The sequence below is a fragment of the Oncorhynchus masou genome, chromosome 22 (genome assembly GCF_036934945.1).
Source record: "Oncorhynchus masou masou isolate Uvic2021 chromosome 22, UVic_Omas_1.1, whole genome shotgun sequence".
NCBI lineage: Eukaryota > Metazoa > Chordata > Actinopteri > Salmoniformes > Salmonidae > Oncorhynchus > Oncorhynchus masou.
This window is the reverse complement of record NC_088233.1, coordinates 28,523,831-28,595,919: the sequence shown is the minus strand read 5'-3', so window position 1 is coordinate 28,595,919 and position 72,089 is coordinate 28,523,831. Positions and strand designations below refer to the sequence as shown.

Genomic DNA, 72,089 nt, shown 5'->3' with positions numbered 1-72,089 from the left:
AACCTGAATTCTGATTGGTTTAAACAGCATTCCAGTCTGTATCTATTCCACAAGATACCTCAGGCTAAATCTATTACATTAAAATACCTATTTACTGTGTTCCATCTGAGAGCGCAATCCAATGTTTCGTCAGTCCAGCCAGGCAATTTATAAACTTGATTATAAAAAGTATCTAGACATTATCTCACATTTAGTTTTCGACAGCAGAGATTTTTATAAACCTTGCTGTCTGTCTCTCTGACATTTGCAACATTGTTTCAATATTAAAATTTGATCTCCAGCTGTCCTATAGTACTGAACGTGTCAAGAGTCGAAATGAGACAGACAGTCAGGCTGCGTTTCTCAGCCAGTCAAAATCGTGAATCAGCTGGCATCATTTTTCTAGATATATACAAAGAAATGTAAATATAATAAAGGTAAAACGAGGTAAAAAGTGCAGCTAGTTTGCAGTATTTCCAGCTTCAGTTTGAAGTGAATGTGTTAGCTGTGTTGTTGGCTACCTCCTCTGAACAACATTGTCGCGCCTCAATAGCTGATTGTTATGGATATTCAGTGGGGAAAAAAAGTATTTAGTCAGCCACCAATTGTGCAAGTTCTCCACTTAAAAAGATGAGAGAGGCCTGTAATTTTCATCATAGGTACACTTCAACTATGTCAGACAAAATGAGAAAAACAAATCCAGAAAATCACATTGTAGGATTTTTAATGAATTTATTTGCAAATTATGGTGGAAAATAAGTAATAAGTATTTGGTCACCTACAAACAAGCAAGATTTCTGGCTCTCACAGACCTGTAACTTCTTCTTTAAGAGGCTCCCCTGTACTCGTTACCTGTATTAATGGCACCTGTTTGAACTTGTTATCAGTATAAAAGACATATTAGGAAATGGAAGACATACAAGATCCCTGATAATCTCCCTCGATCTGGGGCTCCACACAAGATCTCACCCCATGGGGTCAAAATGATCACAAGAACGGTGAGCAAAAATCCCAGAACCACACAGGGGGACCTAGTGAATGACCTGCAGAGATCTAGGACCAAAGTAACAAAGCCTACCATCAGTAACACACTACGCCGCCAGGGACTCAAATCCTGCAGTGCCAGACGTGTCCCCATGCTTAAGCCAGTACATGTCCAGGCCCGTCTGAAGTTTGCTAGAGAGCATTTGGATGACCCAGAAGAAGATTGGGAGAATGTCATATAGTCAGATGAAACCAAAATAGAAGTTTTTGGTAAAAACTCAACTCGTCGTGTTTGAGGACAAAGAATGCTGAGTTGCATCCAAAGAACACCATACCTACTGTGAAGCATAGGGGTGGAAACATCATGCTATGGGGCTGTTTTTCTGCAAAGGGACCAGGACGACTGATCCGTGTAAAGGAAAGAATGAATGGGGCCATGTATCGTGAGATTTTGAGTGAAAACCTCCTTCCATCAGCAAGGGCATTGAAGATGAAACGTGGCTGAGTCTTTCAGCATGACAATGATCCCAAACACACTGCCCGGGCAACGAAGGAGTGGCTTCGTAAGAAGCATTTCAAAGTCCTGCAGTGGCCTCGACAGTCTCCAGATCTCAACCCCATAGAAAATCTTTGGGGGGAGTTGAAAGTCCGTGTTGCCCAGCAACAGCCCCAAAACATCACTGCTCTAGAGGAGATCTGCATGGAGGAATGGGCCAAAATACCTTGTGAAGACTTACAGAAAACGTTTGACCTCTGTCATTGCCAACAAAGTGTATATAACAAAGTATTGAGATAAACTTTTGGTATTGACCAAATACTTATTTTCCACCATAATTTGCAAATAAATTAATTAAAAATCCTACAATGTGATTTTCTGGATTTTTTTCTCTCATTTTGTCTGTCATAGATGAAGTGTACCTATGATGAAAATTACAGGCCTCTCTCATCTTTTTAAGTGGGAGAACTTGCACAATTAGTGGCTGACTAAATACTTTTTGCCCCACTGTATCCTAATAAATGTCACTAGAAAACAGCTTAATAAACAAATGCAAATGCAGGTGATAATGTGATAATGCCATCGATGCCAGTGTTTGGAGGATGTATTTGCATGGTTTGACAACCTTGTCTCGGGCCTAACAACACCTGTACCAATATATCCTCCAAACACCGTCTTCTCGGGCTTTATCACTTAAATGTATGTCTGTGTCTGTGTCTGTGTCTGTGTGCGTCTCTTCACAGTCCTTGCTGTTCTTAAGGTGTATCTTTATCTGTTTTTTAAATCTGATTCTACTGTTTGCATCAGTCACCCGGTGTGGAATAGAGTTCCATGTAGCCATGGCTCTATGTGGTACTGTGCACCTCCATAGCCTGTTCTTGACTTGCTGATTGTGAAGAGACTTTTGGTGGCATTTCTTATGTGTGGTATGCATGGGTGTCTAAGCTGTTTGCTGGTAGTTTAAACAGACACCTCGGTGCATTCAGCATGTCAGCACTTCTTACAAAAACAAGTAGTGATGAAGTAAATCTCTCCTCCACTTTGAGCCATGAGAGATTTAAATATTAATGTTAGCTCTCCTTGTACATTTAAGGGCCAGCCGTGCTGCCCTCTTCTGAGCCAATTGTAATTTCTTGAGCTCTACTTTGTGCCACCTGACCACCCGACTGAACAGTAGTCCAGGTACGACAAAACCAGAACCTGTAGGACTTGCCTTGTTGATAGTGTTGTGTTATGGACAGTGCTTTATTATGGACAGACTTCTCCCCATCATTTTATTTATTTAATTCATTAATTTAACCTTTAATTAACCAGGAAGGGCTCATTGAGATTAAAATATATTTTTCAAGAGCACCCTGGCCAAGATAAGCAGCACCAAGTCATTACAAAAACAAATACAGACAGACAACATGAAAAACCATTGAATTCACAAGAGTATAAAACAGCAAATTGAAAACATTGACAGGTCAGGGAATCAGCCTCAAAATCCTTCATCAGTGATTTAAAAACACCAATCGGGACAAGTTCTTCCAGTTTAAAAGTATTTTGTAAGGTGTTCCAAGACGATGGCGCAGAGTACATAAAAGCCCTTTTACCAAATTCAGTTCGGACATTTGGAACAGTTAGCAGGATAAAGTCCAGCGAACGAAGAGAGTACCCACCACATTTCTGAACAATAAAAATGCACAAATAAAAAGGTTGTAAACCCAAAATGGCTTTGTAAATAAAAGTATACCAGTGACTGAGCCTATGAGTAACTAGAGAAGGCCAGCCAACCCTGGTATACAAAGTGCAGTGGTGCATAAGGGTTTTGCCGTTTAAAATAAATCTCAAAGTGCCATGGTAAAGAGTGTCATTTGATATCAAACACTGAGCGGAAGCATTCATATATAAAATATCCCCATAGTCTAGTAAAGGCATAAATGTAGATGATACTAGCCTCCTTCTGGCTTCAAAAGAAAAAGACCTTATTCCTAAAATAATATCCCAATTTCAGCTTCAATTCTTTTGTAAGTTGTTGAATATGCAATTTAAAAGAGAGGCCGTCATCAATTAAAATTCCAAGATATTTATATGAGGTTAAAACCTCAATCTCCTTGCCCTGACAGGTAGTAATAGGTGAGGTATAGGTATAGGTATAGAGGTCTATTTCTTGCATTAGAAAACACCATTAGTTTAGTATTGTCAGTATTGAGGATAAGTTGTAATTGACACAAGGTATGTTGAACAGTATAAAAAGCAGTTTGCATGTTCTGGAAAGCTTTTGTAAGAGACGAGGCACAACAGTAAATAACAGTATCATCAGCATAAAAATGAAGTTGTGCATTTTGGACATTTTTGTCTAAATAATTTATATAAATAGTGAATAATAGAGGACCAAGTACAGAGCCTTGGGGCACACCATTAAAGACTGACAATTTAACAGACATAAGCTCAATCTTGCTCCAGTCAAAATAAAACAAATCATGAAAGAAAGCCTGCTCATTAAAACACTTCAAATTTCACTTACGAATAAAACATGGGTTTGTCTTAGGAACCTTAGTATTTCTAACAGCAACAACAGCACAATGGTCCCTTAAATCATTACAAAAAACTCCAACCACAGAATATTTACGTGGAACATTTGTCAATATCAAATCAATCAGGGTCGATTTATCTGGACATTTAAGATTTGGGCGAGTGGGTGAGTTAATCAACTGGGTAAGATTCATATAATTACAAAACATTTGTAAATCATCAGACCGGCTTTAACCAACACCAGTTAAGATCACCAATGCAGATCATTTCACTGTAAAGAAGTTTACACATAAGGTGCGTGAAAGAAGAAAATGCATCACTGAGAGCAGAGGGGGGTCTATAACAGCCAATCACAGTTATAGAGAGCAGAGGGGGGTCTATAACAGCCAATCACAGTTATAGAGAGCAGAGGGGGGTCTATAACAGCCAATCACAGTTATAGAGAGCAGAGGGGGTCTATAACAGCCAATCACAGTTATAGAGAGCAGTGGGGGGTCTATAACAGCCAATCACAGTTATAGAGAGGCCCTTTGACACCTCAACATTCAATGCAAGAAATTCCAATTGTTTACAAATAGTTTCAGACTTTGCCACACCAACATGGAATTTAGATTTTACATATATAGCCACACCCCCACCTTTCTTAACCCGATCAGTGTGATAAACATTGTAACCACTTATACAAATATCCTTATCTAAAACAGACTTGCTGAGCCAGGTTTCAGAAAACACAATTACATCAGCATCAGTTGATTTAGCCCAAATCCTAACCCCATCAATTTTTGACAACAGGCTGCGTACATTTAAATGAAAAATCCCAAAACCCGATCTTGATTTAAATCAGAGGGGGTTTGGAGACATTGCATATCAGGGCCAGGGTTAGGTTGCACGTTACCTGATATCAACAAAAGAAGAATAACTAGGCACCTCTGTTTAATAACCTTGCACAGCTTCTCTTTTTTAAGAAACCTACTGCAAGTGAATTCTACAAGTGAGTTTCCAGACAATACAAAACAGTCATTTAAAACCATTAGACTTTGGTAGTGACACAAATTCGTACTGTTCACATCATGCCACAAATACATTGGCACTTGGACGAGTGGACCGAGTGAAAAAGAGTGAGTTCCTGCAGACATATGTCCAATGGACGGGAGAGCACATTGTCAAATGTACTCACCCAGCGACAATGTTTGTTTTCTCCAGAGTTCAGTACAGTCAGTGCACAAAGCAATACCACGAAAACTGTCATTTTCTCAGACATTTTTTTTTTTTTAAATTAGAGGCCAACGAAGAGAAGGGGAGAGAGAGAGAGCGTGTATGTATGAGTCTGAATGTGAGTGTTTGCACGTGTGAGTAGATTAGGTGTTGAGGTTTTAGCTACTGTTGTATCCAGATGTTTTGACCGTGACATTTTACAATCCAGGTTTACTCCAAGCAGTTTAGTCACCTGAACTTGCTCAATTTCCACATGATTTATTACAAGATTTATTTGAGGTTTAGGAGTTAGTGAATGATTTGTCCGAAATAAGATGCTTATATAAGTTTTTGAAATATTTAGGACTAACTTATTCCTTGCCACCCATTCTAAATCTAACTACAGTTCTTTGTTAAGTGTTGCAGTGAAAACATGTGGCTTTACTCAGGCCAGCGGCATCAAATCAAATCCAATTTTATTGGTCACATACAGTGCCTTGCGAAAGTATTCGGCCCCCTTGAACTTTGCGACCTTTTGCCACATTTCAGGCTTCATGATTGTGTCCCACTTGTTGTTGATTCTTCACAAAAAAAATACAGTTTTATATCTTTATGTTTGACATACCCCAAGCGACTTACAGCTGTAATCGCAGCAAAAGGTGACGCTACAAAGTATTAACTTAAGGGGGCTGAATAATTTTGCACGCCCAATTTTTCAGTTTTTGATTTGTTAAAAAAGTTTGAAATATCCAATAAATGTTGTTCCACTTCATGATTGTGTCCCACTTGTTGTTGATTCTTCACAAAAAAATTCAGTTTTATATCTTTATGTTTGAAGCCTGAAATGTGGCAAAAGGTCGCAAAGTTCAAGGGGGCCGAATACTTTCGCAAGGCACTGTACGCGTGTTTAACAGATGTCATTGCGAGTGTAGCGAAATGCTTGTGCTTCTAGTTCCGACAGTGCAGCAATATCTAACAAGTAATCTAACAATTCCACAACAACTACCTAGTACACACAAATCTAAGTAAAGGAATACGAATATATAAATATTTAGTTGAGCAATGTCAGAGTGGCATAGGCTAAGATGCAATATATAGAATAGAATACAGTATTAACATATGAGATGAGTAATGCAAGATATATAAACATTATTAAAGTGACATTATTAATGTAACTTGTGTTCCATTTATTAAAGTGGCCAATGATTTCAAGCCTGTATGTAGACAGCAGCCTCTCTGTGTTAGTGATGGCTGTTTAACAGTCTGATGGCCTTGAGATAGAAGCTGTTTTTCAGTCTCTCGGTCCCCGCTTTGATGCACCTGTACTGACCTCGCCTTCTGGATGATAGCGGGGTGAACAGGCAGTGGCTTGCATGGTTGTTGTCCATGATGATACTTTTGGCCTTCCTGTGACATGAGGTGCTGTAGATGTCCTGGAGTGCAGGTAGTTTGCCCCGGTGATGCGTTGTGCAGACCTCACCACCCTCTAGAGAGCCCTGCGGTTGTGCACGGTGCAGTTGCCGTACCAGGTGTTGATACAGCCAGACAGGATGCTCTCAATTGTGCATCTGTAAAAGTTTGTGAGGGTTTTAGGTGACAAGCCAAATTTCTTCAGCCTCCTGAGGTTGAAAAAGTGCTGTTGTGCCTTCTTCACCACATTGTCTGTGTGGGTGGACCATTTCAGTTTGTCAGTGATTTGTACACCAAGTAACTTAAAACTTTCCACCTTCTCCGTTGCTGTCCCGTCGATGTAGATAGGGGGGTGCCCCCTCTGTTGTTTCCTGAAGTCTACAATCATCTCCTTTGTTTTGTTGATGTTGAGTGAGAGGTTATTTTCCTGATACCATACGCCCAGAGCTCTCACCTCCTCCCTGTCTTGTCGTTGTTGGTAATCAAGCCTACTACTGAACTGTTGTGTCGTCTGAAAACTTGATGATTGAGTTGGAGGCATGGCCAAGCAGTCATGGGTGAACAGGGAGTACAGGAGGGGCTGAGCAGGCACCCTTATGGGGCCCCAGTGTTGCTGATCAGCGAAGTGGAGATGTTGCTTCCTACCTTCACCACCTGGGGTGGCCTGTCAAGAAGTCCAGGACCCAGTTGCACAGGGCGGGGTTCAGACCCAGGGCCTTGAGCTTAATGATTCGTTTGGAGGGTACTATGGTGATGAATTCTGAGCTATAGTCAATGAACAGCATTCTTACATAAGTATTCCTCTTGTCCAGGTGGGATAGGGCAGTTTGCAGTGTGATGGCGATTGCATCATCTGTGGACCTATTGGGGTGGTAAGCAAATTGAAGTGTGTCTAGGGTGACAGGTAAGGTGGAGGTGATATGATCCTTGACTAGTCTCTCAAAGCACTTCAGGATGACAGAAGTGAGTGCTATGGGGCGATAGTCATTTAGTTAAGTTACCTTTGCCTTCTTGGTTACAGGAACAGTGGTGGCCATATTAAAGTATGTAGAGACAGCAGACTGGGATATGGAGAGATTTAATATGTCCGTAAACACACCAGTCAGCTGGTCTGTGCATGCTCTGAGGACGCAACTAGGGATGCCGTCTTAGCCGGCAGCATTGCAAGGGTTAACACGTTTAAATGTCTAACTCATGTCGGCCACAGAGAAAGAGAGCCCACAGTCCTTCGTAGCTGGCTACGTCGGTGGCACTGTGTTATCCTCAAAGCGGGCAAAGAACATGTTTAGCTTGTCTGGTGTCCGCGACGTGGTTGGTTTTCCTTTTGTATTCCGTGATTGTCGTGTTTGAGCCTTTGAATTGGGACTCCACTTTGCCTTGATACTGACATATGCCTGTTTGATTGCCTTGCGGAGGGATTGACTACTCTGTTTGTATTCTGCCACCTTACCATGGTTAAATGCGGTGTTCGTGCCTTCAGTTTTGCGCAAATGCTGCCATCTATCCACGGCTTCTGGCTAGGTTTTAATAATCACAGTGGGTACAAAATCTCCTATACACTTCTTGATAAACTCAGTACCGGAGCGCCAAGTCTAGGACCAAAAGGCTCCTTAACAGCTTCTACCACCAAGTTATAAGACTGCTGAACAATTAATCAAATGGCCACCGGACTATTTACATTGACCTCCCCCTTCCATTTGTTTGTACACTGCTGCTACTCGCTGTTTATTATCTATGCATAGACACTACCTACATATGTAAATTACCTCAAATAACCTATACCCTGACTCTGTACCTGTACCCCCTGTATATAACCTCGTTATTGTTATTTTATTGTGTTACTTTTTATAATTTTTTACTTTATTTTATTTTGTAAATATTTTCTTAAGTCTTCTTGAACTGCACTGTTGATTAATGGCTTGTAAGTAAGCATTTCACGGTAAGGTCTACACTTGTATTCGGGGGAAGTGACAAATAAAGTTTGATTTGATTTGAACACCTCCATATTATTCTCAGAAGCTACACAATCATAAACATCTTGAAGCGTGGATTCTGATTGGTCAGACCAATGTTGAATAGTCCTTAGCGTGGGTATTTCCTGTTTGAATTTCTGCCTATAGGAAGAGAGGAGCAAAATGGAGTCGTGGTCAGATTTGCCAAAAGGAGGGCGAGGGAGGGCCTTCTATGCATCCCGGAAGTTAGAGTAACAATGGTCCAGTGTTTTTCCACTGGACCACTGTGCAGCCTCAGGATATATGGCTTCCAGTTTCATGTCATTAGAATAAATTGAAAGAAGTAAGGGGCCTAGACAGCTGCCCTGGGGAATTCCTGATTCTACCTGGATTATGTTGGCGAGGCTTCCATTACAGAACACCATCTGTGTTCTTCATTTTGTCTAGGCTACCTGGGGCGGCAGGTAGCCTAGTGGTTAGAGCATTGGGCCAATAACTGAATGTTTGCTAGATTGAATCTCTTTTTATTTTATTTAACCTTTATTTAACCAGGAAGGCCAGTTGAGAACAAGTTCTTATTTACAACTGCGACCTGACCAAGATGAAGCAAAGCAGTGCGACACAAACAACACAGAGTTACACATGGGATAAACAAACGTACAGTCACTAACACAATAGAGAAGTCTATATACAGTGTGTGCAAATGTATGGCAATAAATAGGCCAAATAAATACAATTTAGCAATTAAACACTGGAGTGATAGATGTGCAGAAGATGAACGTGCGAGTAGAGATACTGAGGTGCAAAGGACCAAAAAATAAATATCAATATGGGGATGAGGTAGTTGGGTGGGCTATTGATAGGTGAGGATTGTCTGTTAATTGAATGATTCGAATATTCCGCCCTGAAACATATAATTGTTTGGAATTGTTTAGAATGTATCAAATCATAATCAATAAATGTGTAGTCCTAGTCAGAATTAGGGTAAAACAATATGCCTTTATGGTATTTTAAACACAGACTGTCTGAGCTTGATGCCGACCTGACTAGAGATTTGGGAGAGAATGGGGAGTACGTCTCAAGGACAAAGTCACTATCTCTGTCGGCTGGGAAGTGAGAAGGAGTGTGTGTGCAGAGCAGGACATGTGTGTGCGTATGTTTATGTGTATGCGTATGTATGTGTGTGCGTATGTTTGTGTGTATGCATGGGTGTGAGAAGTCAGTATAAAATGAATTGTTTTGTATTCTTGATTTTAAAACGTTCTCTGAATAAACTGTACTAACCTTTTGTATAAGCTGAGTCTTTGACTAATTATTATTATCCCCATGGTCTTACAAACCTCGGGAATTGGTCAGAGCTAATGATTGATTGTTATTAACATTGGGATTGGAAATTCTCTTAACAGCTATTTACAGATGGGCTGTGTACAGGTGCAATGGTCGGTAAGCTGCTCTGACAGCTGATGCTTAAAGTTAGTGAGGGAGATATAAGATTCCAGCTTCAGTGATTTTTGCAATTTGTTCCAGTCATTGGCAGAAGAGAACTGGAAGGAAAGGCGGCCAAAGAAAGAGTTGGCTTTGGGGATGACCAGTGAAATATACCTGTTGGAGTGCGTGCTATGGGTGGGTGCTGCTATGGTGACCAGTGAGCGGAGATAAGGCGGGGTTTTACTTAGCAAAGACTTATAAATGACTTGGAGCCAGTGGGTTTGGTGACGAATATGAAGCGAGGGCCAGCCAACGAGAGCGTACAGGTCGCAGTGGTGGGTATTATATGGGGCTTTTGTGACAAAACGGATGGCACTGTGATAGACTACATCCAATTTGCTGAGTAGAGTGTTGGAGGCTATTTTGTAAATGACATCGCCAAAGTCAAGGATCGGTAGGATAGTCAGTTTTACGAGGGTACCGTTGGCAGCATGAGTGAAGGATGCTTTCTTGTGAAATAGGAAGTCAGTTCTAGATTTAATTTTGGGTTGGAGATGGTTAATGTGAGTCTGGAAGGAGAGTTTACAGTCTAACCAGACACCTAGGTATTTGTAGTTGTCCACATATTCTAAGTCAGAACCATCCAGAGTAGTGATGCTAGATGGGTGAGTTGAAGAGCATGCATTTAGTTTTACTTGCATTTAAGAGCAGTTGGAGGCAATGGAAGGACTGTTGTACGGCATTGAAGCTCGTCTGAAGGTTAGTTAACACAGTGTCCAAAGAAGGGCCGGAAGTATACAGAATGGTGTCGCCTGCGTAGAGGTGGATCAGAGAATCACCAGCAGCAAGAGTGACATCATTGATCTATACAGAGAAAAGAGTCGGCCCGAGAATTGAACCCTGTGGCACCCCCATAGAGTTTGCCAGAGGTCTGGACAACAGGCCCTCCGATTTGACACACTGAATTCTATCTGAGAAGTAGTTGGTGAACCAGGCGAGGCAGTCATTTGAGAAACCAAGTCTGTTGAGTCGGCCAATAAGAATACGGTGATCGACAGAGTCGAAAGCCTTGGCCGCACAGATGGCTGAGGTGCACCCATGACCAGCTCGGAAACCAGATTGCATAGCGGAGAAGGTACAGTGGGATTCGAAACGGTCGGTGATCTGTTTGTTAACTTGGCTTTCGAAGACTGTAGAAAAGCAGGGTAGGATAGATACAGGTCTGTAACAGTTTGGGTCTAGAGTGTCTCCCCCTTTGAAGAGGGGGATGACCACAGCCCCTTTCCAATCTTTAGGGATCTCAGTCGATACGAAGGAGTTGAAAAGGCCAATAATAGGAGTTGCAACAATTGCGGTGGATAATTTTAGAAAGAGAGGGTCCAGATTGTCTATCCCAGCTTATTTGTAGTGGTCTAGATTTTGCAGCTCTTTCAGAACATCAGCTATCTGGATTTGGGTGAAGGAGAAATGGGCAGGCTTGGGCAAGTTGCTGTGGGGGGTGCAGAGCTGTTGACCGAGGTAGGGGTAGCCAGGTGGAAAGCATGGCCAGCCATAGAAAAATGCTTATTGAAATTCTTGATTATCGTAGATTTATCAGTGGTGACAGTGTTTCCAGTGCAGTGGGCAGCTGGGAGGAGGTGCTCTTATTCTCCATGTACTAAACAGTGTCCCAGAACTTTTTGTAGTTTGTGCTACAGGATGCAAATTTCTGTTTGAAAAAGCTAACCTTTGCTTTCCTAACTGCCTGTGTATATTGGTTCCTAACTTCCTTGAAAAGTTGCATATCGCAGGGGCTATTCAACGCTAATGCAGTACGCCAAAGGATAGTTTTGTGTTAGTCAAGGGCAGTCAAATCTGGAGTGAACCAAGAGCTACAGTTGAAGTCAGAAGATTACATACACTAGGTTGGAGTCATTAAAACTCGTTAACAAACTATAGTTTTGGCAAGTTGGCTAAGACATCTACTTTGTGTATGACACAAGTAAATTTTCCAACAATTGTTTAGACAGATTATTTCACATATAACTCACTGTATCACAATTCCAGTGGGTCAGACGATTACATACACTGAGTTGACTGTGCCTTTAAACAGGTTGGAAAATTCCATAAAATTATGTCATGGCTTCAGAAGCGTTTGATCGGCTAATTGACATAATTTGAGTCAGTTGAAGGTGTACCTGCGGATGTATTTCAAGGACTACCTTCAAACTCAGTGCCTCTTTGCTTGACATCATGGGAAAATCAAAAGAAATCAGCCAAGACCTCAGAAAAATTGTAGACCTCCAAACCTCTGGTTCATCCTTGGGACCAATTTCAAAAGGCCTGAAGGTACCACGTTCATCTTTACAAACAATAGTACGCAAGTATAAACACCGGCTCCAAAACTGCCATAAAAAAGCCAGACTGTGGTTTGCAACTGCACATGGGGACAAGGATTTTACTTTTTGGAGAAATGTCCTCTGGTCTGATGAAACAAAAATAGAACTGTTTGGCCATAATGACCATTGTTATGTTTGGAGGAAAAAAGAGGGAGGCTTGCAAGCTGAAGAACACCATCCGATCCGTGAAGCACGCGGGTGGCAGCATCATGTTGTGGGGGTGCTTTGCTGCAGGAGGGCCTCGTGCACTTCACAAAATAGATGGCATCATGAGAAGAAGAATTATGTGGATATATTGAAGCAACATCTCAAGACATCAATCAGGAAGTTAAAGCTTGGTCGCATGTGGGTCTTCCAAGTGAACAATGACCCAAAGCATACTTCCAAAGTTGTGGAAAATGGCTTAAGGATAACAAAGTCAAGATATTGGAGTGGGCATCACAAAGCCTTGACCTTCCTATAGAGAATTTGTTGGCAGAACTGAAAAAGCATGTGTGAGCAAGGAGGCCTACAAATTTGACTCAGTTACACCAGCTCTGTCAGGAGGAATGGGTCAAAATTCACCCAACTTATTGTGGGAAGCTTGTGGGAGGGTACTCGAAACGTTTGACCCAAGTTAAACATTTTAAAGGCAATGCTCCCAAATACTAATTGAGTGTATGTAAATTTCTGACCTACTGGGAATGTGATGATAGAAATAAAAGCTGAAATAAATCACTCTTTCTACTGTTTTTCGGACATTTCACATTCTTAAAATAAAGTGATAATCCTAACTGACCTAAGACAGAGAATTTTTACTAGGATCAAATGTCAGGAATTGTGAAAAACTGAGTTGAAATGTAGTTGGCTAAGGTGTATGTAAACTTCCGACTTCAACTGTATATCTGTTCTTAGTTCTAATCCCTGAGCTGACAAGGTAAAAATCTGTCGTTCTGCCCATGAACAAGGCAGTTAACCCACTGTTCCTAGGCTGTCATTGTAAATAAGAATTTGTTCTTTACTGACGTGCCTAAAAAATTGAATTATCCCTGTAGGGGAACCCTTTTGGGTTCGACATAGAATCCTGTCGTAGAACCCTTTGATTGTCCCGGTAGGGCAGAGTTGGGCAACTGTCGGCCTGTGCAGATCAATTTCCCAAAAATTATATTTAGAAACTTACTTTTGAGAGTTAGAATAATATAATACACAAGGTGCAATTTCGAATTTTGGTTGAGCATCAGCAGTTTCCCTTTTTATGTTAGTCACTGACAATCACTCAGTCAGCCGACATTGGCTAAATAAATTACCAACCGGGGGACCCCCATTGATTTTGTTTTCACTCTACTTAGATATCATATTAACATGGCAGAATTCAGGGAAAATTGTGTAGAATATAAGGAAATTTGCTTAAAAACTGTAAATATTTCGCTCCACCCTATGGCAAAATGTGTAGACTTGCATGTAATATGTTATAAAATTGCTGAATCTTCTCTCTGCCCCATGGAAAAATGTATAGAATTGCAGAAAACTTGCTTTAAAATCGCAACATTTTATCTATGGCCCATGTCAAAATGTGTAGAATTGCAGGAAATTCATTCTAAAACTAAACATTTTTCTCTCTGCTTATGGCCCCCAAATGGAACCCTTTCATGAAGACCTCTCTGGTTCCAGGCAGAACCAATGACAGGTTCTAATGTTATACGATACTTCAGATCTGCTTATAGTACACACTGTCCAGCTACTGAATTGCAGTGAAAATACAGAATTTTGACTGTTGAATTAAGGTTATTGTTGTTAAAGGATTTGTTGTTACATTCACTGCACTTTGAAATGTAGGTGGGAGCAATGTGCTCTCGGAGGCTCATTCGCATATTTGGGGGCATGGCCTGAAATATGTTGTATTTGTGCCAACCATTAGTAGAAGTGTTGTACCATGTTGATGATTGTTGAGCACATCATTTGTGCACTCACAATTCTATAATCTTTGTAAGAGCTTGTGAGAAGCAAGCGCAGCACTGTTAAGAAGTTCCTGTGGTAAGTCACTGGAAAGTTCATGTTACATTTTTTCTAATTTACTGTCAGTAGCGATGGGAAACCAAGGCATTCTGAAAGATTTTGCGCTGTCACCAAGTTGTGCTGAAACACAGTTAATTATGCATAGCTTTATTATCTGTTCACAATGCACATTAGTGACATCTGCTGGTCAGCAATAAATATCTCCACTGTTTCCATCACAACTTTGTGGCACAGCAGTAAGTCATTACCTTTGTTAGCCTAGGGTGGCAGGTAGCCTAGAAGTTGTGAGCATTGGGCCAGTAACTGAAAGGTTACTGGTTCAAATCCCCAAGCTGAATAGTTGACAAACCTGCTGATGTGCCTTTTAGCAAGGCACTTAACTAATTGCTATGGATAAGAGCATCTGCTAAATGAGATGTAAATAATCAGTTGGAATGCTAAGTTTACATCATGCTTCCCATTTTTGCTTTCAAGTATACAATTTTTCAAAAACTGAATCCATGTGTCAGAGTCATGTGTATAGGTGGCAGGGAAGTCAGGCGCAGGATAATCAAAATGAGTGTAATGGAGTTATCTAATAACAACAACAAAAACATACTCCAAACACTAAATGTAACAATAAACAAAGTGGGTACGAGGACCCGTCACACACCAACACAACACTGAATAACAAACAATCTCTGACAAAGACATGAGGTGAAACAGGGTTAAATACACAACAGGTAATGAATGGGATTGAAACCAGGTGTGTAGGAAGACAAGACAAAACTAATGGAAAATTAAAAATGGATCAATGATGGCTAGAAGACTGGTGACGTCGACTGCCGAGCACCGCCCAAACAAGGAGAGGCTTCGACTTCGGTAGAAGTCGTGACACCATGGCATTATTTAGGATGCTTAAGACAGAATCGTATACTATACTAAATACAACAAATGATTTGAACAACAGTGCAGAAAGTGTGGTTTCACAAAATAATGTCTTCAATGGGATTGAACCTCATACCTTCACCTCCTTATGTTCCCTGCTCTAAGCTACCGGCCTAACTAAGTACGGTGTTCAGTAAAGGTCAGTGTTTGAAAGCTGCTTAGAATCGAAGAAAGCACGGGAGCCACTGCATAATCAGTGGGATCTCGCATTTTGCAACACACAGTTTGAAAAGGCACATGATCAAATGAAGCTTCAGACAACATTGATGACATACTTCTGATAAAGTGATACACTCATCATTGCTTTGAAGTTAGCTGCTTAGAGATTCGACACCTTGGAGCTCCAGTATCAAATGTAACATCCATAACTGTCAGCTTGCTGCAAGCAGTTATTGTCAAATGCACAGTAACTTACTGTGGCTGATCTCTGTCATGCTCACTGACCTGATGGTGTGGCAGGAAGGTCAGTTTGATGCCAACCAAGCGGTTGAGGCCACTTGAGTCTGGGTCCCACGTGTGCTCACCACAAAGGATGCTTAAAATAGCAGTGATGGGGAAATTAAGCAATTGTGTCAAATATAGGTTAATTACTCTAGGCTTTAATCAACACAGTCTACACTAGTGGCACCTGCTGGTAAAAATAATTTAGGGCAGCCAAATTATTACCGATGAAGTCCCAAAAGCTGTAGCGTGTGCGCAAAGTAGCCTTTTTGTATTCTACCGAAACCAATACCAAACCAATTTACCACTATACTTGATTATCTGTACATATACCTTGAAAGAAACCGACAAGCAACATGTGAGTTCTAAGTGTGCCTCTGAAAGTACCTTATGTGTACCTTTGACCATTTTGTACCCCAGGGAACAACACTGTACCCTCACCATACAGTAATTTCTAGAGTGTTTGGATATAGTTTTTTTGTAATAAAGATGTAGCTGCTGGAACTGCTGAAACATTAATGCACTTCCGCCCAAATGCTTGCAAATTCAAATCATCAAGGCATTTATACACACTTTACATCAGTGGTCACCAACCGGCCGATCGTGTTCAACTGGTCAATCTCCATGGCGTTCCTTGTTGATCACCAAATATTTCTGTAAAAACACAACGATAAAGCCTAGTGTTCATGTTTTTTAAAATCCGTTTTCCACTGTTGGTGGTAGGTGCACTTGATTCAGCCGCCCTAGCTCCGGGAAGGCAAAGTCTTCTAATTTTCAACAATTTCATGTGTCTGAAGGTAGAACTCCGTCTACCCAGCAAGCCCAGAGAGCAAATCAAGTGCAACTATAGGCCTACCGCTGGCCAATCAGATAGCTCAGATCACTGTGTCTGCAAGTTTCCTCGCACAATAGACTGTAAAAAATGAGCCTCAAATGCACAGGAAAGTTAATAATGTGAGATTTCAAAACGTTTAAAACCATAGAGAGAGACTCAACGAATACGGCAAAGAACTGCTGTTTTTATGAATAAGTTCATGTTTAAATTGTTATTCAGCACTGTCAACACTTCAACACTTTTCTGTGCCAAAAAATGCACATTCTCCCTATTTCCACTCACGCTACAACCAGCACTGCAGCTGCAATGAATGAGTAGAGCAAAGCATTTCGATAAGCTTGTGTCTTTTTTTTATATCAAAGAATAATTTAATTTCTCTGTTCATAGGAGTAACAACATGAATTGGTGCATGAGGCAGAAGTAATGCAGTGCGACTTAAGTTTCACCATCAGCTGGAAGACTGTGTCCGCTTTTCACAGCGGAAGAAGGGAGAGAGGAGGGACAGTGAGTTGGTTGAGAGGCAGACTTACTGCTGCTCTCTCCCCTCAGACTGACCATCAAATGCAGGCCATCAGCCCAGTAGAAAAAAAATACATATTATGCTCACTCAGCTGTGCCTCACAAGTAATACTACAAATTATCTATTAACAGTGTGATCATATACCAAACATGTTGAAATATCATTTCTAAATGGTCAGAGAAGAACAATATTGGCACGGCAATTCAAGCATAGCCAATGTGCAGTGGTAATGTATTGGGCGTACTGCACAAACCTCATTGCTACAGAATTGTTTTTAATTGGTTAATGTTGCATAGGCTTAGGTTTTTAAAATGATGTTTAAAAAAAATCTGAGCAGTGTATCTCAGCTCACATTTTGACTCCGTAAGTGATCTTGACTCAAAATAGGTTGGTGACCACTGGTCGAGCTGGTCTGCAAAACCACACCTCATCATTATCATACTTCCCAGCATGCTCTATTGCAGTTAGATTTTTTGAATAGTTTGTTTCAATATCTGTATTTTTGCATGTGCATTGATTGATTAATTAATTAATTAATCTTATGCTACACAAAGATAAATCACATACATGTTTTGTTAGTTGGATTTATTGCACCCTTTACTGAAATGGTTGTTCCAGTTTAAATATATATATATATTCTTTAATATATATATTTTTTTTAATTATTAGTATTATTATGAATATTTTTTTAATTAATTTTTGTTTTCTTTATATATTTTTTTAAATAGTTGATCTTTCAGATCCTGGAAGTCATTTCAGAATGCAAACCAGCAAGATGTTAATGGTGACCAGTGTATGCTGTAGTAATTGGAAGTTTGGATCTTTTTACTGACTTGGATCTTTTCGGGTTGTTCAATCAAAATAACAACTTTTTGGGGGTGATACGGCTTCTGCAGAAGTAAGGGCATTCATACCTTGTGCGCTTCGCAGAGCAGTGCAGAGTTGTTGACCAGAGCTGTTGTGAAGGAAGTTGTCAAGGAAGTGAATTTGTGTGTATACAGGACCACATTTTGGGATCAACCTTAAATTGGCTCCTATTGTGATAGACTTGTAAAAATGTGCTTTAAACAATGTACATTTGTTGATTGCTAGGTATAAAAAATACAATTTTTTTATTGATACATTTGAAATTAGGTCTAGTTGTGGCAGCAACCGGACTAGATTGTAAACGACTCTTTGCGGAATGCATTGCTTGACTGCATTGAGGGTGTTAAGTAGCCTGACGACTCAAACTAAATTATTCTGCTGCGTCTGTGGGCGCGGCATAGCGTTTGAACGGAGAAAGGAGTCTGGGTAGCCATGCAAGGTGATTCGCACAGTCCTTCACTAATTGCAGTCCACCAAAGGATTTGTTCTCGAGTTTGAGTTTGTTGAGCAGAGGCTGTGTAATGTTTTGGTTCAACAAAGCTGTGTCACACCCTCCTTACAGAGTTTCAAACCACATTTTCGTATCAAACATAAATTGGCCCTTAAAGGCCAATCCGACAACTGCATTGGCCATGTAGCATTTAGCACGATGGTATGACCTCTGCAGAAGTCAGGGCATTCATAATTCTTGAGCTTCTCGGAGCAGCACAGTGCTGTTGTGATGTAATTTATCAAGGAAGTGAGTTTGTGTTTATCTCCCGCCGTCACCTACCGTCAACCAATCATGTCTATTGGTATAAAGCATACAAGCATAAATTGGCTTTCAATCCTGGGACTCATTGCGGCCAGCATTAGCAGGTCAAACGAACGACTAAAATTAATGAGTTGACTCGAGTCATGAAAAAAAAATAATGACTAGTCAAAATCTTCAGCAGGGCCCACTCTCTCTCTCTCAATCCTCCCCTCTCTTCTGTACCCCATGGGTTACTATATCTGCTTCTTAAAGCTATCTGTGTTCATTATGATCATCAACTAGATGGTGCACCTGCTGTGTGCCCGGCCATCTTACAGCCTTGTCCTTGAGCCTGCCTGTCTGCCTTTCTGGAGGTGCATGCTGGAGAGGAGGGCAGAATGTCGGGTCCTGGGCAGGGCTGGTGGCCAAGTAGTACCTACCCTTACAGACAGCCACCCCTTGTCTTACCAGAGGCAGCTGTTATGTCTTGCCGCTGCATGGAAAATCCAGCCAACTGTTTATTATACATGTCGTCGTTCAGCCACGACTAGGTGAAACATAAGATATTACTGTTTTTAATATCCCGTATGTAGGATATTCTTCAACAGAGCTCACCCAGTTTAACTGCGTTTTCTTCATGTGAATGATGGAGATTTGAGCCTTTCCTGATATCCAGAAATACGAGGTGAGTAATCGCTCTCCTGATATCCAGAAGTACGAGGTGAGTAATCGCTGTCCTGATATCCAGAAGTACGAGGTGAGTAATCGCTGTCCTGATATCCAGAAGTACGAGGTGAGTATTCGCTGTCCTGATATCCAGAAGTACGAGGTGAGTAAGTAAGTTACAAATAACATGAAAAAACACAAAATAGCACAATTGATTAGAAGCCCGTAAAACGGCAGCCATCTCCTGCGGTGCCATTATCTTGCCGTCACTGTCACAAGACCACACCTGTCCTTAAATCCCACCTGCGTTAACAGTTCAGAGCGAGATGGTGTCTAGGTTATATAGAAATAAAGAGACTTAAATTGAAAATCATATAACAAAATAGGTGTAGATTATAACATGCATGAAGGCTGCATAGGATTTATAGTACTAATGCTATTCTGTGCATCCAATGACAATATCTGTGATAGGTATAATACCGGGAGCCGCTTGTTGAATTGACAGCTCCAACACAGTTACACCTCCAACATCGCCTTAATAAAAACCATAAGACTGCTCTGCAGTTGTTGGTATTGCAGGATAAGGCAGATCGGATTGAATCTAGATCTGCCAGGAAGTTGCTAAGCTCCTAAAGCTTGTTCCCCAGATCTCAACATTTGGGCACTCCTGAATTGACTAAAATGTAATAGAATTTACCATACTATGATATGAACATATGGGAATGGGATACCTGTCATGGGCTACTCTGTCTCTCTTTGACTGACAGGTGCGGCAGGTAGCCTAGCGGTTTAGAACGCTGGGCCAGTAACCAAAAGCTTGCTATTTCAAATCCCGAGCTGACTTGCTGGTAAAAATCTGTCAATCTGCTCTTGAGCAAGGCACTTAAACCTATTGCTACAGGGTCGCCGTCAATAATTGCTAATCCCTCTGGTTGTGACCCTACTCTCAGCGGGTGTCTGAGTGGGATATGCAACAAACATATATATTTCCATTTCACACCACACACACTTGTACAGGTCAGACACTTGTACATGTGTGAAACAAGACAGATATAAGAACCATTGATTTGACAGGAGGAGCTGAATAGCAGTGAGTGGCCTGGGCTCTACTGGTCACAGTCAGATCCACACATACTTAGCTCACTACTGAGGACCTGGATGGAGAAACTCAAGGTAAGAGAGATCAGATAAAGAACCACAATTTGACTATAGAGATAAAATGTCACTAAATTGCAACTGATAGCTCTCTCCTACTCTCTCTCTCTCTCTCCCTGTTTCGTTCTCTCTGCAGGAGCCTGTTCTGAGTGCCAAGGACGTAGAGGTTGACCTTGGTATCTCAGAACATGAACCATCTCTGTGTGCTGATGCGGGTGAGATCCAGTCAGACCATATAACCACGTTTAATCATATCATGGCTTACTTTAGGATCTTCAACCTCCTCTTACGTTCATCAAAGATGTTGAAAGCATCAGCAACTAGCGTGTGTGGTCCCAGCAGCCTCACATCATGTCCTGATTACTGGGCTATGTGGGTCAGGTGACCAGCCTGCGTCCTCAGAGAAAGGAGGCCGTGCTACAACGCCTGATATGAGCATTCACCAAGGTGAGAAAGTCGTGCTTGATGACATCTAACTACTGTTCTGTGTCTAATAATGCCCTCTAGAGGAGATGGAGAGCAATGCAGCCCATGTCCAGCATCAAACAAACATTCCATAACCAGAACTCCTTCATACGGACAATGGACTACACAGCAAACTGCTCAAGAGGAGGTAATAAACTATTGTGTGGTTGATGGGTTAATCGGTTGTACAAACTTAACACACCTTTTGTATGAAGGGTCAAAGGTTTAAGTTTCCAGTGTTTTCTTTTCTATGATCAGTAGGCTCTTAATCGTGGTTGTGGAGCTTGGATAGAGTTGTGATGCTAGGAACAGGTAAGCACGGCCATGCTCCTGATACTGGCGGTTAAATGTACAGTATACTCTGTCTTTACAGTGCATAATGCAAATATGCGTACATTAAACCTAATCCTTGTGTGTTTTATTTTAGTTATTTTTACAATATTTAGTTGGTGGGGGGAGCAGTATTACACTTTTAAAAGTGCAAAGCTTCTCTTGTGATACAGAATTATGTCCTAGCGTCTAAAATACCACTAGATGGCATTATTTAACCATGAACTACATACTGTACATAGAAACCTGTGATTTGAAAGATCATATATTTTATTAAACAAACAAACAATATCCATAGAAAGAGTACAATCTTCACTTGTATCAGTCCGGTGTGGTAACGACTGATTAAGCCAGTACTTATGGCACTTCAACATGATACCTTCTCCCACGTGTTACTACTTAGTCAATTCTCTTCATCCCCATTGGAACATAATGCCATAATAAGCTCCTTCCACATCTTCCTGTGGAACTATGGGTGCATAATCCCAAAAATACAAACTGGCTTCCTCCCCTTGTCTCCTTCCCTTTATCTGCACATATTGCATTCCTCTATCCTGCCTTTTTATATTAGTGGAGATGATGAGAGGGACCAGACGTTGTCTCCCTGCCACTCAGCTTCCTTCAACAATACTAAAAGTCCTAATCAGAGGCAGTTCTGGAATCTTCAAAGCTACTCAAACATTCTTCAGCAGTAAAGGGTTTGTAACAACAGAAGCCATTTGTTTCTGGCAAATGGCCAAGGTTTGTGAGTTGTACGATGCACCAGGCACATACCAAAGGTGTCAAGAACACAGAATTAGAACATACTGTACTGAATATCTCACAAAACAGGTCACTCCACCGGAAAAAGAAACTCCATCACACGATTCAAGTTTCAGTTAAACCCACAGAACATCAAGTGCAAGACTGCATCTCAATGCTCTTTAACAGCTTCCTGTCCATCATCCATCTATCTGAAACTACAGGATTGGTTGGATGATGGAAGGTAAGGGAAGGAAGCCACTGTAGAACACCGAGACACTCCCATCCCTGAAATTAAACACTGACATATGCACTTTGGTCCTCACGGCAGACCATACATAAAGGCTATATATCTTGGAAATCATGTGTTTGATTTATTTGATACCCCTTATTCCACTCTAGCCATTACCACGAGCCTGTTTTCCCCAATTAAGGTGCCACCAACCTCCTGTACATTCATCCATAGAGTCTGTTTCCTGTTCAGAACCCTCTCTGTGCTCCTGATCCATGGTCCAACGGTGGTAAAGCAGCTTTTTTTACATTGAATATAAAAGCCACTTTTCTCTTTCAGCTGAAACAGGGACTCTAGAGACAGTGTCCCACTCCGCCCCCCTGTGTCACTGTGTTTTCCCTGCTGTCACTCGAACATGGTGTGTGCCAGACCAGTCTGCCTGAAGGTCTCGGCCACCTGTCTGGAGTGCTGGATCTTGGCGGACAGGGCCTCCAACATGTCATTCTGGTCCACAGCCGTGGCCGTGTGGTAGATAAATGTCCCCAAGGACTCAAGACCCCTCATCCCCAGGTTCACCCCACAACCTGGTTGGAGGAGAGGGGGGGCGGGGGGGGACAAAGATACATTTTATCAGTGCTGTGAGTTGAATATCTATCAAACATAGTGAGAAGATGAATCTGAAATCATGAGGTCTTGGGAGAGATGTTATATCGTACTCTTATCATAGATACTGAAAATATGAGCGATAAAACACATCAAAAGGTGTTATTAATTTCATAAACCCCTCATTAATAAAAAAGGTTAAACGTAGCCTGAAAGACACTGATGTAACGGCTTTCGTCTGGTGAAGGAGAAGTGGACCAAAATGCAGCGTGGTGGTTATTCATGTTCTTTAATAAAAGGAACTCGACATGAAATAACTAAACAAAAACAATACATGTGTGAAAACCTATACAGCCTATCTGGTGACAATAAACACAGAGACAGGAACAATCACCCACGAAATACTCAAAGAATATTGCTGCCTAAATATGGTTCCCAATCAGAGACAACGATAATCACCTGCCTCTGATTGAGAACCGCCTCAGGCAGCCATAGACTATGCTAGACACCCCCAAGACAAAACACACCACAATAAACCCATGTCACACCCTGGCCTGACCAAATAAATGAAGACAAACACAATATGCGTGACAGAACCCCCCCATGGCCTAGTGGTCCTCACCCAGAACCCCACTGGACTGAGGGGCAGCTCGGGACTGAGGGGCAGCTCGGGACTGAGGGGCAGCTCGGGACTGAGGGGCAGCTCGGGACTGAGGGGCAGCTCGGGACTGAGGGGCAGCTCGGCACTGAGGGGCAGCTCGGCACTGAGGGGAAGCTCGGCACTGAGGGGAAGCTCGGCACTGAGGGGAAGCTCGGCACTGAGGGGAAGCTCGGCACTGAGGGGAAGCTCGGCACTGAGGGGAAGCTCGGCACTGAGGGGAAGCTCGGCACTGAGGGGAAGCTCGGCACTGAGGGGAAGCTCGGCACTGAGGGGAAGCCCAGCACTGAGAGGAAGCCCAGCACTGAGAGGAAGCACTGAGAGGAAGCTCAGGCAGGTAGTTTGATCCGGCAGATCCTGGCTGGCTGGCGGTTCTGGCAGATCCTGGCTGACTGGCGGATCTGGAAGATCCCGGCTGACTGGCGGATCTGGAAGAGTCTGGCTGACTGGCGGATCTGGAAGAGTCTGGTTGACTGGCAGATCTGGAAGAGTCTGGTTGACTGGCAGATCTGGAAGAGTCTGGTTGACTGGCAGATCTGGAAGAGTCTGGCTGACTGGCAGATCTGGAAGAGTCTGGCTGACTGGCAGATCTGGAAGAGTCTGGCTGACTGGCGGATCCTGGCTGACTGGCAGATCTGGAAGAGTCTGGCTGACTGGCGAATCTGGAAGAGTCTGGCTGACTGGCGGATCTGGAAGAGGCTGGCGGATCTGGAAGAGTCTGGCTGACTGGCGGATCTGGAAGAGTCTGGCTGACTGGCGGATCCTGGCAGACTGACGGCTCTGGCTGCTCCATGCTGACTGGCAGCTCTGGCTGCTCCATGCTGACTGGCGGCTCTGGCTGCTCCATGCTGACTGGCGGCTCTGGCGGCTTCTTGCAGACTGGCAGCTCTGGCTGTTCCATGAAGACTGACATCTCTGGCTGCTCCATGCAGACTGACAGCTCTGGCTGCTCCATGCAGACTGGCAGCTCTGGCTGCTCCATGCAGACTGGCAGCTCCATGCAGACTGGCAGCTCTGGCTGCGCTAAACAGGCAGGAGACTCCGGCAGCGCAGGAGAGGAGGAAGGCTCTGGCTGCTCTGAACAGGTGGGAGACTCCGGCAGCGCAGGAGAGGAGGAAGGCTCCGGCAGCGCAGGAGAGGAGGAAGGCTCCGGCAGCGCTGAACAGGCGGGAGACTCCGACAGTGCAGGAGAGGAGAAAGGCTCCGGCAGCGCTGAACAGGCGGGAGACTCCGGCAGCGCAGGAGAGGAGGAAGGCTCCGGCAGCGCTGAACAGGCGGGAGACTCCGACAGTGCAGGAGAGGAGGAAAGCTCCGGCAGCGCTGGAGAGGCGAGGCGCACTGTAGGCCTGATGCGTGGTGCTGGCACTGGTGGTACTGGGCCAAGAACACGCACAGGAAGCCTGGTGCGAGGAGCTGCCACCGGAGGGCTGGTGTGTGGAGGTGGCACAGGATGGGCTAGACCGTGAAGGCGTACTGGAGATCTTGAGAGCAGTGCTGGCACAGGACGTGCAAGGCTAGGGATGTGCACAGGAGGCCTGGTGCATGAGGCTGGCACCAACTTCACCAGCCGACTAACACACACCTCAGGACGAGCATGGAGCGCTGACCCAGGTGCCATCAAATCCCCGACACGCTCCGTCGGGCGAATTCCATGCTTAAAGCACCAACTCCCTCATTTCTCTCTCCTCCAATTTCCCCATTAACTCCTTAACAGTCTCTGCTTCGCTCACCTCCAACACCGGCTCTGGTTCTGGTCTCCTCCTTGGCTCCTCACAATAAACAGGGAGAGTTGGCTCAGGTCTGACTCCTGACTCTGCCACACTCTCCCTGAGCCCTCCCCCCCAATACATTTTTGGGGCTGACTCTCGGGCTTCCATCCGCATCGCCGTGCTGCCTCCTCATACCGACGCCTCTCCGCTTTCACCGCCTCCAGTTCTTCTTTGGGGTGGCGATATTCTCCAGGCTGGTCCCAAGGTCCTTCTCCGAACAATTCGTCCTCCCATGTCCATTTCTCTCTTTGTAGCTCCTGCTGTTGCTGTTGCCTGTTACCACGCCGCTTGGTCCCGTTGTGGTGGGTGATTCTGTAACGGCTTTCGTCTGGTGATGGAGAAGTGGACCAAAATGCAGCGTGGTGGTTATTCATGTTCTTTAATAAAAGGAACTCGACATGAAATAACTAAACAAAAACAATAAATGTGTGAAAACCTATACAGCCTATCGGGTGACAATAAACACAGAGACAGGAACAATCACCCACGAAAACCTCAAACAATACGGCTACCTAAATATGGTTCCCAATCAGAGACAACGATAATCACCTGCCTCTGATTGAGAACCGCCTCAGGCAGCCATAGACTATGCTAGACATCCCCAAGACAAAACACACCACAATAAACCCATGTCACACCCTGGCCTGACCAAATAAATGAAGACAAACACAATATACTTCGACCAGGGCGTGAGAACTGAAGGGTACTCTAAAAGATGTTGAAATGTTGTGAAGTAAAAAGCAGCCTCAGAGAGATGGAGAAATGGCATTCAGTACAGTAGTGAGTCACACCACTTCATCTCATCCATCCATTTTTCTCTCCTTCTCAAGTGTCTTCATGCTCTAAAAATAGGGGCCCCTTGACAACAAGGGTGATTTATTTTACCTATGGGAAAACCAAGCACTCTGTTGATGATGATGAAGTCAAGGAGTTTCACATACCTGCATTAGTGATACCACAGAAGTTGAGCACTGCGACAAGTGAGGCCAGAACTTTTTTGTGTACCAATGTAAGCTGATATCAGGGCGTTTGCGTGTACCTGTGTCGAAGTTGAGCACCCGTACCGCCTCCCCCTCCACGGTCACAGACACATTGTCTCCCTCTATGTAGGCGGCACTGACTCTCCGGTGAGACAGCTGGATGTCAAATAGACGTCTACTGCACTGCATGCGGTGCAGTGTCAGGTCGTTGAGACGGGGCTCAATGTCGGTTTTATATGCATTAAACGACTGGTGGAAGATGTTCTTCATGATCTGGAGGGAGAGGAAACCAGAGATGAGTCATGGAACAGAATGCGTTTGTAGGCTCGCCCCTAATTTATGTGTGCACTGTTACCTGGAGTTGCATGGCAAAAAGTCCAGGAACAAAGGACAATGCCCAAGGACTAGTCAGCCCTTCGCCTTTCTGAGTGGTCAAAATGTTTCTCTCTGGTATAGTATCCAGAGACTGACTATTGAATATGATAGAGTAATACTATAGTATCCATCTCTGGTATCTATCTGAAAGTTGTTCACTGAGGAGAACTCTGATGCTCTCTACAGTATATTAATGTATGATCTCTGTGATTACTTGTATCTGTACAGGGTGAACTCTGAATTAATATAAGCAAAAACATTTTGTGGTCCTCTCAGGAATTCTGTCTTATTTACACTGGTCTCATCCCCCACACAAGCCTGTAAATGCTGTGACACCTCATGGAGATTGGGCCTTCGTGGTCAGGTTTCACTGTAAACTTGGTATTGTTTGATTGGTCAATGGTGGTTGGTTTTGGGTTACACACTACAGTTTTATAGTCAAACAGAAACACCACCCACCCAGCCAGCCAAGGGCTGGATAAAGACATCTGGTGTGGCCAAGACAAAGGCAAAGCAACTGAGGATCCTCTTCGAGAAAAAGAGGGACCTGAGTGACTGTAACTGACAGCCCAAGTTGTCAGTGCAAAACCATGTTAGCTCATGGGCTCAGATGTGTTGCTCAAACCAAGAGCACAGCCCAGTGAGCTACCTCTGCCATACAAACAAACTGCGGTACCTACCAGAGTCAATAGTACAGGAATATAATCAGGACATTTTAATCTTATCCATTGATGTTCTGGAAGACAGTGAAACTTGAAAAAGAACAGTAGAAAACACATCTCTGACCCTACTCTGACGTCTGCTCTGTTAACACGTCGATTGTAAAAGGATTACAGCCATGAAATGAATGATTCCCCCCCTTCTTTCTTTCTCTCTCTTCTACTCTTCCTCTCTCTCTCTCTGTGACACTGCTGTGCTCTCCACTCATCTGTCCTTCGGCCCACACCAGGACCGTCATCCGTAACCAAGTAACAGCATACGTGTGTGTGTTCTACATGGAATAAAATAAGAGTTCTATGGGGACAGCCAAAGAACCCTTTTGTAACCCTTTTTTCTAAGAGTGTACAGATGGCCCCTCCAGCCACACACACACACACACACACACACACACACACACAGGGCTTTGCTCTGTGTACTCAACAGACTAACACCGTGTGGTCAGGGGTCATATGTTGGAAGAAAGGTGTGAGATAAGTAGGTGTAAAAAGCGACTCTGTGGCCAGGGTTATTATTAGAAATACAGTACATTAGTCTGGCCAAGCAGGGAGCCAAGGCTCCTAAAAAACATGCATGGAAGGGCACAGAAAACATACTGTGATCACAGCATTCATTATTGGATGATTGATTGATTCATTTTCTGTCCATTTGTTTTCTAAACCTTATTTCTGTTGGTAAGCAGACTGTGGCAAGCCTGAAGAATAGGTCTTAGCTCTCGGTGTTGTCTTAGCTCTCGGTGTTGGCTAGTGGTCCCATCCCAGGTCCTAGGGAAATGTGCAGGGAATTGGTATGGAACGGATGCTCTGTGCTGTCATCAGAAATAGACAGTGCCTGCTAGGGTCTTTACCGAGGAGTTAGCTGTGTGTCGGAGGAAGCGGACCATCTTGGTGTCTGAGGCGGGGCAGACCAGAGCCATGTAGCGGTTCCGGAAGGTTCCGTAGATCTTGAGGTGGAACCCTGGCTTGACGGTAGAGCTTTTCGGCTCCCTGAGAGCCTCCACTCCGTACGCAGACAAGTCGAAGAACAGGCTGTGGGCTCGGATCTCTGGGGTGGGCACCTGGAGATGAAAAGGAGAGGGATGTCAGTGTGTGTGTGTGTGTGTGTGTGTGTGTGTGTGTGTGTGTGTGTGTGTGTGTGTGTGTGTGTGTGTGTGTGTGTGTGTGTAAATAAGAGATATAGAGGAAGAGAGAGAGGGAGCAACAGATGCATTTAATTTAGAATGCTGAGAGAAGAGATTACTGTCATACTTACCATCATCAGTATAGAAATAACATAAAACTACTTAGGTAGAACTGTTAAAAAACCTTCATAGATTTAATAATATGTTCTTATCCTGTAAAACTGTTTAAACCATGTCATCGTTGAATACTCGTTTCTGAATGGTATGAAGGGCATTATAGAGCAAGCATTATTTCCTTATAACGCACAGTATAACAGCACGGTATAATTCAATGGCTATACTCACAGTATACCAAACATTAGGAACGCCTTCCCAATATCGAATTGCCTTCGATGGCCACTGGCACACTGGCGAAGTGTGCGCTTCATCAATGAATCCCGGTTTCAACTGTACCAGGCAGATGGCAGACAGCATGTACGGTGTCGTGTGGGAGAGCGGTTTTCTGATGTCAATGTTGTGAACAGAGTGCCCCACGTGGTGGAGGTGGGGTTATGGTCTGGGCAGGCATGGACAACGAGCACAGTTACATTTTATCAATGACAATTTGATCCTGAGGCCCATTGTCGTGTCATTCATCCTCCGCGGTCACCTCATGTTTCAGCATAAAGCACGGCCCCATGTCGAAAGGATCTGTACACAATTCCTGGAAGCTGAATATGTCCCAGTTCTTCCATGGCCTGCATTCTCACCCGACATGTCACCCGTTGAGCCTGTTTGGGATACTGTACATCAACGTGTACGACAGTGTGTTCCAGTTCCCGCCAATATCCAGAAACTTTGCAGAGCCATTGAAGAGGAATGGGACAACGTTCCACAGGCCATGATCAATAGCCTGATCAACTCTATGCGACAGAGATGTGTCGCGCTGCATGAGGCAAATGGTGGTCATACCAGATACTGACACGCCCCTACCTTAACCTGTCTAGGACTGGGGTTCCGCTCGCCAACAGCCAATGAAACTGCAGGGCACCAAATACCAAATCTCATAAATCAAATTTCTCAAACATACGAGTATTAGGCACCAATTTAAAGATAACGTTCTCGTTAATCCAGCCACAGTGTCTGATTTCAAAAATGGTTTACAGCGAAAGCTCCGCAAACGATTATGTTAGGTTACCACCAAGCCACAGAAAAAACGCAGCCATTTTTCCAGCCAAAGAGAGGAGTCACAAAAAGCACAAATAGAGATAAAATGAATCACTAACCTTTAATGATCTTCATCAGATGACACTCATAGGACTTCATGTTACACAATACATGTATGTTTTGTTCGGTAAAGTTCATATTTATATCCAAAAATCTTATTTTACATTGGTGTGTTTGATATTGCAGAGAGCCACATGAATTCATAGAAATACTCATTATAAATGTTGATGAAAATTCAAGTGTTATGCGTGGAACTTTAGATAAACTTCTCCTTAACTTCTTGAAACTCCCCATCCCGGATCCGGGATCGTGACTAAAGCCTCAGGCTCATTAGCATAACGCAACGTTAACGATTTCTGAAAATCGCAAATAAAATGAAAATAATGCGCCTACTCTCAAGCTTAGCCTTTTCTTAACAACACTGTCATCTCAGATTTTCAAAATATGCTTTTGAACCATAGCAATTCACTAATTTGTGTAAGAGTATGCTAAGCTAGCTTAGCATTTTGAGTAGCATTTAGCACGCAACATTTTCACAAAAACCAGATAACCAAATAAATAAAATCATTTACCTTTGAAGAGCTTCGGATGTTTTCAATGAGGAGACTCTCAGTTACATACCAAATGTGCAGTTTTTCCTGAAAGCGTCTGTGTGTAGGAGAAATCGCTCCGTTTTGTACATCACATTTGGCTACCGAAACGAAAATTCAGTCACCTACAACGTCAAACTTTTTCCGAATTAACTCCATAATATCGACCGAAACATGGCAAACGTTGTTTGGAATCAATCCTCAAGGTGTTTTTTCACATATCTCTTCATTGATATATCGTTCGTGGAAGCCTGCATTCTTCTCTGAATTCTGTGGAAAAATACTTGCAGCTGACTTTTGCGCACCAATTTCGGCGCAGGATACCGGGCGGACACCTGGTAAATGTGGTCTCTTATGGTCAATCTTCCAATGATATGCCTACAAATACGTCACAATGCTGCAGACACCTTGGGGAAACGACAGAAAGGGCTGACTCACTCCTCTCGCATTCACAGCCATATAAGGAGACAATGGAAAACTGAGCCTCAAAAATCCTGCTCATTTCCTGGATGCCGTTTCATCTTGGTTTTGCCTGTAGCTCACGTTCTAGGGCACGCACAGAAAATATCTTTGCAGTTCTGGAAACGTCAGAGTGTTTTCTTTCCAAAGCTACCAATTATATGCATAGTCGAGCATCTTTCTGTGACAAAATATTGCGCTTAAAACGGGCACGTCTTTTTATCCAAAAATGATATAGCGCCCCCAGAGTTTCAACAGGTTAATGCAACCGCTGTGTAAGATTTCTTTTTAACTTTACGGAAAAAGCATAATCTGAGAACGGCGCTCAGAGCCCAAACCAGCCAGAGAAATATCCGCCATGTTGGGTAGTCAACATTATTCATAAATAGCATTATAAATATTCACTTACCTTTGATGATCTTCATCAGAATGCACTCCCAGGAATCGCAGTTCCACAATAAATGCTTGTTTTGTTCGATAATGTCCATCATTTATGTTCATTTATGTCCAATAGCTTCTTTTGTTAGGGCGTTTGGTAAACAAATCCAAAATCGCGTTCAGGTCCAGTCGGAAATGTTCAAAAAGTTTTATTACAGGTCGAAGAAACTTGTCAAACTAAGTATAGAATCAATCTTTAGGATGTTTTTATGATAAATGTTCAATAATGTTCCAACCGGAGAATTCCATTGTCTGTAGAAAAGCAATGGAACGAGAGATACCTCTCATGTGATAGCGTGTGACTGAGAACGAGGCTGCAGGCAGACCCCTTAGTCAAACAGCTCCCATCCGGCCCCCCTTCACAGAAACTCCTTATAACAATTTATTTCAATTGACTGATTTCCTTATAACTGTAACTAATTGTTGCATGTTGCGTTTATATTTTTGTTCAGTGTATGTTTGAGCTTCTTTTGAAAGCATAAGTTGAATTGACAATATTATTGACATTGTTGAATTCGATTTTCATAACAGCCAGCTAGGGGTACGTCCGTAAATTCTTCTGTTATTCTGCGCTTTTGCACACTCAGATGAGAGTGCTCTGAAATAGGAGTAGATAGCCAGAGCGAATTTACCAATGCTCCCTAGGACTGATGGTCTGGTTAGCTAAACAAGCAAGTCTGTTTGTTTGGTTACCAAGGCAACTAATGTAGCTGTGCTAGCTACCTCAGTGGAAGTTGGATATATTTTTACCTGCAAATGAACCAATTTCTTGCAGCAAATGTGTTAAATTGTAGGCATGGTATAAAAGGGATAATCAACTCAGTAGTCTATGCGTTCTCAACTCGGGGGTCTATGCGTTCTCCGTGGAAGGTTAGTTCACACCTTCCATATCATTCCTTATTTTCCATAGAACGCATAGCCCGTAGTTGATTCTCCCTTAAATATCAACAATTAACTAATTATGACATGGTATTAGTACAGTAAATGTGCTTCAGATATTGAATATATGTATATCTCACTTGATGTTGCCCTCTATACCACCCTTTTTCCCTCTCTGCTCTCCACCTCTCTCACCCACTCTCTTTCTATGTGCATGTGTATTATCTCTCTAGCTCTCACTCTCCATCTCTTTCTTCATATCTCTCTTTCTTTTTCACACATCTGACCCTTTTTATCCTTTAACCCCCCCCCCCCCCCACAGAATTGATCTAAATTCACATCAATGACATGAACCAGACCAGTGTGATCCAACAGTGTTTTACCACTGCAGAGGAGAGAGCGGGGTGGGTAAACAGGTCATATCCTCTGAGCTAAATTCATTAACTAACGGAAACGGCCAGCGAGAGATAGATAAGTTAAGTAGTGATTGGAAGTCACAGCTGTGTGAATCTGCCACTGTGGAGAAGATGTAGCTGGAGCACAATAAGAGAACAGAGTAAACCCATGATGAACACAAACAGGTCTCTGAGAAACAGATGTGACACATCACTGCTACTGCTCAACCTTATGAAACACTGACCTGACATAGCCTTGGATAGAACAAGTGGTTTAACTCTCTCGTGCGCGCGCTCTCGTTCTCTGTCTCTCTCATATTTGTGTTTTACATTGTTTGCATTGCCCTGACAATGATCATTGCCCTGTCTTCTTTATTATGAGAATAAACTGTGTCTTATCAGTGTTTTTCCTGGTGTCTGGTTAGCTATGCAGGACATGTGATGACTGCTTATGTAAATATGATCCAGGTGCTTATCTCTCCCTGCAGGGCAGCCAAGAGGCTGTGTCTGTTTATTAGTTAGGTGACCATCTCAATTGTCTAGAAGGGCTTCATCTGCTCACCATCTTCACTGATCAAACCTAGCCAATGTGTAAGCAATATAGTGGATGCCCATTATATCTACAATTTGCATTCACCAGACCAGTTCTTTCATGTCAATGCAGTTGAAGGAAATATGATAATGAGAGTAGGCTATTTTAGAGTACTGAGAATTATGTTCTAGACCCAGTAAGAGAGAATCATCATGAATGAAGACATTTCTGGTGCCAGAATTGTACCTATAATGAACCCGAGTTTAGTTGACTTTCAGTTTTATAAAACATTCATTTCACATGAAAGGAAAATGGCATGTTGCAGTATAGAAGTGCCTCTAACTTGTCTTAGAGAAACTTTCCCACCCAGCAATATAGTTACTCGTGCTCGTTCAGCAGCTATAGGGGCAGAGATAAAACATGAACAAAGGCTCCAAAAACACCCAGTACTGTACGTCCTTTTACAAACTGCAACGTTCTCAGTATGGTCGGTAGATGTACACTTGTACACATTAAATTGTGTCATTCCAAACTTTATCCACAACGTTATGTTCCATTTTGTGTGACCTGAGTGGTTCCCCCTATCCAGCTGTGCTGCTTCTCCATGTAGCATGCGCATGACCACAGAAAGAAGTATCGCTCAAGTCCCACTACACTGAGAATGTAGTTGTTTCCTTTGTACATGTTTTATCTCTAATTGTAACTGCTGAACGAGCATGAGAAAGTATATCTCTGGTGGGGTAAGTTTCTCAAAAACAAGGGAGATTGCAAAAAAAGTGTCTGGGCATTTCTATAACACACAATTTACATCAAAAACATTGATTTGTTCAAATTAAGTGAACCTCTTCTTTAAATACACTCAATAAACACATCAGAGTTCATACAGATAGAGGAGACAGCTGTTGCATAGCAGATCTTGTTGTGCTGATAGCTGCCTATGTCATCATCCTGTCTGTATTTCCTCTGTTTTCTCTGTTTCTTCTATTCCTTCATTATCCCGTCATTCATTTCTTCCTTCCTTCCTCCCCTCTGCTGTTACCAGTAACACCACGAACTCATCACACCATCCACTCTCTGGTTGCCATGACAGATGACCTTTGGCCCAGGAACACCAGAGCTGATGACATCACATTCATATATCCATCAGTCAGGTAACAGATGAGGATCAAGACAATACACGGCCCGAGGGCCTGACAAGCCTGACATACAGTACAGTAACACCTGCTGTACACCTGATAGCATCAATATAATTCAAAAGGGGCTTCAGCCTGTCACCGACTACTTTTATCTATGGATGGATCTCAATGTTCCCATAGAGTACAATAAGCTCTACAGTGTACTTAAGGAGATGTTCAGATTACCATAAACACACCGAGGGCAGGTTTGACAGACCAACATGGAACAGGGCCATATTGCTAGTATAGACAGTCCTTATGGCCATTCTACAGAGATATGGTTTATATAGGAGTTATATACTGTATTGCATTCAGCTGTGAACCACCAGGGCTCTGTGTGTGTGTGTGTGTGTGTGTGTGTGTGTGTGTGTGTGTGTGTGTGTGTGTGTGCGCTTGTCTGACCTGTCTCTGGTCCAGTCTCTCTATAGTGGCATTAGCCCCGTATGCGTGGCAGGACTCTACGGTGTAGTCAGAGCTGATACCCAGCACAGAGCATGAGTCCCCACACGACCCATCAGCCACCACGATCACACGCGGCCAATCAGAACCCGGGATCTTCCGCAGGTACTCCTCTGTGAACTGATAAACAGGAAGAACAGATCAGGACAGAGAGAGAGTGAGAGAGAGAGAGGGGGGGGGGTAGATTATTTATTTTTGTCCATTATTGTAAATAAGAATTTCTTATTAACTGACTTGCCTAGTTAAATAATGGTTAAATAAAATAAAATAATGTTTATACCCTCCCTTTCTATCTCTCTTTCTGTCTAAACAAACATGCTTATCCTAAAAGTGGTACGACATTATCAGAGACATACCAGTCATACAGCTTAAAGGATCACACTTATACCCCTGTCCATGTGCCCTCGAGCAAGGTACTTAACCCTAATTGCTCCAGGGTTGCCATTGATAATGGCTGACCCTAGCCATAACCCCACTCTCCGAGGGTGTCCGAATGGGAGTTGGGATATGCAAAAAGGACTAATATAAGCACCCACCTAATTATTATTATGATGAGGACTATTATTGTTATTATTATCTAAAATACCAAACAATAACAGCCCTATGTTTGAGACAACTTTGTGTGTATGTGTGTGTGCTTGTGTAGGGTTCAGCCGTGCGTGTGTCTGTGTCCGGCTGGGTCTGATATCCTGGTTTGTTTAGGTACTGGTTCATGTCTGTGATAAGGCTAAGTGTCCAGAGCAATAGAGCAGGGCAGTGATCTGGTGTAAACACAATCACACACACAGATAACTGTTGATTAAAACAAATACAAAAGATTGTTAGTTTATACAAAATAAATACCTGATAACAGGAATAGAGGAATGAATAATACAGATAGAAAATAATAGTCAGAGAGAGAGAGAGAGCGCGTGTGTGTGAGAGTGTGTGTCCGATTGTAAATATAAATGGATAAAGCCATCGATTACTTGACACCATTCATTCTTATGTGAAGACTCAATAGCACATTTAAAGGCAAGGGAGTAAGTTTTTAGCTTGCTAAAATGGTGTCTTCTGGAGACATAATATACGCAGATTGAGCTAGTCCAGGAAGTGATGTTGCAGGCTCGCTCAGTGCTTCCCTATCTTATTTACTATCTCAAGTTGGAGAACAACCGGGGTACTGCAGGCTGCTGTTAGAATCTAAATTATCCTTATAACTTATTCTGTGTACAATTTTAAAATAATCGGTTCAAGGACATGCACTATATATACTAAAGTATGTGGACACCCGTTCAAATTAGTGGATTTTACTATTTCAGCCACAACAGTTGCTGACAGGTGTATAAAATCGAGCACAGAGCCATGCAATTTCCATAGACAAACATTGGCAGTAGAATGAATGGCCTTACTGAAGAGCTGAGTGCGAGCCAGGCCTAACGGCCCAACATCTGTGCCCGACCTCACTAATGCTCTTGTGGCTGAATGGAAGCAATTCCCTGCAGCAATGTTCCAGCATCTAGTGTAAAGCCTTCCCAGAGAGTGGGGGCTGTTATAGCATTAAGTGTGACTAACTCCATATTAATGCTGATGACTTTGAAATGAGATATACGACGAGCAGGTGTCCACATACATTCGGCCATGTAGTGTACATCTGTTGTAATAGAAGCAACTATTGGCACCATGATTGTCTTAGACTTTTATGTTTATTTACATGAATATTTCTCAAGAAGATTGACATTTTCTCATTCACTACAATGGGGGATCCTGCTTTTCTGAAAACAACAGCCTGCAGGACCACGGTTGGCCTTGAACATCTTTGGCTTCAATAAGAGGGAGAAGTCGTTCTCCCCTGGTGTGTGTCCAACATTAAACTCAATAAGGTTTGAGCCAGTGATGGCTGAGAGTCAAGGCTAAGACGTGTTAAATCCATCCAGACTACAGAGAACTGGTGATTTAAAAGTCCTGTCATTCATTTGGGGCGGCAGGGTAGCCTAGTGGTTAGAGTGTTGGACTAGTAACCGGAAGGTTGCAAGTTCAAACACCTGAGCTGACAAGGTAGAAATCTGTTGTTCTGCTCCTGAACATGCAGTTAACCCACTGTTCCTAGGCCATCATTGAAAATAAGAATTTGTTCTTTATTTAACTAGGCAAGTCAGTTAAGGTAAATAAATAAAAATTCACAGATCACACAGCCTGGAATTAAACCAATAATCAAGCACTCCTGTGTAATAATGGCTATGGACAGGACGCTTCAGAATTGTCAATGTTTTTTAATGATGCAGAACTTTGTTCCGATCAAAGATATGCTTGACCTTGAAGTTCACCTGCTTTAATGCATAAACATGGGGTGAGTCACTGGATCGCCAGGGAGGAAGCAGGGAGAGGAAGGTGAACCAGGGGTGGACAGCTCTCATCCTCAAGGGCTGCACTGTCCACTGACTGGCCTTCATTCCTACCTTTAATCAGATACTGATTAACCAATGGGGATTATTATTGCCATGGCAATAGGTACTGATTTATTCATTACAAATGTCATGAAGTGATCAAAAGGCACTGGTGTGAACTGAGAAACTCTGTCCAGCCAGCAAACAGATAAGGCCTTTAGGGCAGTGATCCTCAACACTGCTCCTTGAGAGCTGCAGACTGCATGTTTTTGTTCCAGCTCAGCAAAAAAACACATGATTCAGCTAATCAAGGGGACAATGATCAGTTGATTAACTGAGTCAGGTGTGATGGCACTAAGCTGGGACAAAAACCTGCAATACTACTGTGGCTCTAGAGGAGCAGGACTGAGGGTCTCTGCCTTTCAGAATAGAGAGAGCCTTAGGACACACATTTTCCCGGTTATGTTGTGTCAGCAGATAAGCCCAGCTTTAGTGAATGTGATCAGAATTTTGCCATTATATAATGATGTGCTGCTATAAGCCCTAGTACTGTAGGCTGCCATCATTCTACCATTGTTTAATGCTGTAATGCAGAGAAAGGCTTAGGGAGATTTATGCAATGAGTGGTATGGTAATCTGCATCAGAACACATTTACCAGTGACTCTTTACAACCAACTATACATCAGATGTGTATCTATCAGGTGGTGATATATAGTCACTGAATCTCAGGCTATTCTATAGAACAGAAAGGTGGCTGGTTAAAAAAAATGTAAACTAAAAAGTGAACAATCATATGATCCTAAATACATACTAAATATCTATATACAGTTGAAGTCAGAAGTTTACATACACTTAAGTTGGAGTCATAAAAACCACTCCACAAATTTCTTGTTAACAAACTATCATTTTTGCAAGTCGGTTTTTGCAAGTCGGTTAGGACATCTACATTGTGCACGACACAATACATTTTTCCAACAATTGCTTACAGACAGATTATTTCACATATAATTCACTGTATCACAATGCCAGTGGGTCAGAAGTTTACATACACTTAGTTGACTGTGCCTTTAAGCAGCTTGGAATATTCCAGAAAATTATGTCATGGCTTTAGAAGCTTCATAATTTGAGTCAATTGGAGGTGTGGATGTATTTCAAGGCCTACCTTCAAACTCAGTGCCTCTTTGCTTGACATCATTGGAAAATCAAAAGAAATCAGCCAAGACCTCAGAAAAAAATTGTGGACCTCCACAAGTCTGGTTCATCCTTGGGAGCAATTTCCAAACGCCTGAAGGGACAACGTTCATCTGTACAAACAATAGTATGCAAGTATAAACACCATGGGACCACGCAGCCGGCATTCCGCTCAGGAAGGAGACACGTTCTGTCTACAGGGGTAGCAGCATCATGTTGTGGGGGTGCTTTGCTGCAGGTGGGGACTGGTGCACTTCACAAAATAGAAAAATTATGTGTATATATTGAAGCAACATCTCAAGACATCAGTCAGGAAGTTAAAGCTTGGTCGCAAATGGGTCTTCCAAATGGACAATGACGCCAAGCATACTTCCAAAGTTGTGGCAAAATGGCTTAAGGACAACAAAGTCAAGGTATTGGAGTGGCCATCACAAAGCCCTGACCTCAATCCTATAGAAAATGTGTGGGCAGAACAGACAAAGTGTGTGCAGAACTGAAAAAGTGTGTGCGAGCAAGGAGGCCTACAAACCTGACTCAGTTATACCAGTTCTGTCAGGAGGAATGGGACAAAATTCACCCAAATTATTGTGGGAAGCCTGTGGAAGATTACTCAAAACGTTTGACCCAAATTAAACAATTTAAAGGCAATGCTACCAAATACTAATTGAGTGTATGTAAACTTGTGACCCACTGAGAATGTGATGCTGAAATAAATAATTATCTCGACTATTATACAGACATTTCATATTCTTAAAATAAAGTGGTGATCCTAACTGACCTAAGACAGGGAATATTTACTAGGATTAAATGTCAGGAATTGTGAAACACTGAGTTTAAATATATTTGGCTAAGGTGTATGTAAACTTTCGACTTCAACTGTATCTATACCTTTTTGGTTACTACATGATTCCATATGTGTTATTTCATAGTTGTGATGTCTTCACTATTATTCTACAATGTAGAAAATAGTAAATATATAGAAAACCCCTGGAATAAGTAGGTGTGTCCAAACTTTTGACACGTACTGTATATATACACACACTGAACAAAAATATAAACAACAATTTCAAAGATGTTGCTTAGTTACAGTTGATACAAGGAAATCAGTCATTTTAAATAGATAAATGATGCCCTAATCTATGGATTTCACATGACTGGAAATACAGACATCCATCTGTTGTAAGATGGCGCCGGAGAAGAAGGCAGACAATTTACATTCCCCCAGCCGATTGTGTTATTTTGTTTGTTTATTTGCATTTTTTGTAACTTGTTTTTTTACTTATTTTGTACATAATGTTGCTGCTACTGTCTCTTACAACCGAAAATAACTTCTAGACATCAGGACTGTGAATATTCACCACGGACTAGCAGAAACCTTTTTTTCCTTTCATGACTCTGACGAGTCCAACGCGAAGGATATACTGCTTCCTCTGGAACATGCACCGATCCCCATGATCTGTGTGAAGAGGAGGCGTAGAAAGAGGATCCGAAGTGATCAAGGTGATCAAATAAACCCCCACTTCCCTCCATTCTGCGAGCAAATGTGCAATCCTTGGAGAATAAAATCGACTAGTTACACAGAAGATTAAACTACCAACGGGATATTAAAAACTAACATCTTATGCTTCACGGAGTCATGACTGAACGACGACAACATCAACATACAGTTGGTTGGTTATACAATGTACCTGCAGGATAGAACAACGGTGTCTGGTGAGACAAGGGGCGGCAGACTATGTATTTTTGTAAATAACAGCTGGTGGATATCTAAGGAAGTCTCAAGCTATTGCTCGGCCTGAGGTAGAATATCTCATGATAAGATGTAGACCACAATACCACCTCAGTCAAACAAGAAAACGCTCACCCAGAGGCGGCGCTCCTAGTAGCCGGGGATTTTAATGGGGAAAGGGAAACTTAAATCCATTTTACCAAATTTCTATCAGCATGTTAAATGTGCAATCAGAGGAAAAAGAACTCTGGACCACCTATACACCACACACAGAGACACATACAAAGCTCTCCCTCACCCTCCATTTGGCAAATCTGACCATAATTCTATCCTCCTGATTCCTGCTTACAAGCTAAAATTAAAGCAGGAAGCACCAGTGACAAGATCAATAAAAAAGTGGTCAGATGAAGCAGATGCTAAGCTACAGGACTGTTTTGCAAGCACTGACTGGAATATGCTCCGGGATAACTCCAATGGCATTGAGGAGTACACCACATCAGTCATTGGCTTCATCAATAAGTGCATCGATGACAACATCCCCATAGTTACCGCACGTACATACCCCAACCAGAAGCAATGGATTACAGTCAGCATCCTCACTGAGCTAAAGGCTAGAGCTGCCTCTTTCAAGGAGCGGGACTCGAACCCAGAAGCATAGAAGAAATCCCACTATGCCCTCCGACGAACCATCAAACAGGCAAAGCACCAATACAGGATTAAGATTGAATCGTACTACACCGGCTCTGACGCTAGTCGGATGTGGCAGGCCATGCAAACCATTACAGACTACAAAGGGAAGCACAGCCCAGAGCTGCCCAGTGACACGAGCCTACCAGATGAGCTAAACTACTTCTATGCTCGCTTCGAGGCAAATAACACTGAAACATGCATGAGAGCACCAACTGTTCCCGGAAGACTGTGTGATCACGCTCTATGCAGCCGATGTAAGGTCAACATTCACAGGGCCGCTGGGCCACATGGATTACCAGGACGTGTACTGTGAGCATGTGCTGACCAACTGGCAAGTGTCTTCACTGACATTTTCAACCCCTCCCTGTCTGAGTCTGTAACAGCAACATGTTTTAAGCAGACCACCATAGTGCCTGTGCCCAAGAACACTAAGGTACCCTCCCTAAATGACTACCGACCTGTAGCACTCACATCTATAGCTATGAAGTGCTTTGAAAGGCTGGTCATGGCTCACATCAACACCATCATCCCAGAAACCCTAGACACACACCAATTAGCATATCGCTCCAACAGATCCACAGATGATGCAATCTCGATTGCACTCCACACTGCCCTTTCCCACCTGGACAGAAGGAACACCAATGTTCAACACCAAAGTGCCCTCAAAGCCCACTAAGCTAATGACCCTGGGACTAAACACATCCCTCTGCAACTAGATCCTGGACTTCCTGATGGGCCGCCCTCAGGCGGTAAGTGTAGGTAACAACACATCCGCCACACTGATCCTCAACACAGGGGCCCTGCGGTGATGCGTGCTCAGTCCCCTTCTGTACTCCCTGTTCTCTCATGACGGCATGGCCAAGCACGACTCCAACACCATCATTCAATTTGCTGATGACACAACAGTGGTAGGCCTGATCACCGACAACAACGAGACAGCCTATAGGGAGGAGGGCAGAGACCTGGCCATGTGGTGCCAGAACAACAACCTCTCCCTCAACGTGATCAAGACAAAGGAGACTATTGTGGACTACAGAAAAGGAGGACCGAGCACGCCCCCATTCTCATTGACGGGGCTGCAGTGGAGCAGGTTGAGAGCTGTGTCCACATCACCAACAAACTAACATGATTCAAGAACACCAAGACGGTCGTGAAGTGGGCACGACAATCCTGTTCCCCCTCAGGAGACTGAAAAGATTTGGCATGGGACCTCAGATCCTCAAAAGGTTCTACAGCTGCACCATTGAGAACATCCTGACTGGTTACATCACTGTCTGGTATGGCAACTGCTCGGCCTCTGACCGCAAAGCACTACAGAGGATAGTGCGAACGGCCCAGTACATCACTGGGGCCAAGCTTCTTGCCATTCAGGACCTCTATACCAGGCGGTGTCAGAGGAAGGCCTTAAAATGGTCAAATACTCCAGCCACCCTAGTTATAGATTGTTCTCTCTGCTTCCCCATGGAAAGCAGTACCGGAGCGCCAAGTCTAGGTCCAAGAGGTTTCTAAACAGCTTCTACCCCCAAGCCATCAGACTCCTGAACATCTAGTTCAGGGGTGCTTCTACATCTGCATTGCTTGCTGTTTTGGGTTTTAGGCTGGGTTTCTGTTCAGCACTTTGTGACATCAGCTGATGTAAAAAGGCTTTATAAATAAATGTGATTGATTGATCTAGTCAAATGGCTACCCAGACTATTTGCATTGCCCCCTCCCCCTCTTTACACCACTGCTACTCTTCGTTGTCATCTATGCATAGTCACTTTAATAACTCTCATACTACCTCAACTAACCGGTGCCCCCGCACATTGACTCTGTACCGGTACCCCCCTGTATATAGTCTTGCTATTGTTATTTTACTGCTGCTCTTTAATTACTTGTTACTTTTATCTCTTATTCTTATCTGTATTTTTTTAACTGCATTGTTGGTTAGTGGCTCATAAGTAAGCATTTCACCTGTTATACTGTATTTGGCACATGTGACTAATAACATTTTATTTTATGTATTTGATGGTTAAAGATACCTTTAAAAAAGGTTGGGGTGTGGATCAGAAAACTAGTCAGTATCTGGTGTGACCACCATTTGCCTCATGCAGCGTCACAAATATCCTTTGCTAGTGGCCATCGAAGGTGAGCATTTTCATACTTTTATTGATTACGACGCTAAACTGTAGTCAGGTCAAGACCCTGGTGAGGACAAAGGAGCACACAGATGAGCTTCCCTGAGACGGTTTCTGGCAGTTTGTGCTAAAAAATTTGGTTGTGCAAACCCACAGTTTTATCAGCTGTCCGGGTAGCTCGTTTCAGACCATCCCGCAAGTGAAGAAGCCAGTTGTGGAGGTCCTGAGCTGGCATGGTTACACGTGGTCTGCGGTTGTGAGGCCGGTTGGACGTAGTGCTAAATTCTCTAAAACGACATTGGAGGCGGCTTATAGTAGATAAATGAACATTCAATTGTCTGACAACAGCTCTGGTGGGTATTCCTGCAGTCAGCATGCCAATTGCACACTCTCAAAACTTGAGACATTTGTGGCATTGTGTTGTGTGACAAAACTGCTCATTTTAGAGTGGCCTTTTATTGACCCCAGCACAATTGTGATGCTGTTTTAATCAGTTTCTTGATATGCCACACCTGCCAGGAAATTGAGAAATGCTCACTCACTACCAGGGCTGTAAACAAATTTGTGCACACAATTTGAAAGAAATAAGCTTTTGTGGGTATGGAACATTCTGGGATCTTTTATTTTAGCTCATGAAACATGGGGCCAACACTTTACGTGTTGTGTTAATATTTTTGTTCAGTATATATATTCAATACAGTGGGTTGATGCTTGCCAGAGTGCAACCCCCCTATTTTTCTCTGTCTCTAAATATAGAACTTACAAATAATGTGACAAGTAATGCATTTTTTTCAATATAGGTTTAGAAATAAAGGGAAAGATATGTAGTGTACCTTCGTTCCCAGCTGAACCTTGATTTCCACCTTCTGTCTCTTCTGCTCCAGAATGCTAAGCAGGTACTCTTGAAACACTCCTATCTTCGTGAAGAAGTGCTCGTTGTGCCAGCAGCCCTCCATGTTATCAAAGTCCACCCCCAGTTCGAGCAGGAACTCCACACTGCGCGGGTCCAGGGCAATCTGCTGGGGGCGGCAGAGCAGCGCCGTGCGGTACCTCTCATCCAGCAGCGTGAGCTTCAGCACCTTCCCCGAGCGAACAGCGACTAGCGCGGCCGTTAGCCCCACGGGACCCGAGCCCACTATTAGAACCGAGATCCGGGCCCGCCATTGCCTGATCCCGTCCAGGCTCACTTTGACCACCACGTAAAACACCACGGCCACCAGAGTGCTGAGAGCGGTGTCGTAGGCTAGAGCCCGGTACTGTTCCTCTGTTTTCTCCTTGTTGATGCTGTTGAGTCCGGTGCTCTCTGTCGGCAGCCCGTCCATGCTGTGGCTAGATATGAGCATTTATCACTTAGACTTGTTGGAGGTAGAGAGAGCTTTCTTACATGCGCACAGTCACGTAACTGTCGCCTTGGTCAGTGCTCTCCAGCAGAGAGAGAAACGCAGCGTTTCTCCACACAGACCCATCCACTCAACGAGACCAGCTGCGACCAAACACACATTCTCTTCTCTTCTCCCGCAAGTAAAGTCACAGTTGGCTAGACGTCCAAGGCATGACACTGTTGTGAATAAATTATTCAATCAGTTGCGATGTATTTCAAAACCATAAAACAAAATAACTGACCGAAAAAGCGATACTGTATCGCTTTACCGTCCATCTCCAGCCGCGGTAAGTGTAGCAATTACACGTTAACGAGCGCCGGGCGTCCTGCCCCGTGGTCACAATCAGGTCCTGCAACAAGTTCAGAGGGCATAAACTCAAAAGAGACCAGTTTCACCCGAGTGTAAAACAATTAATCCGTTTGAATAGGGTCTAATTGACTTTGACTGTGAGTGAATGTGTAGGCTATTTTCAAAGTCAAATATGCATCCCATTAATATTGTCCATCTGGTCAATGGCCACATTGCTTCCAGCCCTTTATGTGACCTGCTGCAACACTAACTGCAGTCTGTCTGCAGGTCTGGACAATCAGCTCTGGGTTTATTTCAGGGACTATTGATTCTCTGTCTAAAACTAGGCATGTCGATTAGCTCCGACCTCTATCTCTCTCTGTAATGACATGGCTGTAACCTAAAACACCATCAGTGTATATTGCCGTTGACCTCCCCAGTAGAGAGTGTGGTGGAATTATTGTAATCAAAAGGAGAGACTTTTAAGATTTCTTCAAAACAATCAAACTTCATCATTTAATTACTGCAGTAATGGAGCTGGTTGGTAATCACCCCTGGAGGTGATCAATGAAAACTCAACCAGCTGGTTTGAGCCACAGCATTTTATAGCAAAGTCTATCCTCCTTCAGTCTACATAACACACAACAGATTTATGGAATGGGTCACAAGGTTAAGATTTGTATGAAAGATACTTATAATTCACAGCAGACAGTATTTGTTGTGTGAACAGTTTTCATTGTGTAGAGACCAGTGTCTGGCCCCCCAACTTCATACAGGAGCCATGTCTCCCTGGAACTGTATAGAACAGAAACATTAACTCATGCTCTGGAATGCGGTATCCCCAAAGACATCGTAAATCTCCTGTCAGTGTTATCTCCCAGAGGCCCACTTTCAGTTCACACAGACACAATAGAGAGTTATAAGAACCCTCTGTTGAATAAAACAACCATTTGATGCATTAAAAGTATTATAACATAGGCTTGTAATTTCCGCCATAAGAGATGGCAATGTCACTGTGATAGCTTAACCCCAGGGGACTGCGCAGCTGCAGAGACAGGCTGGATGACAGTAAGTCAGCAGCACACTTCTCTTGCAGAGGAAAGGCTGTGTGTGGCTGTTCCTTATCATGGAACTTAGTATATTTAGGGCATAATTGATATGCATGTTTTATACAGTATTCATACAAAGGAAATGTAAATGTAAACTTTTTTTTGCATATCGCACAAACACACGCACACTCTTGTACAGCTAACCTTGTGGGGACAAACAATTCAGTCCCTCCAAAATCGTATTTTCCCTAATCCCTAACCCCAACCTGTACTCTTACCCTAACCCTAACCTTAACCCAAAAACCTAACCTTAACCCAAAAACTAACCCTAAACCCAATTCCAACCTTAATCTTAAACCCCCTAGAAATAGCATTTGACCTAGTGGGGACCAACCAAATGTCCCCAGTTGGTCAAATGTGTTTGTTTACTATTCTTGTGGGGAACAGAAGTCACAAGAATAGTTAAACATGTACATACACACACACACACACACACACACACACACACACACACACACACACACACACACACACACACACACACACACACACACACACACACACACACACACACAAAAAAAAACTGTACTAGACTCTACATACAGTACCAGTCAAAAGCTTGGACACACCTACTCATTCAAGGGTTTTTCTTTATTTTTACTATTTTCTACATTGTATAATAATAGTGAAGACATTACAACTATCAAATAACACATATGGAATCATGTAGTAATGTAGTAAGCAAAAATCAAATATATTTTAGATTCCTCAAAGAAGCCACTCTTTGCCTTGATGACAGCGTTGCACACTCTTGGCATTCTCTCAACCAGCTTAACCTGGAATGCTTTTCCAACAGTTATGAAGGAGTTCCCACATATGCTGAGAACTTGTTGGCTGCTTTTCCTTCACTCTGTGGTCCAACTCATCCCAAACCATCTCAATTGGGTTGAGGTCTGGTGATTGTGGAGGCCAGGTCATCTGATGCAGCACACCCTCACACTCCTTTGTCAAAAAGCCCTTGCACAGCCTAGGTCATTGTCCTGTTGAAGAACACATGATAGTCCCACTAAGCGCACACCAGATGTGATGGCGTATCGCTGCAAAATGCTGTGGTAGCATTAACCATGCTGGTTAAGTGTGCCTTGAATTCTAAAAGAATCAAGATAGTGTCACCAGAAAAACACCCCAACACCATCACACCTCCGCCATGTGTAACGGTTCTCGTCTGTCGAAGGAGAAGCGGACCAAAATGCAGCGTGGTATTTTTGAGACAAGTTTAATGACAAATGAAAAACGAACTATACAAAAACAACAAATGGAGCGAAAACCTATACAGCCTATCTGGTGACAACAAACACAGAGACAGGAACAATCACCCACGAAATACTCAAAGAATATGGCTGCCTAAATATGGTTCCCAATCAGAGACAACGATAAACACCTGCCTCTGATTGAAAACCACTCCAGACCGCCATAGACTTTGCTAGATAACCCCACTAAGCCACGCACCCAACACCCCACAAAACCCCAAGACAAAACACACCACAATAAACTCATGTCACACCCTGGCCTGACCAAATAAATGAAGACAAACAGACGTGACAGAACCCCCCCCCCCTAAGGTGCGGACTCCCGGATGCACATCAAAACAATAGGGGAGGGTCCGGGTGGGCGTCTGTCCATGGTGGCGGCTCCGGTGTGGGACGTGGACCCCACTCTATTAATGTCTTAATCCCTCCTCCTCGCGTCCAATGATAGTCCACCCTCGCCGCCGACCATGGCCTAGTAGTCCTCACCCAGAACCCCACTGAACTGAGGAGCAGCTCGGGACTGAGGAGCAGCTCGGGACTGAGGGGCAGCTCGGGACTGAGGCAGCTCGGGACTGAGGGGTAGCTCGGGACTGAGGGGAAGCTCGGGACTGAGGGAAAGCTCGAGACTGAGGGAAAGCTCGGGACTGAGGGGAAGCTCGGCACTGAGAGGAAGCTCAGCACTGAGAGGAAGCCCAGCACTGAGAGGAAGCCCAGCACTGAGAGGAAGCTCAGCATTGAGAGGAAGCTCAGGCAGGTAGTTGGATCTGGCTGACTGGCGGATCTGGAAGAGTCTGGTTGACTGGCGGATCTGGAAGAGTCTGGTTGACTGGCAGATCTGGAAGAGTCTGGCTGACTGGCGGATCCTGGCTGACTGGCAGATCTGGCTGCTCCATGCTGACTGGCAGCTCTGGCTGCTCCATGCTGACTGGCGGTTCTGGCTGCTCCATGCTGACTGGCGGCTCTGGCTGCTCCATGCTGACTGGCGGCTCTGGCTGCTCCATGCAGACTGGCAGCTCTGGCGGCTTCTTGCAGACTGGCAGCTCTGGCGGCTTCTTGCAGACTGGCAGCTCTGGCTGCTCCATGCAGACTGGCAGCTCTGGCTGCTCCATGCAGACTGACAGCTCTGGCTGCTCCATGCAGACTGGCAACTCTGGCTGTTCCATGAAGACTGACATCTCTGGCTGCTCCATGCAGACTGACAGCTCTGGCTGCTCCATGCAGACTGACAGCTCTGGCTGCTCCATGCAGGCTGGCAGCTCTGGCTGCGCTAAAGAGGCAGGAGACTCCGGCAGCGCTGTAGAGGCAGAAGGCTCTGGCAACGCTAAACAGGCGGGAGACTCCAGCAGCACAGGAGAGGAGGAAGGCTCTGGCTGCGCTGAACAGGCGGGAGACTCTGGCAGCGCTGTAGAGGAGGAAGGCTCTGGCTGCGCTGATCAGGCGGGAGACTACGGCAGCGCAGGAGAGGAGAAAGGCTCCGGCAACACTGAACAGGCGGGAGACTCCGGCAGCGCAGGAGAGGAGGAAGGCTCCGGCAGCGCTGGAGAGGCGAGGCGCACTGTAGGCCTGATGCGTGGTGCTGGCACTGGTGGTACTGGGCCGAGGACACGCACAGGAAGCCTGGTGCGGGAAGCTGCCACCAGGGGGCTGGTGTGTGGAGGTGGCACAGGATGGGCTAGACCGTGAAGGCGTACTGGAGATCTTGAGAGCAGTGCTGGCACAGGACGTGCAAGGCTAGGGAGGTGCACAGGAGGCCTGGTACGTGAGGCTGGCACCATCTTCACCAGCCGACTAACACGCACCTCAGGACGAGTATGGAGCGCTGACCCAGGTGCCATCAAATCCCCGACACGCTCCGTCGGGCGAATTCCATGCTTAAAGCACCAACACAGCAACTCCCTCATTTCTCTCTCCTTCAATTTCCCCATTAACCTCTTACATCTATGGGGGCGCTATTTCATTTTTGGATGAAAAACGTTCCCGTTTTAAACAAGATATTTTGTCACAAAAAGATGCTCGACTATGCATATAATTGATACCATTCGAAAGAAAACACTCTGACGTGTCCAGAAATACCAAGATATTCTCTGTGCGTGCCCTAGAACGTGAGCTTCAGGCAAAACCAAGATGAGATGGCATCCAGGAAATGACAAGGATTTTTGAGGCTCTGTTTTCCATTGTCTCCTTATATGGCTGTGAATGCGAGAGGAGTGAGTCAACCCTTTCTGTCGTTTCCCCAAGGTGTCTGCAGCATTGTGACGTATTTGTGGGCAGATCATTGGAAGATTGACCATAAGAGACCACATTTACCAGGTGTCCGCCCGGTGTCCTGCGCCGAAATTGGTGCGCAAAAGTCACCTGCCAGTATTTTTCCATGCGATACAGAGAGGAAAGCAAGCTTCCACGAACTGCATATCAATGAAGAGATATGTGAAAAAACACCTTGAGGATTGATTCCAAACAACGTTTGCCATGTTTCGGTCGATATTATGTAGTTAATCCGGAAAAAGTTTTACGTTGTAGGTGACTGAATTTTTGGTTAGTTTCGGTAGCCAGACGCAATGTAGAAAACGGAACGATTTCTCCTACACACAGACGCTTTCAGGAAAAACTGCGCATTTGGTATGTAACTGAGAGTCTCCTCATTGAAAACATCAGAAGCTCTTCAAAGGTAAATGATTTTATTTATTTGGTTATCTGGTTTTTGTGAAAATGTTGCGTGCTAAATGCTACTCAAAATGCTATGCTAGCTTTGCATACTCTTACACAAATTAGTCAATTTCTATGGTTCAAAAGCATATTTTGAAAATCTGAGATGACAGTGTTGTTAAGAAAAGGCTAAGCTTGAGAGCAGACGCATTATTTTCATTTTATTTGCGATTTTCAGAAATCGTTAACGTTGCGTTATGCTAATGAGCCTGAGGCTTTAGTCACAAACCCGGATCCGGGATGGGGAGTTTCAAGAAGTTAACTCCTTCACAGTCTCTGCTTCGCTCACCTTCAACACCGGCTCTGGTTCTGGTCTCCTCCTTGGCTCCTCACGATAAACAGGGAGAGTTGGCTCAGGTCTGACACCTGACTCTGCCACACTCTTCCTGAGCCACCCCCCAATACATTTTTGGGGCTGACTCTCGGGCTTCCATCCGCGTCGCCGTGCTGCCTCATCATACCGGCGCCTCTCCGCTTTTACCGCCTCCAGTTCTTCTTTGGGGCGGTGATATTCTCCAGGCTGAGCCCAGGGTCCTTCTCCGTCCAATTTGTCCTCCCATGTCCATTCCTCTCGTTGTTGCTCCTGCTGTTGCTGTTGCTGTTGCCTGTTACCACGCCGCTTGGTCCTGTTGTGGTGGGTGATTCTGTAACGGTTCTCGTCTGTCGACGGAGAAGCGGTCCAAAATGCAGCGTGGTATTTTTGAGACATGTTTAATGACGAATGAAAAACGAACTATACAAAAACAACAAACGGAACGAAAACCTATACAGCCTATTTGGTGACAACAAACACAGAGACAGGAACAATCACCCACGAAATACTCAAATAATATGGCTGCCTAAATATGGTTCCCAATCAGAGACAACGATAAACACCTGCCTCTGATTGAGAACCACTCCAGACAGCCATATACTTTGCTAGATAACCCCACTAAGCCACACACCCAACACCCCACAAAACCCCATGACAAAACACACCACAATAAACTCATGTCACACCCCTGGCCTGACCAAATAAATGAAGACAAACACAATATAATACGACCAGGGCGTGACACCATGCTTCATGGTGGGAACCACACATTCGGAGATGATCCATTCACCTACTCTGCGTCTCACAATTACACAGCGGTTGGAACCAAAAATCTAAAATTTGGACTCATCAGACCAAAGGACAGATTTCCACCGGTATAATGTCCATTGCTTGTGTTGCTTGGCCCAAGCAAGTCTCTTCTTGTTATTGGTGTCCTTTAGTATTGGTTTCTTTGCAGCAAAAAAAGAATTTCAGCCCACCACTGACTCCAATGGTTGTCATTTTTAATATGAAGGGAAAACCTCCCAGATTGCAGTTCCTAAGGCTTCCACTAGATGTCAGCAGTCCTTAGAAAGAGTTTCAGGCTTGTTTTTCAAAAAATGAGCTAGAATTTGTAGTTTTTCTAAGTGGCTCCCATTTTGGCTGTTGTGTTTTCACGCGCATGGATAAGAGCGCGTACTTTGCTGTTTATCTCCGGGTAAAGACAATAACTATTCTCTGTCTTAAATTTTATCGTTTCTTTACGTGTTAGGGTACCTGAGGTTTGATTACAAACATTCTTTGACTTGTTTGGTGAAGTTTATAAGTAACGTTTGGGATTCATTTTGTATGCATTTTGAATGAGGAAAACCAGCTAAACTGAGTTTTTGGGGGTATAAAGAAGGACTTTATCGAACAAAAGGACCATTTGTGATGTAGCTGGGACCTTTTGGAGTGCCAACATAACAAGATCTTCAAAGGTAAGGCATTTATTTTATCGCTATTTCTGACTTTCGTGGCGCACCTGTCCGGTTGGAAAATGTTTTTAATGCTTTTGTTTGCTGGGCGCTGTCCTCAGATAATCGCATGGTGCGATTTCGCCGTAAAGCCTTTTTGTAATCTGACACAGTGGCTGGATTAACAAGACGTTAAGCTTTTTTTCTGAAATATGACACTTGATTTTCATGAATGTTAAATATTACTATTTCTGTCATTTGAATTTCGCGCTCTGCAATTTCACCGGTGTCACAACTTCCACTGAAGTCGGTCCCTCTCCTTGTTCGGGTGGTGTTCGGCGGTCGACATCACCGACCTTCTAGCCATCATTGATCCATTTTTCATTTTCCATTGGTTTTGTCTTGTCTTCCTGCACACCTGGTTCCAATCCCATTCATTACATGATGTGTATGTAACCCTCTGTTTCCCCTCATGTCCTTGTCAGAGATTGTTTGTTGTATGCAGGTGTGTTATTTGTTCTGGTGTGCGATGGGTTTTGCACCCTATTATGTTATTTTTGTATACTTTGGTTTTCTGATTTTTTTTGGGATGTTTATTAAACAGCTCCGTTTTTACCAAGTTCATTCACCTGCGCATGGCTTCCCTGCCACCAGGATGCACCGCATTACAACCGGATGTTGTCGTGGTGGGTTGCTAGCGGCACGTCTAGCCCAAAGAGGTTTAAAGTAATGATGCACTGTAATTTATCTTTGCTTATTTGAGCTGTTCTTGCCATAATATGGACCTGCTCTTTTACCAAAAGAGGGCTATCTTCTGTATACCACCCCTACCTTGTCACAACACAACTGATTGGTTCAAACGCATTAAGATGGAAAGAAATTAAACAATTTTTCACAAGGCACACCTGAAATGCATTCCAGGTGACTAACTCATGAAGCTGGTTGAGAGAATGTCAAGAGGGTGCAAAGCTGTCATCAAGGCAAAGGGGGGCTACTTAGAATAATCTCAATATAAAATATATTTTAATTTGTTTAACACTTTTTTGGTCACTACATGATTCCATATGTATTGTTTCATAGTTTTGATGTCTTCACTATTATTCTACAATGTGGAAAATATCCAAAATAAAGAAAAACCCTTGAATGAGTAGGTGTATCCAAACTTTTGAGTGGTACTGTATATGGAAAGGAATCAGGCATATTAAAGGCATACCTCACTAAACAGCTTAATAAAATATGATTGCTTTTCTCAGGCTCAGTATACAGTACATCAGTGTAGTGGTGAATTAGAGTACTGTATACAGAGAGCTAATAGACTACAGCAGTTACTGTGTTTCATTGGCTTGGCTTGAGAAATGGAAGGGCGTTGTAAGCCTGCATCACCTCTCTTCCCACATCCTCTCCTCCCTGCTATTCTCCTAGAATGCATGCTGTAGAGTATTTACCATGGATATGGTTTCTGTCAAGACCTGGGAAGAGCTGTTGCTATGTGGAAATAAATAGAAATGATACAGCCGAAACTGAAAGAGCTCAAGATAAATTATCACACAAAACACAGCAAATACAGTCTCTCTCTCTCCCTACCTCTCTGTCTACTTCTCTCTTTCTCTGGATTTAATGCTACTTTATATTCAATACATTCCTTCTAAAATAAAAAAAATCATGTGTCTATTATATTACTGCTAAATGAAGTGTCAGTGAAGTGAATATGCTCTCCTCTCCTTCATGTTTCACTCTACATCAATAAAACATCTATTTAGCCCACTCTGCAGAGGCTCCCACAGCGTTGACTTATTCCTGAACGGCCTAATCCATCAAACCCAACGTCCTGATCAGCCTGTGTAGCCTATTGTTCTGACGTTTAAAGCCATCCAGACCTGGCCAATAAAATGACCATTTTGAGCACTGAGAGCTGAGGAACAGACATTCATTTGTCACATGAGTTGTTAGTAGAATAGAGGTAAAGAGGTAATACATGAGTTGTTAGTAGAATAGAGGTAAAGAGGTAATACATGAGTTGTTAGTAGAATAGAGGTAAAGAGGTAATACATGAGTTGTTAGTAGAATAGAGGTAAAGAGGTAATACATGAGTTGTTAGTAGAATAGAGGTAAAGAGGTAATACATGAGTTGTTAGTAGAATAGAGGTAAAGAGGTAATACATGGTTTTTCAGAGGACAGAGGTATAGGGTTGTGCTATAGGAGCGGAAGATTGGTAAACATACTGTAATAGAGGAGAGAACTAACATTCATTCACAGTGGCTGTGACTAATAAGAGCATACAGAGGTAATACATTGTGTTTATGTGGAGGAGAGGTAGAGTGGCAAGTGTATTATTACAAGAGAGATGTATAGGGATTGGTTATGAGTGTTAGATGTAATATAGCAAAGCAGTTTGTATGTGTTCATGTAGACAGTGCAGTAATGGGCCTGTAAGAGCATGAGAGCTCACAGAAACCTGTTCACAGTGCATTAAATACACTGAATATAATGTATGTACCATTTAGCAGATGCTTTTACCCAAAGCAACTTACAGTCTTGCATGTATACATTTTACATACAGTATTGGTGGTCTCAGGAATAGAACCCACTATCCTGGCGGTTGCAAACATCATGCTATACCAACTGAGCTACAGAGGACCATGAATATCAGCATGCAGACTCACAGACATGTGAGTACAAACACACAAACTGCTTGCATGTGTTTGTGTGCATGTGCATTCGTTTGTGTGCATATACGAGTGTGTGCGTGCGTATCTCTCTCATAACAGGTAATTGGTTTCCACCTCTGGTGAGGCGCCTGCTTGGCAACGTGCTTCCTGCCGGGGGCCTGATCAAAAGAGAAATAAGGCTCTAATTAAAGACAGGCAGACGGGCGGACGGCCCGTACAGCAGATAGTTCCAGGAAAGCGTGACGTGATTAGCAGTCACCTAGGAACACAGAATGATGGGATGAAATATCCTGATTCTGTAATGACCACCTTATAAAGTCTTTGTCTGTGCTCTCTTTGTCTCTCTCAGAAAAGAACAGAAACAGCTTATTGACAAAGAAGTGAATTAAACACAAGCTTGCTCTATTACAAACAGCATGTGCCATTCACCTCGGTCTCTTCCCTTTGGCCAAGTCAACATTGCAAAATTGGTTCTGAACTAACCAGCCTTATTAGATTAAGATACATTTAAATTAATACACACACAATTCATATTCCATTTCTGGAATCACACAAAATAACAGAACAGAGATGCTCCCCTCCAACCTCAGTATTTTCTGCAGTACTAAACATCTTTAAGTATAACAAAAACAAAATAATGACATGCTAATGTATGCAATTACCCAAGGATATGAAGCTAAGCCAGCCATAAGGGCTGAGGATTATGAATGTGTTATTAACACTGAGTGAATCTCCCTTACACTGCCAGCTCACTCACTCACTCACTCACTCACTCACTCACTCACACACCCACACACACACCCACACACACACACACATACACCCACACACACACACACACACACACACACACACACACACACACACACACACACACACACACACACACACACACACACACACACACACACACACACACACACACACACACACACACACACACACACACACAGAGTTGTCCTGTACATCATTTGAGAAGCATTAGACAACACATTGGAAAGCAGAGAGGACAACAGAGAGGACATCTCACACATGGAACCTCCACACATTTACATAATGAATAGAACATAACGAATGTGGTTAAACACAGATGAGGAGAGAGAGCGAGAGAGAGAGAGAGAGAGAGAGAGAGAGAGAGACAAAGAAAGAAAGAAAGAAAGAGAGCGATAGAGACATGTCTGAGTGTCTGAGTCTGCCTGTGTGCCATGGCTGAACAGAGTGTGTGGGCAGAGAGAACCGGACACAGTCAAGACTCTCAGCATGAATCAGATGACCCATGAACCCTGAGTGTCACCTCTCAATATCCAATTAAAACCCACAGAGGCACCTGACCTCTGTGGAACTGGTAGCAACTGGTGGCTCAGTAGAGCATGTGCTCTCACATGGAACAGGGAACACATGGCTGCTGCAAGCAGTGTGGAGCTACTGGATCTGTTCATGGATTTACCTGACAGAGGATCATCATTTACCAGTGTTTCATTTGCCATACTGTAATCATTTCACCACTATGGCCTATTTATTGCCTCACCCCCTTATCCTACCTCATTTGCACACACTGTATATAGACTTTCTCGATTGTATTATTGACTGTATGTTTGTTTATTCCATGTGTAACTCTGTGTTGTTGTTTGTGTCACACTGCTTTGCTTTATCTTGGCCAGGTCGCAGTTGTAAATGAGAACTTGTTCTCAACTAGCCTACCTAGTTAAATAAAGGTGAAATAATCTTTTTTTTATTTTTTCTAAAAATAACACTGAGGTAAATTACACAATTACACTACGGTGAGACACAAAGGCGTATTGATGTCATGTGAACATAATCTCTGCACAGCTGATGATGCGTTGTGTTCTCCATTGATTTCTGAGCCTAGGAAATAGCACCTTCAGCACAAAGGTGTTTCAGAAGTGAGTCCGCTTGAGAGGGGAAGAGAGATCTCGTCGACCGGAGAGGTGCTTGTGTTTGTGGATCTTTCTGGCTATAGTACATGTCACTTTATCAAGGTCATAACTTGCACTTTGATTAGTAAATCACTGCCTTCTCGCTCTCTCACTACAGTGTCTGACTGCAGTGTGTTCTCTCTCCTGCAGTATCTATCTATTCGCACACACACCTAAGATGGCGCCGACAGAGATGGCAGCATCGCGACTAGCTCTTAGAAAACTTTGCAGTATTTTGTTATGTAATATTTTTTAAATACAGTGCCTTGTGAAAGTATTCGGCCCCCTTGAACTTTGCGACCTTTTGCCACATTTCAGGCTTCAAACATAAAGATATAAAACTGTATTTTTTTTGTGAAGAATCAACAACAAGTGGGACACAATCATGAAGTGGAATGACATTTATTGGATATTTAAAACTTTTTTAACAAATCAAAAACTGAAAAATTGGGCGTGCAAAATTATTCAGCCCCCTTAAGTTAATACTTTGTAGCGCCACCTTTTGCTGCGATTACAGCTGTAAGTCGCTTGGGGTATGTCTCTATCAGTTTTGCACATCGAGAGACTGAATTTTTTTTCCATTCCTCCTTGCAAAACAGCTCGAGCTCAGTGAGGTTGGATGGAGAGCATTTGTGAACAGCAGTTTTCAGTTCTTTCCACAGATTCTCGATTGGATTCAGGTCTGGACTTTGACTTGGCCATTCTAACACCTGGATATGTTTATTTTTGAACCATTCCATTGTAGATTTTGCTTTATGTTTTGGATCATTGTCTTGTTGGAAGACAAATCTCTGTCCCAGTCTCAGGTCTTTTGCAGACTCCATCAGGTTTTCTTCCAGAATGGTCCTGTATTTGGCTCCATCCATCTTCCCATCAATTTTAACCATCTTCCCTGTCCCTGCTGAAGAAAAGCAGGCCCAAACCATGATGCTGCCACCATCATGTTTGATAGTGGAGATGGTGTGTTCAGGGTGATGAGCTGTGTTACTTTTACGCCAAACATAACGTTTTGCATTGTTGCCAAAAAGTTCAATTTTGGTTTCATCTGACCAGAGCACCTTCTTCCACATGTTTGGTGTGTCTCCCAGGTGGCTTGTGGCAAACTTTAAACGACACTTTTTATGGATATCTTTAAGAAATGGCTTTCTTCTTGCCACTCTTCCATAAAGGCCAGATTTGTGCAATATACGACTGATTGTTGTCCTATGGACAGAGTCTCCCACCTCAGCTGTAGATGTCTGCAGTTCATCCAGAGTGATCATGGGCCTCTTGGCTGCATCTCTGATCAGTCTTCTCCTTGTATGAGCTGAAAGTTTAGAGGGACGGCCAGGTCTTGGTAGATTTGCAGTGGTCTGATACTCCTTCCATTTCAATATTATCGCTTGCACAGTGCTCCTTGGGATGTTTAAAGCTTGGGAAATCTTTTTGTATCTAAATCCGGCTTTAAACTTCTTCACAACAGTATCTCGGACCTGCCTGGTATGTTCCTTGTTCTTCATGATGCTCTCTGCTCTTTTAACGGACCTCTGAGACTATCACAGTGCAGGTGCATTTATACGGAGACTTGATTACACACAGGTGGATTGTATTTATCATCATTAGTCATTTAGGTCAACATTGGATCATTCAGAGATCCTCACTGAACTTCTGGAGAGAGTTTGCTGCACTGAAAGTAAAGGGGCTGAATAATTTTGCACGCCCAATTTTTCAGTGTTTGATTTGTTAAAAAAGTTTGAAATATCCAATAAATGTCTTTCCACTTCATGATTGTGTCCCACTTGTTGTTGATTCTTCACAAAAAAATACAGTTTTATATCTTTATGTTTGAAGCCTGAAATGTGGCAAAAGGTTGCAAAGTTCAAGGGGGCCGAATACTTTCGCAAGGCACTGTATTAGCTCAGGAAATGTTTTGTGTCATTACATACAGCCGGAAAGAACTATTGGATATTAGAGCGGCCGCAACTCACCAGAACTACCAGCATTACGACCAAGAATACGACTTCCCTGGAGCAGATCCTACTCTCCCTGGTTCAATTGAATTGAACCAGAGGCTGACTAAAAAACATTGCCGGCGGAGAGGCACTCGAGGCGGCCTGCTGTTTCGACTTAGGAGGCGCACACACCACCTACCGCTTCCAAGTATATTACTCGCGCTACTAAGACTCTAGACCATTGATATTGAAACTTCAGGGAATGCTTACAAGGCCCTGCCCTCCTTTCGGCAAATCTGACCATGACTCCATCTTGCTCCTCCCGTCCTACAGGCAGAAACTCATACAGGAAGTGCCCGTGCTTTGTACTATTCAACGCTGGTTTGACCAATCGGAATCCATGCTTCAGGATCATTTTGATCACGTGGACTGGGATATGTTCCGGGTAGCTTGCGAAAATTAGACGCATACACGGATACGGAGTTTATTAGGAAGTGTCGAGGAGATGTAGTACCCACTGTGACTATTAAAACCTACCCTAACCAGAAACCATGGATTGATGGTAGCATTCACGTGAAACTGAAAGCGCGAACCACCGCATTTAACCTACTCAGATGTGTGTATTGGGTGTATGTTGTATGTGTATGTGTATGTATGTGTATGTATGTGTATGTGTGTAATTTGTTAGATATTGCTTGTTGCTTGTTAGATATTATTGCACTGTCGGAGCTAGAAGCACAAGCATTTCGCTACACCCGCAATGACATCTGCTAATCACGTGTATGTGACCAATAGAATTGTATTTTATTTGATCTAGCCCTGGTGTCTGTTCTGTCAGGCTCAGTCTATTGAGAGCAGAGACATTAACATGCTGTCACACCCTGACCATAGTTTGCTTTGTATGTTTCTATGTTTTGTTTGGTCAGGGTGTGATCTGAGTGGGCATTCTATGTTGTGTGTCTAGTTTGTCTGTTTCTGTGTTTGGCCTGATATGGTTCTCAATCAGAGGCAGGTGTTAGTCATTGTCTCTGATTGGGAACCATATTTAGGTAGCCTGTTTGGTGTTGGGTTTTGTGGGTGATTGTCTCCTGTGTCAGTGTTTGTACCACACGGGACTGGTTTCGGGTTTTCACATTTATTGTTTTGTAGTTTGTTCATATATAGTTTTTCTTATTAAAAAACGATGAACTTCAACCACGCTGAGTATTGGTCCGCCTCTCCTTCGACGGAAGAATCCCGTTACACATGCACCCTGACCCACTGTCCCCTAGTCCCCAATACCAACACTCCTATCTCCCTCTCTTGCTCTACCTCCCTTTATTCAGCCTGTTAACAATCTGACATCCCCAACTCTGCCTTCCCCACTCAGCTGTAGCACGCAATGAAAACCAACATGTCATTTGTTGACATGATGCCATGACTAGAAACGCATAGAGTAGGCCTATAATAAATGTCAATCCAAAGAAAATGTGAATCAGAAGAAAATCAGAGTTAATTTCACTCTTCTGTTTTGCTTGTCCCCAGTGCTTCTTGTTTGAGAATGTTGTCAACAGATGAGGAGTCCCTTTCATAGGTTTGTGACCAATGATTTTTGAGGATAGTTGAGGTCCTCATATGGGTCAGGAGTTTGCATGGCCAGCTTTCGTTAACTAACACAAAGCAAAGCCTCCTGAAATCTTTTCAGAACCAGTGTCTCATCAAACCAGGAGTGAGTATCAATATTTGTTTTTCATATTCTAAAACTATATTATTTCTACCATCTACCATAGAAGGTAGAAAGGGAGGGGGGCCCGGAAGAACATTTACACAAGTTTTGTCTATCCATTTAAAATTCAGGGTGGTCTGTACTAGGCCCGGTCAGCCAGAGTAAAGTGTTCCTGCTAAGTTTCTCTCTGCTCTGGCTTTTAGATATAACAGAACCAAAACAACCTTCTGTGCTTTGATAATTCTCATAGGGAGGGCCATTGTTGAGATGAAAATAAGTACAAATGCTTTTCATGGGAATATGAAGTAATGACCTTGAATCCTAGTAAAACTTAGTATCACTGTTGGCAGTGGGACAAAGGGGTTGGGTTGGACTGAAGCCAGCAAGCTGTGAAGGAGAGCTTTCTTAATCTGAAGGACAAATAAAGGGAATAGAGATACAATGAACCCTTATGAACACAAATACATAAAACATAGCAGTTGTAGAACAGTCATAGAGCAGTAATGTGTGATTTAGCCAGAGCAGAGACATACAGTAGAACAGTGGTGTGTGTTCTTACAGCAGGAGAACAGACTAATAACAGAAAGCAATAGATGAAGTTACCATGGTAACTCAATATAATAAGGTTGCTGTATTCTATGCATCGCTGTATGGTTACACACAGAGGTAACTTCCAAAATAAAGGAAACACTTTAGGGTTCTGGCAGCTCTGTTAGGGTGTGGGCTGCATTTTAATGGCATGGTTTAGGTTCTGTCAACCACTTAGAGGGCAAGATAAGTGGCAATTAACAGCCATTCTGTGTGATCACCTTCAACTTTTGGTGAATCATTTGTGGTCTCTCAAGTGGTCACTGAATGGTTTGATGAGCATGAAAACTATGTAAACCATATTCTATGGCAGTCTCTGCCGCCAGATCTAAACCCAATTGAACACTTATGGGAAATTCTGGAGCGGTGCCAGAGACAGTGTTTTCCAACAAAACACCAAATTATGGAATTTCCTGTGGATGAATGGTGTCACATCCCTCCAATAAAGTTCCAGACACTTGTAGAATCTATGACAAGGTACATTGACACTGTTCCGTCAACTCGGGGAGGCCCAAAGCCCTATTAAGACATTTTATGTTGGTGTTTCCTTTATTTTGGCCGTTACCAGTACATAGCCAGTGAAAATGTTTCACAAATCAATGCTAACCATTGTTGGCCGATTTGTCCCTCAATTGTATAGTAACAGAAAGCATATTCCACACGTAATATAGCAGAATGTATGATACTTTCATCAATGTGTTATATCATTAATACTTTCTTTAGTTTTAAGATCAAAGAATCCAACAAAACTGGTAGGCTATCTGGAACCAAATCCTACTTGTTTCAAATAATGATTGGACCATGCTATATAGTTAGCTGAACCATTTATTAGCAGATGGATCCCAGCAGAAAAAAAGACACCATCAAGCTGATCTTAAGAAAATCTGAGAACAGAAGCTAAAAATAGTATATTTCTGCTATTCGGTGTCTATTCTGTTACACATCCTCCTGCTGTTCCTTCACACATCAAGACAGGCTTGTCATATCATGTGAAGGATTAATAACCAATGCAGATTATTTATAGAATAACATAAATCAGGCAGATAACAGATCTCACTGATGTCTTTTAAGTACAGATGATAAGGTAAACTGGACTACCACATTCCTAGTTTGGAAACTATTGAGTGACACACCATTTTTAAACATTTATTTTATTTCACCTTTATTTAACCAGGTAGGCTAGTTGAGAACAAGTTCTCATTTGCAACTGCGACCTGGCAAAGATAAAGCAAAGCAGTTCGACACATACAACAACACAGAGTTACACATGGAATAAACAAACATACAATCAATAATACAGTAGAAAGTCTATATACATTGTGTGCAAATGAGGTAGGATAAGGGAGGTAAGGCAATAAATAGGCCATGGTGGCGAAGTAATTACAATATAGCAATTAAACACTGGAATGGTAGACTGTGCAGAAGATGAATTTGCAAGTAGAGATACTGAGGTGCAAAGGAGCAGGATAAATAAATAAATACAGTATGGGGATGAGGTAGATTGGATGGGCTATTTACAGATGGGCTGTGTACAGGTGCAGTGATCTGTGAGCTGCTCTGACAGCTGGTGCTTAAACTAGTGAGGGAGGTAAGAGTCTCCACAGCTTTAGTGATTTTTGCAGTTCGTTCAAGTCATTGGCAGCAGAGAACTGGAACGAGAGGCGGCCAAAGGAAGAATTGGCTTTGGGTGTGACGAGTGAGATATACCTGCTGAAGCACATGCTACGGGTGGTGCTGCTATGGTGACCAGTGAGCTGAGACGAGGCGGGGCTTTACCTAGCAAAGACTTGTAGATGACCTGGAGCCAGTGGGTTTTGCGACAAGTTTGAAGCGAGGGCCAGCCAACGAGAGCGTACAGGTCGCAGTGGTGGGTAGTATATGGGGCTTTGGTGACAAAATGGATGGCACTGTGATAGACTGCATCCAATTTGTTGAGTAGAGTGTTGAAGGCTATTTTGTAAATGACATCGCCGAAGTCGAGGATCGGTAGGATGGTCAGCTTTACGAGGGTATGTTTGGCAGCATGAGTGAAGGATGCTTTGTTGTGAAATAGGAACCCGATTCTAGATTTAATTTTGGATTGGAGATGTTTAATGTGAGTCTGGAAGGAGAGTTTACAGTCTAACCAGACACCTAGGTATTTGTAGTTGTCCACATATTCTAAGTCAGAACCGTCCAGAGTAGTGATGCTGGACGGGCGGGCAGGTGCGGGAAGCGATCGGTTGAAGAGCGTGCATTTAGTTTTACTTGTATTTAAGAGCAGTTGGAGGCCACGGAAGGAGAGTTGTATGGCATTGAAGCTCGTCAGGAGGTTAGTTAACAGTGTCCAAGAAGGGCCAGAGGTATACAGAATGGTGTCGTCTGCGTAGAGGTGGATCAGAGAATCACCAGCAGCAAGAGCGACATCATTGATGTATACAGAGAAGACAATCGGCCCGTGAATTGAACCCTGTGGCACCCCCATAGAGACTGCCAGAGGTCCGGCCAACAGGCCCTCCGATTTTACACACTAAACTCTATCAGAGAAGTAGTTGCTGAACCAGGCAAGGCAATCATTTGAGAAACGAAGGCTGTTGAGTCTGCCAATAAGAATGTTGTGATTGACAGAGTCAAAAGCCTTGGCCAGGTCGATGAATACGGCTGCACAGTAATGTCTCTTATCGATGGCGGTTATGATATCATTTAGGACCTTGAGCGTGGCTGAGTTGCACCCATGACCAGCTCTGAAACCATATTGCATAGTGGAGAAGGTACAGTGGGATTCGAAATGGTCAGTGATCTGTTTGTTAACCTCTTGAAACTCCCCATCCCGGATCCGGGATTGTGACTAAGCCTCAGGCTCATTAGCATAACGCAACGTTAACGATTTCTGAAAATCGCAAATAAAATTAAAATAATGCATTTGCTCTCAAGCTTAGCCTTTTCTTAACAACACTGTCATCTCAGATTTTCAAAATATGCTTTTGAACCATAGAAATTGACTAATTTGTGTAAGAGTATGCAAAGCTAGCATAGCATTTTGTGTAGCATGTAGCACGCAACATTTTCACAAAAGCCAGATAACCAAATAAATAAAATCATTTACCTTTGAAGAGCTTCTGATGTTTTCAATGAGGAGACTCCCAGCCACATACCAAATGCGCAGTGTTTCCTGAAAGCGTCTGTGTGTAGGAGAAATCGTTCCGTTTTCTACATTGCGCCTGGCTACCGAAACGAACCGAAAATGCAGTCACCTACAACGTGAAACTTTTTCCGGATTAACTACATAATATCGACCGAAACATGGCAAACGTTGTTTGGAATCAATCCTCAAGGTGTTTTTTCACATATCTCTTCATTGACATGCAGTTCTTGGAAGCTTGCTTCTCTCTGTGCCCCATGGAAAAATACTGGCAGGTGACTTTTGCGCACCAATTTCGGCGCAGGACACCGGGCGGACACGTGGTAAATGTGGTCTCTTATGGTCAATCTTCCAACGATCTGCCTACAAATACGTCACAATGCTGCAGACACCTTGGGGAAACGACAGAAAGGGCAGACTCATTCCTCTTGCGTTCACAGCCATATAAGGAGATCATGAAAGACAGAGCCTCAAAAATCCTTGTCATTTCCTGGATGCCAAGTCATCTTGGTTTTGCCTGAAGCTCACGTTAAAGGGCACGCACAGAGAAGATATTTGTATTTCTGGACACGTCAGAGTGTTTTCTTTCGAACAGTAGCAATTATATGCATAGTCGAGCATCTTTTTGTGACAAAATATCTTGTTTAAAACGGGAACGTTTTTCTTCCAAAAATGAAATAGCGCCACCATAAGTGTAAGAGGTTAACTTGGCTTTCGAAGACCTTAGAAAGGCAGATTATAATAGATATAGGTCTGTAGCAGTTTGGACCTAGAGTGTCTCCCCCTTTGAAGAGGGGGATGACTGCGGCATCTTTCCAATCTATTGGAATCTCAGAAGATATGAAAGAGAGGTTGAACAGGCTAGTAATAGGGGTTGCAACGATTTTGGCAGATCATTTTAGAAAGAGAGGTTCCAGATTGTCTAGCCCTGCTGATTTGTAGGGGTCCAGATGATTTTGCAGCTCTTTCAGAACATCAGCTATCTGGATTTGGGTGAAGGAGAAGTGGGGAGGCTTGGGCGAGTTGCTGTGGGGGGTGGAGGGCTGTTGATCGGGGTAGGGGTAGCCAGGCGGAAAGCATGGCCAGCCGTAGAAAAATGCTTATTGAAATTCTCAATTATCGCAGATTTATCGGTGGTGACAGTGTTTCCTAGCCTCAGTGCAGTGGGCATTTGGCAGGAGGTGCTCTTATTCTCCATGGACTTAACAGTGTCCCATAACTTTTTTGAGTTTGTGCTACAGGATGCAAATTTCTGCTTGAAAAAGCTAGCCTTAGCTTTCCTAACTGCCTGAGTATATTTGTTCCTTACTTCCCTGAAAAGTTGCATATCACGGGGGCTATTGGATGCTAATGCAGAACACCACAGTATGTTTTTGTGCAGGCATACTGTACTGATGGGGCAAGCATTTCCACCCACAATTCAACCATGAAACAATGTTGACAATCAAGTGAAACAGTTCACAGTAAACTCAATTGCAAATCTTTGGAACAGTTTTTAAATGTTATAAACCCTGAATACCATAGACTGAAATGAAAGCACAAACAGACTTGTGTTGTAACTGCTGCCCTCTTCTGGTCTATTCAAACATCTCAACTGCCATCACACACCTCGTAGTGTTCTGTCCTAGAAATGTATGTAATATCTGAATGTATGCTATTGTTGCCCATTTTAATGGAATCTAATACAGTAAGGTACTTCATTGTAACCCCGAAGGGATTTGATATTGATATAAAAATATGTTTGCATTGGGCCTTTAAAGTATTTAAGAGAATGTTTAGAATATATATATATATATATATTTACAGAAAATCTGTATTTGGAATTTATGGTTACATGGGACTGCTGGAGTGAGCATACAGCTCCTAATAGGTTAAAACCACACACCTGTTTGTAGTTACATTTATACATGTTTTTCCAATTATTGAAATTAAGCCCAAACTGCATGAACATTGATGACCCAAAATTAAGCTTGAGAATGTACAGTAGAAGGGTTTGTGAGGTGGCAATAATTTCATAAAAATCATGTTATCTAGTCAATAATGAAAAGAAATACATCCTTAATAATCAATATGTACATTCAGAAATGGTATACACTATAGAAATCAGTGAATTACAATACATACTGTATTTGGATTCTGTTTTAAATCAAAAGTCCTTTTGAGTGTATTTGTACAATCAAAATCCGAAACAATTCTCACTATATAAAGTCATTACCTGAACTAAAACCTGACAGCTGTAGTTTAGAAGTCAGAGAAAAGTTTCAGTCCTGAACTTCCTGTGTGATTGTTTCTTAGGTCCAGCTATCTCAGATGTGAGGGATTTAACCTCAGAGCTGAAGCGAGAGCACCACAACCAATCTCTGTGACACTACAGCATGATAGTCTGCAAAAAGAAAAGAAAACACTATTGTTGCCATAGACACAAATCTAATGTAACAGCAAGCTAACTAACTTCATGTTTTGACAAAGAGGGGCTCTGTACAGGTGCATTTATGTTGTGATGACTTGAAAACCTACAATTCTACATAACTACATATTCGGTTTTAACACCACAAACCTACTGTATGTACGCAACTCAAAATCAAATGACATTTTATTTGTCACATGCACCGATTACAACTGTGTAGACTTAACCGTGAAATGTTTGCTTACGAGCCATTCCCAACAATGCAGATTTTCAAATAAAATAGAAATCACTAGAGGAATAAAATAATACACAAGAATGGAGCTACAGTGCCTTCGGAAAGTATTCAGACCCTTTCCCCTTTTCCACATTGTTACGTTACAGCCTTATCCTCATCATATGGGGGCGGCAGGGTAGCCTAGTGGTTAGAGTGTTGGACTAGTAACTGAAAGGTTGCAAGTTCAAATCCCCGAGCTGACAAGGTACAACTGCCCCTGAACAGGCAGTTAACCCACTGTTCCTAGGCCATCATTGAAAATAAGAATTTGTTCTTAACTGACTTGCCTAGTAAAATAAAGGTTAAAAAAAATATCTACACACAATACCTCATAATGACAAAGTGAAAACAGGTTTTTAGACTTTTTTGCAAATGTATTAATAATCGAAAACAGAAATACCATATTTACATATGTATTCAGACCCTTTGCTGTGAGACTCTAAATTGAGCTCAGGTGCATCCTGTTCCAATTGACCATCCTTGAGATGTTTCTAAAAATTAATTGGAGTCCACCTGTGGTAACTTCAATTGACTGGACATGATTTGGAAAGGCACACACCTATCTATGTAAGGTTCCACAGTTGACAGTGCATGTCAGAGCAAAAACCAAGCAATGAGGTTGAAGGAATTGTCCGTAGAGCTTCGAGAAAGGATTGTGTCGAGGCACAGATCTGGGGAAGGGTACCAAAACATTTCTGCAGCATTGACGGTCCCCAAGAACACAGTGGCCTCCATCATTCTTAAATGGAGGAAGTTTGGAACAACCAATGCTCTTCCTAGAGCTGGCAGCCCGGCCAAACGGAGCAATCGGGGGAGAAGGGCCTTGGTCAGGGAGGTGACCAAGAACCCGATGGTCACTCTGACAGAGTTCCAGAGTTCCTCTGTGGAGATGGGAGAACCTTCCAGAAGGACAACCATCTCTGCAGCACTCCACCAATCAGGCCTTTATGGTAGAGTGGCCAGACGGAAGCCATTCCTCTGTAAAAGGCACATGACAGCTCGCTTGGAGTTTTCCAAAATACACCTAAAGGACTCTGACCATGACAAACAAGATTCTCTGGTCTGATGAAACCAAGATTGAACTCTTTGGCCTGAATGCCAAGCGTCACGTCTGGAGGAAACCTGGCACCATCCCTAGGGGTCCTGAGTGGCGCAGCAGTCTAAGGCACTGCATCTCAGTGCTAGAGGCATCACTACAGACCCTGGTTGGATTCCAGGTTGTATCAAATCTGTCTGTGTTTGGGAGTCCCATAGGGCGGTGCACAATTGGCCCAACGTTGTCTGGGTTAGGGTTTAGCCGGGGTAGGCAGTCATTGTAATTAAGAATTTGTTCTTTAACTAACTTGCCTAGTTAAATAATAATAAAATATGGTGAAGCATACAGTGGGGCAAAAAAGTATTTAGTCAGCCACCAATTGTGCAAGTTCTCCAACTTAAAAAGATGAGAGAGGCCTGTAATTTTCATCATAGGTACACTTCAACTATGACAGACAAATTCAGGGGAAAAAAATCAGAAAATCACATTGTAGGAATTTTAATGAATTTATTTGCTAATTATGGTGGAAAATAAGTATTTGGTCAATAACAAAAGTTCATCTCAATACTTTGTTATATACCCTTTGTTGGCAATGACAGAGGTCAAACGTTTTCTGTGAGTCTTCACAAGGTTTTCACACACTGTTGCTGGTATTTTGGCCCATTCCTCCATGCAGATCTCCTCTAGAGCAGTGATGTTTTGGGGCTGTTGCTGGGCAACACAGAATTTCAACTCCCTCCAAAGATTTTCTATGGGGTTGAGATCTGGAGACTGGCTAGGCCACTCCAGGACCTTCAAATGCTTCTTACGAATCCACTCCTTCGTTGCCCGTGCGGTGTGTTAGGGATCATTGTCATGCTGAAAGACACAGCCACATTTCATCTTCAATACCCTTGCTGATGGAAGGAGGTTTTCGCTCAAAATTTCACGATACATGGCCCCATTCATTCTTTCCTTTGCACGGATCAGTCGTCCTGGTCCCTTTGGAGAAAAACAGCCCCAAAGCATGATGTTTCCACCCCCATGCTTCACAGTAGGTATGGTGTTCTTTGGATGCAACTCAGCATTCTTTGTCCTCCAAACACAACAAGTTGAGTTTTTACCAAAAAGTTTTATTTTGGTTTCATCTGACCATATGGCATTCTCCCAATCTTCTTCTGGATCATCCAAATGCTCTCTAGCAAACTTCAGACGGGCCTGGACATGTACTGGCTTAAGCAGGGGGACACGTCTGGCACTGCAGGATTTGAGTCCCTGGCGGCGTAGTGTGTTACTGATGGTAGGCTTTGTTACTTTGGTCCCAGCTCTCTGCAGGTCATTCACTAGGTCCCCCCATGTGGTTCTGGGATTTTTGCTCACCGTTCTTGTGATCATTTTGACCCCACGGGGTGAGATCTTGCGTGGAGCCCCAGATCGAGGGAGATTATCAGTGGTCTTGTATTTCTTCCATTTCCTAATAATTGTTCCCACGGTTGATTTCTTCAAACCAAGCTGCTTACCTATTGCAGATTCAGTCTTCCCAGCCTGGTTCATGTCTACAATTTTGTTTCTGGTGTCCTTTGACAGCTCTTTGGTCTTGGCCATAGTGGAGTTTGGAGTGTGACTGTTTGAGGCTGTGGACAGGTGTCTTTTATACTGATAAGTTCAAACACAGGTGCCATTAATACAGGTAACGAGTGGAGGACAGAGGAACCTCTTAAAGAAGAAGTTACAGGTCTGCGAGAGCCAGAAATCTTGCTTGTTTGTAGGTGACCAAATACTTATTTTCCACCATAATTTGCAAATAAATTCATTCATTACAAATCATACACAGTGATTTTTCTGGATTTTTTTTCTTCTCATTTTGTCTGTCATAGTTGAAGTGTACCTATGATGAAAATTACAGGCCTCATCTTTTTAAGTGGGAGAACTTGCACAATTGGTGGCTGACTAAATGCTTTTTTGCCCCACTGCATGTATAAAATGAATACTTTTATCAGAAAATCCAAGGGTGTGCAACATTTCTCTCCATGTTAGGAATAATGGACAATTGAAATGAGGTTGCTAAATCAAGCAGTTAAAGAAGTATTGACATTTTGAATATTGTGATCATGCACTTTTTTGACGGACCCTAACTAGTTGCATTGACGGTGCGCTACGCTGCCTACACCATTGCGATGTACGAAACTCGGTTCGGAATGTGTCAAATAAGACCTGTGCAATGTTGCACATATTTTTTTCCTTTCATAGTCTCTTTCCTGAGGTCGTTTGCGAGTTATTGAAGTTTGAAGGTCCGAATGTCTTTTTTATTTTAACATTTGCTGCCGAGTGGCGCAAAGGTCTAACATATTAATTTTGTCCCCCCACACCAGATTCGATCAGGACATGCAGGTTGAAATATCAAAACTAACTCTGAACCAACTATATTAATTTGAGGACTGGTCGAAAAGCGTTAAACATGTACGGCAATTTAGCTAGCTGTTAGCTAATTTGCCCTGGGATATAAATTTGGGTTGTTATTTTACCTGAAATGCCCAAGGATCTCTACTACTACAATTAATCCACAGATTAACAGTCAACCAAATTTGTTTCTCGTAATCTCCTTCAGGTTTTCTTCTTTTGACATTTTATATAGCAGTTGGCAACCAACTTTAAAGGTGCATTACCACAACTGACTGGAGTATGAACCTCAATTCATCTTTCAATCGCATGGGTATATGCTCCTAAAAACAAATGAGATGGGAGAGGCAGGATTTGCAGGGCATTAAACTTCACAAATAGAACCAAATTCCATTTTAGCGCCTGGCCACGCAGACATGCACGAACAACATTTGTTAACATGTGTAAATTTATTTGGCAACATTCACAGCAGTGTCTGGTCAACACATAAAGATATGCAGCAATGCGTTGGTCTGTAGACAGACAAGTGTTTAATAAACATTGGCTCCGCTGTTGGCCTCTGGAGTTTATAGATTCATAATTTTACAGCTGTATAGCGACCGCTTCTCATTTAATGATCTTCTTGTGCATTGGGAAATTATAAAGCTAGGGAACATTTGCAGTTATCTAAAAGTTCCATCAAAATGTATTCTCTAAATAATATTAATTCTCAATAAAGGAATAAATGGACTGACACCAAACACCCCGTGAATTTAGAAATATGTATTGCATTAATAAGAACAGTTTACCATTCACAGAGATGTATACTTTGACAGGTTTCAACTGCTGTTTTCTCATTCTTGAATTTAAAGCTTCTTTTTTCAAAGCTTTGCATAATAAAACTTACACATCATGGCTATTCTTACAAAGATATAGAACTAGCACACTGGAGAAAGACTAATCTTAGAAGGGATATTTACACGGCATGTTCGTTCATTTGAGTAACCTGTGCACCCTAAAAAAAAAAAAAAGCCAAAACGCTAAACAGTGGCAAAAATTGAGCCTCCAAATATACATGAACAGCTGGATCTCCATTGCCAGGTATGTAGACAGAAGTACAGAGACTTCCTCAGCTATTGTGACTTCCACAGACGTGTAACCAACCAGTGGATACCAATCCTGATCCTGTAAGACTACAAAGTATACAGGTATGCTTTCCTTCCAACCCAACACTAGCGCACCTGATTCAACGTATTTTATGATCACTAAGATCATAGTCAATTGAATTAGGTGCTGTAGCACTAGGTTGGAACAAAAGCCTGCACACCCCAGGACTCTAAGACAAGGCTTGGTAACCCCAGGTGTAGACAGTTAGTGTACTACAGGGCATTGTACTCCACGCACTTTGAGGGGTCTGTGGAGAAGTGTTTCTGGCAGATAGTCATCAACCTTTTTAGTCCCTGTTGAAGAGAGAGCAGAAGTTAAGATATTTTCACAAGAAGGCTGAGCAGTCAGCTATCTTACTTATGATACTCTATTTGGGTTAACCCAGAGGTTAGGGGTCATCTTTGATCCAAGTTATATTTAGAGGTTAACCCGGAGGTCCTAACCTGGATGTATTTTCTCTGGGTCTCATCGTTGAGGACGTGGGCCACGTGTTTGGAGAAGATCTTCTCTCGCCCCGTACGGGCGTGGATGCCCACCATGGTCACCCCGATGGGCCAGGGGGCATTACCAATGGCCATCTGCAGGTATGCATCGTTCGCCTGGAAAAGACAAGCACAGTTTAAGGACAACCGCCCAATCTTAGTTTAGTTACATAATACTAAATACAAAACAACGAATATAAGTGATAAGTGACAACAGGTAGAAAACAAGTTCAATACCTTTACATATTCTCTCTGCAGCATGAATTTAATGATGTCTGTGATTGATTCTTTGATGTCTGCTGGCAAACTCTAAAAAACAAAGAATGACAATAAAACAACACCATATCCACCATACTCATTTCACAGGGGGCAGTTCTGAGGTGAACACACCTTCTTGCGTAGTTTCCGGAATAGAGGTTTGAGGTAGGACTCAGTCTGTTTCTGGGTGGCGCTGGCCAGCTTGCCCTGGACGCTGCGCTTCACGTGGTCCTCTCGACCATTCAGGTCCTTCGCCCAGACTCCCAGCAGGAACTACAGACCACAACAAACTATATCCACAACTGCCAAGAAACTACTGACCATAACACAACCATGTTAAGCACACAAACGTTCTATATTTGTTTTACATCTCCATCGCAGCGTTACAATAAATAATTACAACACTGAATAGAGATCACATCAGCAACTGTTGAATTAGCAAACAACTCTGTGAAGCAAAAAGCTGAGCATAACGCTCAGTCTCACCCTAAGGACTTTGTCGATGACATCCTGGTCCCCATTGTCATCTCCCGTTCCCAGAGATTTACCCAGGGCCTGTAGAACAACAAATACCAAACAAGAGGACAAAGGGAATACATTGTTCTTATGATGCATTGACACATAGGACTTTGTTTGATCTGTGGTAGAAGGAGGGACATTCAGCACTTTTTTATTTACAATTGTGGATTTAAATGTGGCCCTTAAACCCTGAGTTAAGAACAAATATAGTGGCTTTAGTGACTCTCCAGTCGCTGTGTACCTCCAGCTCCTCGATGGTTGTGTCTGCCTCGTGTACTCTTAGGTCGAATTGTGTGTCCACCTCACCCGGCTCCCCAGTGCCCCCTACGATCTCATTCAGGTACTGTGCATCAATCTTATCCATGGCTGCCTTCAGGTCGTTCCTCAAACCCTGCCCAGAGAATACACAGTAACACAGGTGATCATCTTTACATCACAGGTTGTCAGTGCCTGAAAAG

General features: G+C 43.0%; 2 protein-coding genes across 3 annotated transcripts in view; both read right to left on the bottom strand.

Moving 5' to 3' along the window:
* Positions 1-21,521: 21,521 nt before the first annotated feature.
* Positions 21,522-44,343, bottom strand: si:dkey-234i14.6 (uncharacterized). The gene is made up of 5 exons (XM_064928924.1): positions 43,528-44,343; positions 34,544-34,720; positions 28,195-28,404; positions 26,315-26,528; positions 21,522-22,829 (listed from the first exon to the last, which is right to left on the bottom strand). Exons 1-5 carry the CDS (start codon positions 44,035-44,037, stop codon positions 22,651-22,653), a joined length of 1,290 nt encoding a protein of 429 aa, XP_064784996.1. The 5' UTR covers positions 44,038-44,343; the 3' UTR covers positions 21,522-22,650.
* A 25,625-nt stretch (positions 44,344-69,968) lies between these two features.
* prpf18 (PRP18 pre-mRNA processing factor 18 homolog (yeast)) overlaps positions 69,969-72,089 on the bottom strand; it is an 11,721-nt gene continuing 9,600 nt past the window's right edge. For both annotated transcript variants that reach the window (XM_064929801.1, XM_064929802.1), the window contains 6 exons: positions 71,873-72,022; positions 71,599-71,667; positions 71,245-71,385; positions 71,092-71,163; positions 70,816-70,971; positions 69,969-70,665 (listed from right to left, as the gene is read on the bottom strand). In XM_064929801.1, coding sequence (XP_064785873.1) covers positions 70,585-70,665; positions 70,816-70,971; positions 71,092-71,163; positions 71,245-71,385; positions 71,599-71,667; positions 71,873-72,022 — 669 coding nt within the window. In that variant the 3' untranslated portion in view covers positions 69,969-70,584. The remainder of the gene's footprint in view (positions 70,666-70,815; positions 70,972-71,091; positions 71,164-71,244; positions 71,386-71,598; positions 71,668-71,872; positions 72,023-72,089) is intronic.

Excerpts from the sequence above, each read along its gene's own strand:
- si:dkey-234i14.6 (XM_064928924.1), bottom strand. The coding sequence starts at position 44,037 with ATGCTCATATCTAGCCACAGCATGGACGGGCTGCCGACAGAGAGCACC. Across the intron at positions 34,721-43,527 it reads AGGTTCAGCTGGGAACGAAG|TTCACAGAGGAGTACCTGCG; the intron begins GTACACTACATA and ends CCTGTTTATCAG. Across the intron at positions 22,830-26,314 it reads GGTGCTCAACTTCGACACAG|GTTGTGGGGTGAACCTGGGG; the intron begins GTACACGCAAAC and ends TCCTCCAACCAG.